The 70,933-nt window shown below is 33.2% G+C and overlaps 7 protein-coding genes and 2 long non-coding RNA genes across 15 annotated transcripts; 5 read left to right on the forward strand and 4 right to left on the reverse strand.

Annotated features, from left to right (window-relative positions):
- The first annotated feature begins 10,514 nt into the window (after positions 1-10,514).
- On the forward strand, positions 10,515-17,666 carry SDE5 (silencing defective 5). 5 transcript variants are annotated; one of them, XM_085742189.1, is made up of 12 exons: positions 10,515-10,647; positions 13,231-13,808; positions 14,244-14,269; positions 14,639-14,716; positions 15,305-15,378; positions 15,534-15,757; positions 16,179-16,261; positions 16,397-16,453; positions 16,687-16,754; positions 16,872-16,975; positions 17,121-17,191; positions 17,325-17,666. In XM_085742189.1, exons 2-12 carry the CDS (start codon positions 13,250-13,252, stop codon positions 17,439-17,441), a joined length of 1,461 nt encoding a protein of 486 aa, XP_085598315.1. In that variant the 5' UTR covers positions 10,515-10,647; positions 13,231-13,249; the 3' UTR covers positions 17,442-17,666. The 5 variants fall into 5 exon arrangements, with proteins under 5 accessions (XP_085598315.1, XP_085598317.1, XP_085598314.1 ...); XM_085742191.1 differs by lacking the exon at positions 10,515-10,647 and adding an exon at positions 12,206-12,605 and having other exon boundaries at positions 16,872-16,985; XM_085742188.1 differs by lacking the exon at positions 10,515-10,647 and adding an exon at positions 12,206-12,605.
- A 2,618-nt stretch (positions 17,667-20,284) lies between these two features.
- Positions 20,285-23,709, reverse strand: LOC146943890 (uncharacterized). The gene is made up of 2 exons (XR_015025760.1): positions 22,151-23,709; positions 20,285-20,682 (listed from the first exon to the last, which is right to left on the reverse strand). It is a non-coding gene; the product is annotated as an uncharacterized LOC146943890 (long non-coding RNA).
- A 2,261-nt stretch (positions 23,710-25,970) lies between these two features.
- Positions 25,971-32,098, reverse strand: LOC146943891 (uncharacterized). Of its 3 annotated transcripts, XR_015025762.1 has the most exons (5): positions 29,742-32,098; positions 27,954-28,020; positions 27,337-27,573; positions 27,054-27,290; positions 25,971-26,662 (listed from the first exon to the last, which is right to left on the reverse strand). It is a non-coding gene; the product is annotated as an uncharacterized LOC146943891 (long non-coding RNA). The 3 variants fall into 3 exon arrangements; XR_015025763.1 differs by having other exon boundaries at positions 27,054-27,573; positions 31,736-32,098; XR_015025761.1 differs by having other exon boundaries at positions 27,054-27,573.
- An 813-nt stretch (positions 32,099-32,911) lies between these two features.
- Positions 32,912-34,005, forward strand: LOC146943892 (Rubber elongation factor protein (REF)). Its single transcript, XM_085742194.1, has 2 exons — positions 32,912-32,995; positions 33,131-34,005. Exons 1-2 carry the CDS (start codon positions 32,966-32,968, stop codon positions 33,737-33,739), a joined length of 639 nt encoding a protein of 212 aa, XP_085598320.1. The 5' UTR covers positions 32,912-32,965; the 3' UTR covers positions 33,740-34,005.
- Positions 34,006-35,554: 1,549 nt separating this feature from the next.
- On the reverse strand, positions 35,555-38,012 carry LOC146943893 (Tetratricopeptide repeat (TPR)-like superfamily protein). Its single transcript, XM_085742193.1, has 2 exons — positions 37,623-38,012; positions 35,555-37,398 (listed from the first exon to the last, which is right to left on the reverse strand). Exons 1-2 carry the CDS (start codon positions 37,866-37,868, stop codon positions 36,154-36,156), a joined length of 1,491 nt encoding a protein of 496 aa, XP_085598319.1. The 5' UTR covers positions 37,869-38,012; the 3' UTR covers positions 35,555-36,153.
- A 2,786-nt stretch (positions 38,013-40,798) lies between these two features.
- On the forward strand, positions 40,799-41,892 carry LOC146943894 (enoyl-CoA delta isomerase 2, peroxisomal-like). The gene has a single exon (XM_085742195.1). The coding sequence runs from the start codon at positions 40,833-40,835 to the stop codon at positions 41,550-41,552; it is 720 nt and encodes a 239-aa protein (XP_085598321.1). The 5' UTR covers positions 40,799-40,832; the 3' UTR covers positions 41,553-41,892.
- Positions 41,893-46,606: 4,714 nt separating this feature from the next.
- LOC146943895 (S-adenosyl-L-methionine-dependent methyltransferases superfamily protein) lies at positions 46,607-52,254 on the reverse strand. The gene is made up of 12 exons (XM_085742197.1): positions 52,099-52,254; positions 51,926-51,974; positions 51,744-51,837; positions 51,488-51,537; positions 50,521-50,570; positions 49,972-50,080; positions 49,220-49,280; positions 48,937-48,989; positions 48,501-48,593; positions 47,806-47,869; positions 47,339-47,446; positions 46,607-47,070 (listed from the first exon to the last, which is right to left on the reverse strand). Exons 2-12 carry the CDS (start codon positions 51,950-51,952, stop codon positions 46,829-46,831), a joined length of 951 nt encoding a protein of 316 aa, XP_085598323.1. The 5' UTR covers positions 51,953-51,974; positions 52,099-52,254; the 3' UTR covers positions 46,607-46,828.
- Positions 52,239-54,368, forward strand: LOC146943896 (pentatricopeptide repeat-containing protein At2g29760, chloroplastic-like). The gene has a single exon (XM_085742196.1). It carries the CDS (start codon positions 52,547-52,549, stop codon positions 54,074-54,076), a length of 1,530 nt encoding a protein of 509 aa, XP_085598322.1. The 5' UTR covers positions 52,239-52,546; the 3' UTR covers positions 54,077-54,368.
- Positions 54,369-62,285: 7,917 nt separating this feature from the next.
- On the forward strand, positions 62,286-68,839 carry LOC146943897 (TCP-1/cpn60 chaperonin family protein). Its single transcript, XM_085742198.1, has 14 exons — positions 62,286-62,413; positions 62,581-62,690; positions 63,737-63,798; positions 63,903-63,975; positions 64,500-64,567; positions 64,748-64,817; positions 65,106-65,174; positions 65,257-65,328; positions 65,610-65,683; positions 66,939-67,601; positions 67,681-67,806; positions 67,927-68,031; positions 68,116-68,190; positions 68,446-68,839. Exons 2-14 carry the CDS (start codon positions 62,666-62,668, stop codon positions 68,629-68,631), a joined length of 1,668 nt encoding a protein of 555 aa, XP_085598324.1. The 5' UTR covers positions 62,286-62,413; positions 62,581-62,665; the 3' UTR covers positions 68,632-68,839.
- The last annotated feature ends 2,094 nt before the right edge of the window (positions 68,840-70,933 follow it).

Here is a 70,933-nt window from a genome sequence, read left to right on the forward strand (position 1 = left end):
TAGGAAAGGGACGAGAACAAAAATTAATTAACTAATTTTTCGTGCTAGCAGAACTAATAAGTGACTTGTTCTTACACATATGAACCTTATTCATGGGATCTCTAATCACAAAGGTTGGGTTCCCATCACTTATTAATTTCAAATGGCTTTAGTCCCAATCCCCTCAATGTACACAATTTATTTCATCCCAAGGGGTTTTGTTTAGTAGCTACATTATACACAAATGATGAAGACAATTTTCTTTCATCATATAAGATTGACTAAGACGTCTCTAAGTCAATCAACCTCATATATTTATCAAAGTCTATAACAATAAACTTGATCTCTATAATTATTTTTATACATGTCTGCTTACATTATTAGTAAGCGACATCACTATCAATGTGGATAAATATAAATCCATTCGTAGATTTATTATACAGGTCTGCTTAGGTCTGCTTGACTGACTACAAGCAACAACATCGGCACAATAAGTAAAATAATTGTACATTTTGATTATTCTAATTAGATTTCAATATCAATTAACATCATTGCATTATTTTGATGCAATGGTTCATCAACTCTAAACAATATTTCATATATTGTCAAACTTACTTCCTTGATATAAATCACCAGGTCTACTTAGATAAAGTCTAAGCGACAAACCCCCACATTGAGGTCTAATCGACAAACCCCCACATTGAGAAAATATAACTTTATGTATAGATTTATTTTACAGGTCTACTTGAATAATTTTCAAGCGACGACAATTCCACAATGAAAAATAATCTCATAAATATATATTTTCTCATAAACAAATTTCATTAAACATCATTGTATTAATATTTTAATACAATGGATAATCTATAATATACCATATAATATTTTACGGTATCTCTCAGATATTTCATGATTCTACCATAAATATTTTTCACAAATTTATCAATAAAATATTTCTGAATCAAACAAAATTTCTCAAATCAGTGTTCTCATTATATACACAAATCAACTTAGTTCACAAAATACATATACATATTCAAATTATTGCAATGATATCGATAGATAGCACAGTGAAATCAAAAGCAAAAATATAAGACACTATAGATTATAGTGGACATCTCAAATCACATTGATATGTCACATGCAAAACCAAAATTTAAATTAAAGAGATGAAGAATTTTTCAAGTTTATGAACCACACATCAAATAGACTTAAATCAGCCATATACATATACAGAATATACTACATAGCTGGTAATAACATGCATGGCCATAAGTGAATTTCTCCACAAGAATATACTTCAACAAAATTTCATCATATATGCACGTGAACATGAATTGGAATTCGAGAACATATCAACCCGAAATAAAATAAAATTCCCTCAACCAAAGAAATAAAAAAAAATCTAAAGCAATGATAAAAATAAGTTCTGCAATAATAACATTAAGACAAGAGGAGTGCCTTGTATGCATACTAGATAGCTGAAAAGACATACAAATGAATCATGCACTGTTGACCACAAAGATAGGTATGATGTGCAACAAACTACTACAACTTTATTCAATTTTTAACAATGATAAATCAATGTCTAGATTATCGGTTAGAACAAAGAGTAATACAATAAATAATATATAAACCTTTTAGAAAGCAAGTTCAGAGTTACGGGTGATCACTTTCAAACAAGCAAGTGTTTAAAAATTTGCAACAGATTTTGAAATGCCTCTTTTATCAAAATATTTCAAATCATGCAAACTCAAAAAATTAAGCAGAAACATGCACCCAAACACATGTTTGTAATCAACACAATTAATTTTAATTTAACGACAAATAAAAATGGAGTAGATAGAACCTGTGTGACATATCCATAATATAATTTTCAACAACTTATTTGACATTCCATTCCCCGTAAATCATAAGTTCACCACCTCCGAAAATTTATAGATTCAATAAGTAGCTTTCAATTCTGGCTTCTTCACCACATAAACATGGTTGTCCCCCACGTTTAGTATCCGTGAAAACACAGATAGCGAAACCAATTAACATCAAAGAAGTTTACTCATTCCCAACGCTTGTAGTCATGTCCTCCATAACTTCAATTAAAACCATTCACCGAGGCTGATCCTAAAATCAGGGCACAGACAGATTTCATTAGAAAGAAAATCCTTAAGATTGTTGTAAAATTAGGCATAATATTATATCTATAAATAATAAACAATATATAAATATAATAATCAATTTATATTGATGAGAATAAACAAAAGAGAAAGATCAATTAAACTTATCTGTCTTGATATTGTTGTAGAATTGACCATCTACATAATTCATCAGCATCTTTAAACATCAATTTGATAAGAGGACTGCAAAATGAACAAATAGTAAAAGTAGTCTGAGACGTGCTGATCGCACTGTCCTTAAGGATTTTCTGCGTAATTATACGCTAATCCCCCAGGATTTAACAGACCCTTCTTGATAGTAATCAAGGATACAGAAACTAGCAAGAATATAATTTAATCAGGAAGATGAAACCCAAAGTAATATATAGCTTGATAAATATTGATTTTTTGTAGGTTTTTATTTTGCTAAAAAATGAACGTGGGGAACCTTTTTTATATATAAAAGAAACGTTAAAGAATTGTATATGTTTTTCATTCTAATCAAAGTAGAATAATGTTTCTCTATAAATGCCAATCAATCTGTTGCATATTAAAACAATCAGTTACACGTTAAAGTCAATTTACAAGATTGAAGGAAAGGCACGTTATAGAGAGCATTTGACCAAGTAAACCATAATTGAAATGTATTTACACCAGCATGAAATAAAATATGATAATTATAACTTTTGAAAAATAATAAATAGTATAAAAATACAACAGAAGATAGATTCCGACATTGGGAATGGTCTGCCCTTTAACATTAATTTTTAATCACATTTGTTACTAATATTTTTTTAGAGGATTTAAAGTCCAATCTTTAACATAATATTTTGCTCACGTTTGTTACTAATATTTTTTTAGAGTGTTTAAAGTTCAATCTTTAACATTATTTTTTTCTCACGTTTTTTACTAATCGTTTTTTAGAGGATTTAAAGTCCAATCTTTAACATTATTTTTTGCTCACGTTTGTTACTAATCTTTTTTTTAGAGAATTTATAGTCCAATCTTCAACAATATTTTTTGCTCACGTCTATTACTAATCTTTTTTTAGAGGATTTAAAGTCTAATCTTTAACAATATTTTTTGCTCACGTTTGTTACTAATTTTTTTTAGAGGATTTAAATTCCAATATTTAACATTATTTTTTGCTCACGTTTGTTACTAATTTTTTTTTAGAGGATTTAAAGTCCAATCTTTTCCATTATTTTTTACTCACATTTGTTACAATTGATCAAAGACTAAGGATGAGTAATTTATATCAATAAAATAATATGGAATACTGTTTTTTGTGGAAGGGATATGAAAATACTTGACAATCTTTGTCGGTTGTATTGAGGGGAACAACACAGATGTACAACATAAAAATGGCTGATAAAAAAGTAACATGAGTTGTTGTTTTGTGCTAGTTTTTTTGTGAGTTTGATATTTGGTTAACAATGGTAAACGATGGTTAACGGTGATGATTAGTGCATTGGATTACTAATTCACGTATTATTTTATAATTGGCTATTTGTATTTAAAATTAAGGATATTTTTGGAAAGAAAAGTCCAACCCAAAGGTGTGCTTATAGATAAAAAAAAAACACACTATCATAGTTTGCATAAGCAATTATAAACCAGCAAAGTCAAATAATTCTTAAAATTAATCGTAAATAATTTGAATCATAATCACTTATAAACCAGCAAAGTCAAATAATCCATAAAATTAATCAACTTTGATTAGTAGTAACATGAAATAAAAAAAAAAACTTACAGGTTAATTCTGAATTCTGATGCAGAGGGCGGAGAGAGGTTGAGAAAAACTAAACAATGCGGGAACGAACTATGAGCTGTGAGAACCCTACTTATTAATATTTTTAATTAGTGCTAACAAATCTTTTTCTAAAAGATTTTGAATCATAATATTTTTCTCACGTTTATTACTAATATTTTTATCAGAGGATTTAAAGTCCAATTTTTAACATTATTTTTTCTCATGTTTGTTACTAATCTTTTTTTTTGTCACGTTTGTTACTAATCTTTTATTAGAGGATTTAAAGTCTAATATTTAACATTATTTTTTGCTCATGTTTGTTACTAATATTTTTTTAGAGGATTTAAAGTCCAATATTTAACAATATTTTTTGCTCACGTTTGTTACTAATATTTTTATCAGAGGATTTAAAGTCCAATTTTTAACATTATTTTTTGCTTAGTTTGTTACTAATCTTTTTTTTTTTGCTCACGTTTGTTACTAATCTTTTATTAGAGGATTTAAAGTCTAATCCTTAACATTATTTTTTGCTTATATTTGTTACTAATCTTTTTTTTTAGAGGATTTAAAGTCCAATCTTTAACAATATTTTTTACTCACGTTTGTTACTAATTTTTTTTTAGAGGATTTATAGTCCAATCCTCATCGGCTATTATTTTTGTTTAAAAAAAATTAAAAAAACTCATAGACTCGTGAGAAATAAAGCAGGAAAAAGCATAAACTTTGGATTATTTTTTTCCATAAGAGATTATTGTTCAACTTTGATTTTCTCAAATTCTGATTCATTCATTCTTCTAACAAAAAAAAAGTAAAAACAAAGCTTGAATTGTAATGTTGGCGGAAAGTAAATTGCTCGAAGGATAAAAGAGAAAGATATTTAATTCATGAAGTTGACCTTAAAGATATTCCATTCAATGGTGCTTCAGAAGTAGTAATCAAGTTCGTGAGCCTTGGAACTTTCTAATTTTTTTAGAAGTGATGAGATGTGATCAGAGGGTACTACGATGAATTCTGGATCGATTTGAATTCATGAGAAGAGACATAAAGAATGCAAATATAATTTTTAAACTTTTTGTGAGTTTGATCTGTTGTTAACGGTGGTAAAAGAAAGTTAACGGTGACGATTAGTGACATTGATTATTAATCTACGTGTTATTTTATAATTGACTATTTGTATTTAAAATTAAGGGTATTTTTGGAAAGAAAATTCCAACCCAAAAGTGTGTTGAAAGGGGTAGTTTTCTTTATATATAGTATAGATAGGTTGATATTTTAATCGTCTTTGAATATCTGCGGATAAAATTTGCCACAAGTACAAGACAGATACCTCACTAGATATCCATGGATAAAATAAATGAATATTTTAACTATCTGTTATTTAATACATATACGAATTGAATGGAATCCGCATCCGCGGATATCTATACCCGCTATTGAAATAATTTAAATACATAAAAAACCTTACTACCATTTCAATTTAAATCCAAAAAAACCCTAATACTATACAATATTATTACATAACGCTCAGTTCTTCTCTAAAATAAGGAACTTTAATTATGTTTTTGTTCAATCAAATAACTTTGTTTTTGTTAAATGTGATTAACTTTATTTATGTTTTTCTCAAACAACTTTGTTTTTGTTAAATGTGATTAAGTTTTATTTTTTGGGTTATGAATGAAATGTATGTATATTATTATATTTTGGTAAAAAAAAGAAAAAGAATGTGTTGAACTTTTGTTGTTAAATTTTAGGTAATTATATCTTCTTAAAAAAAGTAATTATAAAAAAAAAAGGCTAAACTACAATTTTGGCCCCCTAAGATTTAGCCCTTTTGCAATAATGACCTTTTGGTCAATTTTGACCAGGTCAACGCTTAGTTGTCACGCCACCTGTGTATTTTGCCATTTTTTAATACAAAATGTCGCCCGTGTAATTACTTGAATAAAAAAAAAGTTAAAAATTCCAATTCTTTTTCCCCTCTTCTACTCTTCCAGGGCCTCTTCTTCTCTCCTCAATCATCATCTTCATCAACAACAAACAACATCACAACAATCCACTACACAACACATCACACCAACAACATCATCTTCTCTCTTTTTCCTTTTCTTCTTCCTTCTTTTCAAGTCAAACCTTAATCCCCAAATCCGAATCTGATTCAAACCCAGAAACCAAAAAATAGAATTCAAACAAACCCCAAATCGTGTACTGTTCATACAAACCCAAAATATTGTTCCTTTCATACAAACCCAGAATTCGAATTTCGTGTACCTAGAATTCGTGTACTGTTCAATATGATAAAAAAAATGCTTGAAGCGCGTTTGAGGCTTTGCTGCGGTCACAGAGGTTGTGTCTGTGATGCTATATTAGTTTCAACAGGATGGGAGTTTTGCTGCCAATTCTGGCTGTGTTGTATACAGGGATTTTATTAGTGTTGTATACAGGATGGGATTGTTTTTTTAACTTGGCTGCTAGTTTATGTTGTAAGCACTGATTTCAAAAAAAAAATGGAAAAAAAAATGAAACTTCTAGATCGACTGTGTTGTTGCTGTTGTGTTTTTATTTTCTTTATCAACTTTGTTCCTTTCTCTTTCAAGCTTGCTATCACCTTTATGCTATTGAGATTTCAGTTTTTGTAATGAAAGTTTGGGGGAATAAAGTTTGATTGTTGATTTCTGGAATTTTGTGAAGATGAACATAAAGATGAAATTTCAATTTTTGGAAGATGAAATTTGTGATTCACGTGCCAAGCCTTTAACTCTTTTCTTATTTCTTTTTTTTATTCAAGTAATTACTCATGTGGCATTTTGTATTAAAAAAAATGGAAAAATACACAGGTGGTGTGGCAACTAAGCGTTGGCCCGGTTAAAATTGACCAAAAGGTCACTATTGCAAAGGAGCTAAATCTTAAGGGGCAAAAATTTCATTTTTTTATTAGGGGGCCAAAATCGCAAGATTGGCAAACATAGGGGGCCAAAACTGTAGTTTAGCCTAAAAAAAATTACAAAAATCATTTTTTTTAAAAGTGGTATCCATGAATATTAGTATATACTCGTGGATACCTCAAAATTCATGGATTATCCATTTAACTGATATTTGCATGAGATGGGGAGGACACAATTTATCATATTTATCTAACGGAGCGGACACAAATATCATATTATCCACGTTCACGAATATCCATTTTCATCCCTAGTTTATCTTCACCAACAACTTCCCTCAAACTACATTTCCTTTTCTTGCGTAGTGAATGTTGAGGATTTTCTAATGCGAGGTGGCTCCTCTTCAACCACAGAAAACAAGGTCCAACCACCACGAACCATTGCAAACCGTTATGAATGGCCCCATGAATGCCCTCAATGATAGCCATTATGACTCGCATGTCATTATGTGTCTTCATTAAGGTGGAGAGGATCTTATGTTTGATGGTAGGCTTTTGCTTGTTGGGCCTATGAGTAATTGGACCTAATTTGTGGTGGCCTAGACTTTTGGCTGGTCCAGAACAGTTATAAAATTTTGTATATTAAATAAATAATCCAATCTTAATATATAATACTAAGATTCACAATGCATGCCTAATATCTTAGCCCTAAACCTAATTTAGGTCTCACAATTACCTTTGTGTCCTCCTGCATTTTTTGAGGGTTTTGAAAAATATTTATAAAAAAAATTCTCTCCAAGATTTGAACCCATGACATTCGATTTAAGGGTTTTGAAAAATATTTATGAAAAAAATTCTCTCCAAGATTCAAACCCATGACATTTGAACCCATGACGAAAAAAATTCTCTCCAAGATTCAAACCCATGACATTTGAACCCATGACATACTGGTTACTTCAAATCATTTTAACCACCAAGCCACTTACTGTTTTTGTGATATCATTTGGCTTCACTACATGATATCCAACATTAAACTCCCTTTTCTAAAAACCAATTAATTCTTTTTCCTTTCTTTAAAAACGGTTTTGAACCTTTTTTTCTCCTTCGCAATCTAAACCCAAAAATTTGTTCATTGTTTAAACATGTCGACAACTAATGATATAGTCAATCTGATGCTTATATATGAAAATCAAAATAAACCATCTCTTTTACTTTATTTGTGTCTTCTCTTTTTTTTTTCAACTTCAATACACCATTTTTTTTCATTGTTCCATCTCCCTCTCTCTCACTTCTCAGTTCACTATCACCATTCATTATCCACACCATCGGTGCAGTAACCAAACAATCATCACTAACCAACCGTCACCGTCGTCATCGTTAACAAACCATCGTCGCGGTCAACTTTCATCACGTCATTACCATCACCGCCACCATGACAATGACTCCGTCGCCGACAGTCCCCTCGATCCTCTCTAGCGATCTCATCCTTGATGTACTTTCGTTTCTTCCTATAAGATCTTTTCTTCGATTCAGGTATGTAAGTAAGTGTTGGAAAACCCTAATTTTCGACCCCACCTTTGTGAAATTGCATCACCAGAAATCACAATCACAAACACGAAATTCACCCGTCCCACTGCAGGTTGAAGAATTCAGGTGGTGGTTGCGGTTATGAAAACATACCAATGCCTCTTCTGCTGCTATCATCTATATTTAAGTTTTTTTTTTAGCTTTTATTTGTTACAACTATTGTTTTGTCTGTGATTCTTTATCTTTTATGGTATTAGATGATTTGCTGTGAAATTGAGAGTAACTGAATCATTGAGGAATTAAATAACTTCGAATTATGTTGTCCGTAGGAAAGAAACTAATAGAAGGTATGTATGTTCTCTCTAATCTGTTTCTCTAATCATGGTTGTGTGATATCCGGTGTTCATTCTTTTGCAAATAAATTTCCTGTAGCATATGATTCAGTTAACTATCTATTTTGATTGTGTCTTCTTTGGTTTTTTCAATTTTCAAACTTCCTTGAGATGGACTAGATCCGTTGAATTCAGAATATGGTAAAGTAGCTCCGGGATGGGGAACTACCCCTTTGATGGGTATTGCAATGGCTCTATTTGCGGTATTTCTCTCTATTATTTTAGAGATTTATAATTCGTCCATTTTGCTGGACCAATTTTGTGATTATTAATCTTTTATTGTTTATTTGATAAAATTTTGTCTACACATTTTGCAGATGGGGAACAATTGTTTCATTGTGCTTATAAAAAAGTTGTTTCATTGTGATTATAGTAGAACGTGCTAAAACTACTATTACTTAATTCATATATTCCATTTACTCATGTATGTTGGCATGTCCAGTAGAAAGAATGGAGTTTATCCTGTTAGGTTAGTTTGTTTATTTTTTCATTACTTCTAACACTACTGAATTGAACATTTATAATTTTGTTATCTAATGACATAAACCTTTTGATTGTTCTGAACTTTTTTTTTTTTTTTTAATTCTTACCTTTTGATGGTCTAATTTTTTTTTTTTTTTTAATTTGTAGGTTCTAATGAAGGTGCACACAGTTATAGTTACTTGAATCTGAAGAGAAAAAGAGCACGGGTATTAAAAGGTCCACATTTAGTTACACTGGTATCACCACTTCGTATCCGTTAAGTATAACTAATTTCCTAAATCTCTGTGAAGCGATAACTGACAATATATTTTCTCTGCAACATACTCTATTATACGATTAGAAAAAAGCATCAGATTAAAACCTTACACTGCAACTAATTGTATTTACAAAATGCATGCGATCAGTTCAGCTTATGTTTTAAAGTTTGGTGACTGTTAAACCATAGTAGTTACAGTACACATAATATTTTCTGCTAAACTTTGTCACTTAATGCTGAACAGGAAGCTATTTGACATCTTAGTATAGTAAATTGCTGACTGATCTCTATTATGTTATCATTCCGAGCAACCTTCGATGAACAACGTACCTTATTATAATCTCATTGCTTATGACATTATTACCATCAATCATAACTTCATATCTGTTACGTATAGCAAATATTCTAATTTTTCAAGAAGCAAGAACCGATGCAATTATTCACTGCAAGATAATCTAAGAAACCATGTTATCTTATCCATCAGTGCATCTAATATCTTAAACTGCGGTGACTGTTAAACAAAGATTGCAGTTACAAGGCACAAAATGCATTCAAATAAACTTTGCCTTTTTTCTCCTGGAAATGAAATTTTTCGACATCTACCCATAGTCAATTCATAACTGATCTCAAGTTAGTTATTATTCAAATCATAATTCTATGTTTCCCTATGTAGCGGCGAGTATCCAAAATGATTAAGATATTCGTTTCGAACAACTATCCGAAAACTAATCTTTGTGGACAAACTACCATATATTTAATGTCAGTTTCAACAAATGAAACACCTGTATTTGTTAGTATATGGTGGAGATGGTTCTCATATTTTAGATTGCGGCGAATTTTTGAATCATTCAAATCATCCTAAATACAATGTTGTTTACAAGAAAATTTTTCGTAATGTACCAGCATGATTTGTTCCCTTTTTTAAGTTGTATTATTATTTTTAACATTGTATTTGCACAAATAGATTATAAATTAACAGTATAATTGAATATTTTGTTTGCCATCAATATGACCCGTGCGGCAGCACGGGTGCAAGGTCTAGTAATATAAATACCACATATCAGAACCCTAAAATCAAAATCTCCCAAAAGGTACATTGTAACCCTAAAACTCATTCGAAGGGTGGACGACGCAAAAGGAGGGAGAACGTAGCTGGAACTGTGTGTGTGGCAAAAATTCACGTGCTTTGGAGGCATCCTGCACAACCATTTTATACAGGAGTAAAGGTAACAATACTTTCCGCCATCAACGATTATCGCATCTGTAGTTTGTTAAATAAATCTTCAAATTCCATGAAAAAAGATTGGTTTTAATTACTTGATCTGATATGCATTAATAATATTCAATTCAATATTGATCTACAAAATAAAATTTATAGCTTTTGAACCTAGACTTGGCAACATAACCCGCATCCGCCCAAACTCTGTCGCCCCCGCACCCGAATTTAACGGTAAAAGGTTGATTTAACTGGGTGTGGGTGCAGAGAAAACCCAATTTTTTAATACGGGGGTGGGGGGATGCTTCTACCTACCCCGCACCCCCCCTATTGAAATTTACCTTATTATATTTAATAATTTTATATCCATTAACTTACAAATACGTATCAAACTAGAAACATGTTATTAGAGTTATCTTGCTCTTTTGAAAGAGATTTATTAGATATTTTATTATTTATTTATTTATTGTTTTTTGTTGATATGAAAAATGAAAAAAAAACATGTAACTTTTTAATATTTAAAAGAAATGTAATTTCCGCGGGTGGGGGCGAGGCAAGGAAACCTATCTCCATTGGGTTCAATTGTTACCCCTGAAAGGGTTTGGGACAAGGGTAGGGGTCAGAGCCGTGTGGGTATATGGAACCAGAAGCAGGGCCGATATGCTTACACTCTTCCACCGTCCTGCTCCGTTGTCATGCCTATTTGTGATCAGAGAGAGTATCTATGAAATATAAAGAATTAAAATACCAAGTTAGAGTACACTTTCTTCCATATGATGTTCTAAAATAAATAGAAAGCATGTTCTCGGAAAAAGTAATTTTGTGTGAATGATGTGTAAATTTCGCTATGTTCAATGTAATAGATAGAGTTACAAATTTTGCACACGAAAAATGTTTTGGTTCATCCAATATCACCTAGACTAGTCCTCACAATTTTGATTTTCATTATAGTGCTTAAAGGGTGTGCAAGATTGTTTGGGATATATACACACACAACTCAAACTTATGAACTTATTAAAGATTTAAACTTTTTTACACAGTTAAAGAATGTCTTTCGGATTTAGACCTCATTAAAAATGCCTTTGAGAATATACTTATTTTTTTACGAGAACATAACGATTAGATTAACTTAATATGTAGTCATTTTCGTTCTTAGTTGTTTAATAAGTGGACACAATTTTTCTTTAATATATCAAACTTTTAAAATAGTTCTTGATTATGGAATGCGTCAGTCAAAATAATTATTCACGGTAGGATGTTTTGTTAGTATTGTTATATTAGTTTCCATAAATATTTGTGTAGTCCTTCAAAAAAAAAAATTTGTGTAGTGTATTTTTTTCATTGGTCTTTATAATCATTTAAAGACAAAAATTATTATTTATCTATTAACTTAAAAAAAATAGATTAATTGTATTTTTCATATCAATTTTTAATAATAATTCCCAAGAAGTTGACAAAAAATAATGAGAACCTTCCTTGAGAAGCTCCTTGTTTAGTAAGCTTCAAAAGTGATTTGTGCATTTTGAATTATTATTTATTTATATAGAAAAATTGATCATTCAATTTTTACATTCAGTTGGCTATATATATATCATTCAAAACGAAAGTGAGAGCAATTGTTGATAAACTTTCTACTATATCACACACAACACTACCCAATTCAGGTAATTAATAATCACTTAATTAATTAATCGATTAATGCAACTTCTTCTTCTTCTTCTTGCTTTTCTCCTTCATTGTGTAGTGTGAGTGATTGGGTTTGTGAATTTTTCAAACTTCTTTTCTTCGTTCTTCAATCAATTTACGAATCGTTCATCGTTTCTTGTTTGTACTGTTAAGTTTTTTGATTCCGAATTGTGGTGATTCAGATACCCATTTTCTTTGATGGTTTTCTTTATATAGAAGAAATGTCACTAAGGGTTTAAGACTTAGACCTTGTTTGGATAAACAACTTGGTTGTGCTTACAAGTAAGCTATTCTTATAACAAAACTGTTTTCATTTAAGCTATACAAGTTGTTTTCATAAGGTATTATGACCCTTTTTGGATCAACAACTCATCTGCAGCTTATAGCACTAAGTGTTTGTCATGATAAGTGCTTATGTATTAGTTATTTCTATAGCAAAAGATAAAATAAAGTTAAATTGTTTTTGTATAATTTATTGACTGTTTTCACAAGCTATCTTGAAGAACTTGTGAAAATAAGCTAAAAACAGCTTATGAATAATGTCATAAGTTGTTTTCGTAAATCTCCCAAATAGTCTTACGAAAGTAGTTAAACTCAAATGCAGAGTTTGTGGAAAGAAGTTGAAAACAACTTATGGAAATAAGCCAATACAGATAGACCCTTAAGAATCTCATTCATTTATCTAGCTTGGATCTTCAGTTAGTCTTTAGCCCTACTTTGTTTTTATGACTGAAAAGTATAAGCATGTGGTATAAGCAATTGTACACAGGCACATTCTATAGCTCAGATCCTTTGGATTTCTTGACAGAAATTGACCTTATTCATTCATAATCCAAGGACAACTCATTGAGTTGTTGCATATAATTTTGAAACATTGGTTGATTCTTTCTATCAATTTATTTGACAGTGGTTCGAGCATAATTAGGATGGAAGTCGCTGGCCAGAAAGTGGTTGCATATGATGAAGATCAGGCGTTAAAGTGCTTGTATGATGTCTTTGGAAGTTCGTGTTCACTTGAGGATATAGCTCATGCCTATTGCAAGGCAAACCGGAATGTAAACTTGGCTGGGGAAATTTTGTATGATATGAAGGGGAGCTCCTCAACCTCTGGAAACCATTCATCTAACTCAGATGCCTTTGAAAAGTCTTCAGAATCATCTGATGGACAGTCCTCTGAAAGTTCCCTCCATGGAAGTAAAAACTCAAGGCCCAAAGTTCGCCCAGTTTCAGCTGGTACTGTTTCAAGCGCTATTGGTAAAAGTTATGTTAGATCCGCGCCATCTACAAGTGGGCCTAAAGTGATGACTAAACCGCCTAAGTTGGACGCAAAGGACCTGCCTATGACTGGAATCTACCGTGAAACGGTCGTGTCAAAGCCAAATTCTTCAAAGCGTGATCAGCTTCAAGAGGACATGGAGGAGTTCTTGTTTAAAATGCTTGGAGTTGGTTTTAAGCTTGAAAGGAAAATGATACGCGAAGTTCTTGGTACAGAACACTCTAACTTTATGTTGTTGCTCTTAATATCTTAACATTGTACATTGTTAATTAATTAATTAATTAATTATGATATATCTTGAAAGTAAAATGGTTTGTGTGTGTGTGTGTGTTTGTGTGTGTGAGCGCCTGTGTGTTGGTCTGATGCAAGTCTTGAATGCTCTCTGCCTGCACTTAACTGAACCAATTTAACACTCAATTTTTTATCGAGTGTCATTACTTCATTGTGTGATGAATCTGGTTTTACTTTGCATTAATCAACTCTTACTAGTTATCAAATATACAATTCAATCTAATGTATTAGTATTTATTAATTATATAGATTTCATGACTGAGTTGGAGATAAGGAACTCATTTGCTGAACTATTGTGACAATATATCTTTAGTTTGTATTAACAGTTGCCTTATTATACTGTAAACTTGCAGATATGTGCGGGTATGACTTGCAAAAGGTACACAAAAAATGTTACGCTTCCACTGATGATGTTTCTTACTTTTTTTCCCCCTATTCTGGTATTCATATCACAATATACAAGTTTTCTTATTTTCATATATAAAATTTCATATAGGGTTGAAACAATGAAAATTTTACGAGGATATCATCTTTCACTCATTTGTTTTTTCTGCTCGGTCCACAATATACCTCATCTTTTCTACTTATCTTGGTAGATTGACAATTGACATCTACATTATTTATTTGCATGACATCCCAATGTCCAAATTCTAATGTTATTCTAACCTGCATGAATCATTGTGGTGGTGCTTTGAATAATAGCATTTGTTATCTTTACCTAATTAAGATATATATTGAAATCATTCAGAGCTTGGATACACTACTAGAGCAATCAGTAATGGATTTGGACAAAAGGCCAGCTGCTGTTTGTGATTCATCTGTTAAGGTGAGTATGTGAAGGCCAAGATTATTTGTAATTGAAGTTGCACTTAAGATTATTTATAATTGAAGCTGCACTTGGATTACTTATTCTTTTTCCATTTTTAGACATATATATCATTATTTGTGAATTTTAAATGCGTGAATAAATCCCACCTCCACCAAGGAATATGTTTTAGGAAAGGGTCGAGTACCTTCTGTTGGAAAAGTTCTTTGTTCGTTCCGGTGTTTCTATTGACATTTGTCTAGTGATATACATCAGTCTTTATGTAACTAATTGTTTACTTGGAGTGTGTAATGTGTTGTGAAATGTATATGTATATTTATGCGCTACCTTTTCCACTCAAATTTTATTTTATATGGCTGTCTATTGTAGGTTGTTTTATTCTTGCGCTTGAGTTTTATCCAACAACAGAAGTAGCTTGTGGCTTCCTGTTCTTTTGTGTTCTCTGTCTTTGTTTTTGTATTCTCTTCATTGCCATGGTTTTTGTGCAGAAATTATATCTTTCTCTGATAGTCATGTGTCCATTGCGCTAAATGTATTTTAGTAGCCCTCCTTTCATATAATTTGGATACTATCTATGTACTTTTACAGTTTGCAGATGTGAAAACAAAATCTGAAGCACCGGTATCTGAAAAAAAGTCTCAGGATTTAAATTGTATCAGAGGGTAGATTTTCTCTCTTTTTCCTCCTTTGGTTTTTTGTTTATGTCAATATCCACTGCTTCTTGTTTATCTTTTGTTTTAATCTGTATTATGTTCTTGAACGGTCAACTAATTTCATGGCATACTTTGCGTAACGTGTTTTCTTTTTTCCATAACAGTGATGGAAACATAGTTTCTGTTAAAGAGACACATGACATTCAAAAAGAAGTCTTGTCTAATTTGTTCAGTTATCGTGAATATGTTGAAAAACCACGTAAAAGAATTGTGAGGGATGTGAATAAGAAATCACCATATGGAGTTGGACATGTGGTATTTGAACCTCCCAAGGATACGGAAGAACACAAGATTGACATGGACTTCAGGCGACGAGAAAATGAAGATGGTACGCCCTTCTTACTTTCCTGTCAATCCTAATTCTCAATCTTGGTTTATTATTTCTAAAATTCGTTTTATTGCGCTGCATACCTTTTGTAGAATAATATGTGTCTGAATTAGGTTACTATGATGGAAATATTGATATTGATTGCTAGTTTATCTCTCGTGAGAGTGTGGATTTCTTCAATTTTATTAAGTATCTCATGATGCTTAAACTTGCTTACCCTTCATAAGGGTTGCTTACCCTTCATAAGGGTGGGGATTGAGGCCTTGCAATTATTTTATTTTTATGCTGCATTCACTGGCGGTATCAGAGTTTTTGGTGTTTTAATTAGAAGAATTGCTTGATAGAAGCAAAATCCATTTACCGTTCATTTTTTTTTCTTGTAATTCTTGGCACATAATATAGGGATATTTCTGTGTGGCAGATGCAGAGGATGAAGCAGACTACCAAAGTGCAAGGAAAGCTGTGAAGGAATATCGGGTGACAATGAAGAAATATTATAAAGCAGTATGTTGCATTACTTTTTCCAGCTTATGGGGATTGTACTTTTGTCCCACATTTAATTGTTAAATAAAGTTAACTTGGTCGGGATCTTTGGTTTGGACATTGTTAAGTACACTCATGATTCTCTTGTCACTTTAGGCTGTTGATGCATTCGCAAACGGAGATCAGGCCAAGGCTGAAAAATTGCTAGACCAGGTAAGGTTTTAATAGAATTGTGTCCGACCATAAGTTGCTTGACGATATAATAAACATTGAATTTGTTCATGACATCTGAAATTCCGGTTCATTGATATGTTTGTTCTTGTGTTCTGTTCTTCTGTTAGTGGTACTTTCTTTTGCCTTCTAATGGACGTGCCCATTTTGAACTTAGTTCTTTCATACGAATACTATCTTTTGCCTTCTAATGGCGTATGCTGTGTTGTTCCCAGAGGCAATTTTACCTGAACAAGGCACGTGAAGCTGATGACGAATGTAGTAAAATGATTCTTGAAACCAAGTAATCTAATTGTGCTCAAAATTTTTATTTCTTCATATTTTTCTTATTCTTTTCAAGAGGGATAGCATGGAAATTTCGTGTGATAGTGACTATTCCTTTTATTGTATTTGTTGGCAGAGCGGAAGAAACACAAGAAATGGTCCTTGACTTGCGTGATCATGAACCAAAGGTTGCTATTAGACTGCTGAAGACCCATCTTTCTACCCTTTCTGGTATTTCATGTAAGTTATGGTATTGATCTACTAATCAGTTTATAAATTATTGAATATTTTTTTTTGAAAAGAAAATTATTGAATATTGATCCCTTTTCGAATTTCCTCCTGTTAATTTTACATGGTAATTTTAACAATCCCCTATCTCTAGCAGCATTCGAGTACCTCAAGGTTATCTTTGATGCAAATGATCAAGCTAACAAGAAAAGGTCTACCAGAGGAATGGTGAGATTGAGTGGTTTTTTAAGTTTAACTTTATGGTTTTATGTTTACTTTGAATGTACCAATGATTTTTTTTTTTACAAAAAAAACATAACCATGAGTAAATTACTGATTAATGGTCTTTGATTTTGGACAGGTATTAAAACTATTAGAGCAGGAGTCTATAAAGTGGGTTGAAGGAGAAACGGCTGGGACAATATTGATCCGCTTAGATAACATTGTTCGTAATCGGTTGAGTTTTTACAAACCATAGCATCTTCGCTGTGAATCAAGGATGGTGGTTTATTATGCCATTGTCTTATTATTGATTTACTTAACAAATGAATGGTTATCCAACCTCCATGATGTGCAAGTAGTTTACTATTGGTCAATTTTGGAACTGAGATTGGTGAAGTGAGGTTGGTTGTTTGGTCCCAAATATAGTTGACATGATTTTTTTGCAAATATTAATTGAAATATGAGGATGCAAATTGAAAAATACTATAGTTTTGTCTCTTGCCTCTTGCTTGGCACATGTGACTCTGTAAAACATCAAATGTCCGTGTTAGTGAAATGTAAATGTTGTTTCACTTGAATGTACGGAATACATGAAGCTTTGACTCATCAAGATGATTATATTTACATGTCTAAAAAAAAGGGGAAATTACACAAACCTCCCCTGAGGTTTATGTAAATATATCCAACCTCCCCTCTGTTTTCTCAAATAGCAACAACACCCCCTACTGTTAGTCTCCATCCACCTTCCGTTAAAAAAATGCAAATGTATCATTTTCAATTAAAAAATTGCTTTTCATCCATTTCCACAATAAATCAATCTATTGTACACCCACGGCCTCAAATGCAATTAAATGATTGCCCAGAAAACAAAACTCACGTAGACATAGAAGCCACAACAACAACCAGGCCCCTAATTAAAACATACGAAAAGGGAAAATATATAAGAAGACCCATCTTCAAAGTTCAAACTAGCTCTACCTATTCTTCCAGAAAAAGAGACATACATAATCGACATAACAAGATAAAACAAACATGACAAAAAATTAAAATGAAATACAAATGGAAGTAACAGTAGATTGAAAAGAAATCAAATTAAGATAAACCACACTCTCTTGCTCACGATAGGTGGAGAGGGAGGGAACAAGATGTAAAATGATTGAGATACTTTGTTGATTTTGAAGCCACCAAATTTGATGCGGCAAACACAGTAATGAAATATCATTGCGTAATCGACGGTCGTACTAGTGAAAGAAGAGACGGGAAATAACAGTCTTGATTTCTTCAAAAAAAAAAAAAACAGTCTTGATGAGTTACTTGTAGCGAGTGTTATTTTGATGCCGATAACAGTACCAGAGGCAAAGAAATTGAAAGACCTTCACATGAAGGTGGAGGGACGTGGCCAGACAATCCAAATGTTAGTGTTAACCTAAAAACAAACGGTGTTAAGTTTCTAAGGGATGTACACATATATTTTAAAAGACTTTAAGGGAGGTTAATGCCTATTATAAAACTAGAGGGGGTGTTTGTGTTGTTTGAACAAACCTCAGGGGAGGTTAGTGTAATTTCCCCTAAAAAAAATGATACTTTAGTTTAGTTTTAGTCAGTTATGATAATTTGAATGGTAGTCAAATATTGTTATTGGTGAAGCCAATGGTCTAAGAAGGGCATGACTATGAATATGTTCTAGATGGATGGCTTATGCTCATACACCTGGTTGTATTCTGGTATTGTTTTGTGTGCGTGGAGTTTTTTTTTTTCTAGAATTTTTATTTGAAGTTTTAATTTTTAACATGACACGAATGCTTTTGTGGTCCAAAAGGTTCCTCGTAAAATAGACTTTATTTATATTATTGTTTTGGAATCATGGACTTTATTTTCTACCAATGAAAATATTAAATTGGGTCAGACATAGATTGAAATCATTTGTTTTGTGCATATTGAAAAGAAAAAGAAAAGTAAGTAAATAAATTTGTTTCCCACTAAAATTACAAAGGTTCGACATAATAGAAGTATATGTTAGTATCTCCATGACTAAAGTCTAAATAGTGGTCTACTTTGAACATGTCACGCAAATTAGACAATACAATACAATGTGTACAAATTGATTTTTTTAGAAAAATAAAGCTTGTATTTAAACGTATAAGTAGTAGTATCATACTCTCTAAAAAATTAGAAAATGATAAATTTATCCACGTCCACATAGAAGTTTAATATAATACATTTCTTTTTACGGAAGGGTTTTGTTTTTGTCAAGTAGTCTAGTAGTTAAGAATTCATTTTTTAAAGATAAATAAGTAAGGTGTCTGATTATGTAATATCTCCATCAATTAAGCAAAACTCACGGACACGACAGTAGATTTTAATAATACATAAACATTATAAGTTTAATTGATAACATCGATATTCATTTTCTCTCAAAAAAAAACATTGATATTCATTTTTTTTAGAAACATTGATATTCATGGTTAGTGTGAGTATCCAATATAAACACATTGGATTACCATTTAGGCTTAACTTTTCGGAAAAACTACCGATTGCTAAATTTTTATCCGATGTTTCATACAAGAAATATATACCTCATGAAAAAAAAAATGTATACCGTGTTCGTACCGTGTAAGCTAATCGCATTCGTACTTTTTTTTTTATAAGAATCGCATTCGTTACTTATTAATATAAATTGAAAAGATTTATAAAAAGATTTTGAAAAGATTTTTTGACAAGGCGCATTCGTACTGTGAATATTGAAAAGATTAACATTTCATCTAATGAAGGTTTACTCAGTTAACAATGAGTTGATTCATCTGTAAAGTCGTAAGTTTAACTATCGTTGTAAGCACAACGACCTCTTTGATTCATGGAGTCTTGAATCTACATTGATCTTAGTGTGTCATCGAATCACAACTCACCTAAAAAAACATTTAGAATAAAATTATTGTAAAATAAAATAAAAACAAAATATGGAAGATACTGGAAGGTTGTCTAAATGAATGAGAACAAAAATCTATTATCCCTCTTAATATAAGAAAGGAATATGTTGTGGAAAACTTATTATTACCCTAACCTCATTGGCTGCCACATCCCACAATTAGGGGTAAAACATGTCTAAAAATTACTTTATGTAACTAAATGACCTCACTTAACTAATGTGATGTCATGTAACCGAAAACAACTAATAGTCTAGCTTATTTGCTCATGAGACTAATGTTTCCATTACATGCCAACTAAACAAAATGAAAAAAAAAATTCTTTTGTAACAAAGGACTAAAAGTCAGATCTACATCAATCAAATACCTTACTCTTATTACATTTCCCAATGTCACTTCAAATTCAAATTTTTGTTTCCCTCCCTTCACTTATTTCAAATTTTCTATTCCTATAAGATACTCTCTTCTCACATAAAATATGTGGGAAGCTATCTTCTCTCCCACTTTTCATTATTTAACTTTTGTCTCTTTTCAACTTCTTGTCTTCAATATCTTTTCTTGTCTTCAATACCTCTACAAAAAGTAAAACAGGGTAAGTAAATGATGAAAAACGAGTAAGTAATTGATGAAAAAAACACGGGTAAGTGAATGATCCTTTTATTTTATTTGTTTTCATTTCTATTGGATTTAAGCAATGTTGTTTTCAAAAATCTATGTAACAAGTAATTTGTCAAAAAAAAATTGAAAGAAAATCTACACAAAATACATGTTTTGACATATTTCTACTTTCTTTCATATACATACTTTCTTGTGTTAAAAAACCAAATCAATAGTACACAAACACACAAATTCCTTACTGCACTTTTTCTTTTTTGTTAATCTCATTATTTGTCATTTTCATCTTCAACTTCATTTTTGTGATCATGGAAATGTTGTTTTTTCCAGGAAAGTTGAACGATGTTTTTATCTCACCAACAAACATCAAAGAAATATATGGATAAATAAATGATGAAAAAATAACTAGAAGAGTTTGATTATGAAGTTTTCTATGTAGTTATATATGTGTTTTTAACTTCTATCAGTTTGTAACAACGGTTGTTAATAAGAAAATAAATATATATGCAAAAGGAAGAAAATAGTTCAGTTATAGTTGTGCCACTTCCAAAGGTAATCCACAATGGATGGAAAACTAATTTTTAAAAATGATAAATTTTAAAGGTAACTCCTTTTGAAAATTTGATTTGAAATACAAATAGAGGAGAATGAGATGATGAGTAATGTGCAATTTTTTTTTTTAAGTCACATGAAGGAGACTGGTTGTGGGTGAAAGGTGGTCGGTGTTGGTAGTACATGGTGGAGATGAAGAAGAAAAAGAAAACTAGAGAGGTTAAGTTGTTTTGGGTTCAGAGAGATTGAAAATGATAATGACTTTGTTTGGTTAAAAAAATTACTATTAATTATTATTAAATAATAACATTAGATAAAAAGTTTGTGTATTTTTTAAGAAAAAGTTGATGTTTGGTAAAGAATATCAGTATATCACGTGTGAACAGTTGATAAATGTGATGATAAAAAAAAATTAAATTAAGCAATAGAATGTAATTTTTTTGTGTATAAGGAGTGGTCGAAAAAATTGTTGCAATGAAAGATGAAGTGGGAGATAAATCAATGCCACTACTGCCTTGTGATGTCTAACAGAGGGAGAATAAAAAATTTAAAAGTTTCAGATTTAAATTTAAATTTATGCCATAATTATAATAGCTGCAATGCCTCTAAAAATATAATAACTGCAATGAAGGGTAATAAATCAACAATAGATACAATGCCTTTAAAAAATTGTGCACACCCAGAAGAAGAAAATAGAAAACATGCATGTTCCAAACAAAATAAACAAAAAGAAGGAATATAAGATTTGTCTGTTTCAGACAAAGTTAATAGTTTAACCAAATAAATGAAGGATCTAAAAAAATGCATATTTACCAAAAAAAAAATGCATATTTTAAAAATAGAGAAGGAAAAAAAAACAGTACCAAATTCTGACCTAGATTTGGACCAAAACATACAAGATGGGAGAAAAGCTCTTTTCCGGCATGGTGGTTGCAAGCTCCGGCGCGGTGGTCAACGACGAAGGTAGTCCGATCTTGATTTTTCTTAATGGGTTTTGTAGAGGAGATGGAGGGGACTCTTTTTATGATGATGATTTTTCAAAATCTTGTATGTGGTTGTCGAGATCTAGCCAAAAAGATGGTTGTAGGGATATTTAAAAACATCTTTGACCTGAAAATAAATTTGATAGAATAAAACTATAGATGAAAAGGAGAGGATGAAGATGGTAGAACAACAAAACGAGGCCGGAAAACACATTGAGGGAGGCCGTAAAATTTGTTGCAGCGGCTAGGGTTTGATAGAGGGTTGGGAGAGTTTTCCAGAACTTCTTTGATGAAGAGAGAGAAAAATAACATTGAAATGAATATTGTGTGTGTTGGATAAAGTTAAATGAAAAATAATAATAATAATAAAAAGAAAATTATAAAAAAAAGACTCTTTGAACCGAGATAGAGAGGAGTATATGCTTTTTTGTTTGAAAATTTGAGAAATTAGTGTAACATAATAATAATAATAATAATAATAATAATAATAATAATAATAATAATAATAATAATAATTCAATTTACCTAAAAAAATAGTTTAATTAATGATATTTTACACATATGTCTAACTTTTTTTTTAAGGAACACATATATGGAGTGATTAAGGTTAATTGCGACTCCAATCTTCAGATCAAAGGCTGGTGGGGTTTAGGGGCGATTTGCCGTAATGAGGAAGGGCTGGTGATGGTTGCATTGCAGCAGCTTGGAAACGACAAGGAAATGATGAAGTCATCGTCGCTGAAGCTTTTGCTATGTTGGCTTCGCTAACGTTAGCTTTAGACTGTGGATTCAGGAAAGTCATCTGCGAGGGAGACAACGAAAGAGTTACTCTGATGATCTAAAATGAGAAAAAGGAGATTAGATCTTATCTTGGTGAGATTATAAAGGAATTCCGTCAAAGGAACTTCCCTAAAATGCTTAAAAAATGTCACAGGGACTAAAAAGTGTGATTTTATTTTATAGGGACTAAAAACAAAATTGTGAATATTTATAGGGACTAAAAACTTAATTAACCCTTTAAAATATCAGCTCACTTCAATTTTGTAAAGATATTGAATCTTCGACAACTAAAATGTACGGGATACATGGGGTTTGTCTGAAGTTTTCTAAATAACTTAAATGCATGTCAGAATTGTGCATTGACAAAATTTTCAAACGTAACTCAAATACACGGGATACGTTGTCACTGACTAAACTAACTTTGTAACACAGGACAAGTTGATATTTACGAAAAAATTGTTCTTGCAAAAACGTTTATATTATTTAGAATATCACTGGCTTTAATTTTACAATTATATCGAACCTTCATCAACTAAAATGTGCGGGATAAGTTTTCATTGACTAAACTAACCTTGATTTACATGACAAGTTGTCATTTATAAACTATTGTTATTGCTAACACATTTAAACCATTTAGAATATCATCGCCTCACTTTAATTCTATAATGATATACAACACTTATCAACTAAAATGCACGGGATCGATGGACATTGACTAAAATTTCGTAGATAACCGAAATGCATGAAAGAAGTGGGCATTGACTGACATTTTTAAAGGAACGTAAATGTATGGGATAAGTTGTCACTGACTAAACTAACTTTGATACACGGAATAAATTGTTATTTATAAAACTTTGTTCATGTGAAAACATTCCGGCTATTTTTAATATCACCCCACTTCAATTCTATAATGATAATGAACCCTCATAAACTAAAATGAACGGGATAAATGGGCATTGACTAAAATTTCAAAAATAAATCAAATTCACGGGATAAGTTTTTCATGCTAAATCGTTTAAATTATTTAGAATATCATCACTTCAATTCAATTCTACAATGATATTACACACTTATAAACAAAAATGCATGAGACTTGTCGACATTGATTAAAAATGCATGTTAATGTCAAGTCAAACTAATTTTGATACACGAGACAAGTTGATATTTACGAAAAAAATTGTTCTTGCTAAAACGTTTATACTATTTAGAATATCACGTGGCTTTAATTCTACAATTATATCGAACCTTCATAGACTAAAATGCACGGGGATAAATTTTCATTGACTAAACTAACCTTGATTTACAGGACAAGTTGTCATTTCTAAAAAATTGTTCTAGCTAAAACGTTTAAACTATTTACAATAGCATCGCCTCACTTTAATTCTAGAATGATATTGAACACTTATCAACTAATGATATTGAACTCTCATAAACTAAAATGCACGTGATAAACGAGCATTGATTAACATTTCAAAAATAAATCAAATTCACGGGGTAAGTTTTTCTTGCTAAAATGTTTAAACTATTTAGAATATCATCACTTCAAATCAATTCTACAATGATACTACACACTTATCAATTAAAGTACACAAGATAAGTCGACATTGATTAAAAATGTGTGGGAGAAGTGAGCATCGACAAAAATTTCAGAAGTAACATAAATACACGGGAGAAGTTGTCATTGACTAAACAAACTTCGATACACATAACAAATTGTTATTTATAAAAAAATTGTTCCTTTTAAACCGTCATGCTATTTATAATATCACCTCTTTAAATAATTATTATGCACATGACAAGTAGTCACTGCTAAAAAGTTAAAAGTAATTGCTATACACAGGACATGTTTTTTGAAGGAAAAAACTAAAAAAAACAAAAATACACGGGTCATGTTACTAATATAAATTTTAAAATAATTATGATTCACGGGATAATTCATCGCTGATACATATTATAAAATTATTGTTATATACAGTTAAAACTCTATAAATTAATAATGTGAGGACCGGAGAAATTTATTAATTTAGAGAGTTATTAATTTATCGATAAATTAATAATTATTAATTTAAAGAGTTTTTAAGTAATTATATTGTACATACCAAACAAAAGGGCAAATTAGTCTATGCCTCTTAGAATTACGTTGCAGCGAACCTTGGGACTCAACGTAAATTAGTAACTACTGTGTTCATATGCATTAGAAATCAATAATGACTTTTGAAGTACAGTAAATGTAAACAAGAGGAACAAATGTGTTCAATGTATTCTTGATATATTTTTTTTTTCAGTTTCTTTGAATTATTAATTTATGATTTTCTTGAGACCGAAAATTATAAAGGGATCTCCCGAAATATTAGTATCTTATTATTTTATCAAGTTTTTCAATTTTTTACACTGGCCCAAGTCGGGACCGGACAAATTTATTATTTTAGAGAGTTTATTAATTTACCGAGTATTAATTTAAAGAGTTTCTACTGTATATAATTATTATACAACATGTGACAAGTCATCGCTAATACATATGATAAAATTTATTATACACGGGACAAATTATCACTTCTTGAAAGTTAAAAATAATAATTATAACCGGAAAATGTTGTCATTGATAAACTTTTAAAATGATTATTGTACACATCCTTGAAAAAAATGATTATTGTACACATGACAAGTTGACAAACATATTTTAAATTTTTATAAGTCGATGTATTTTTCAGAAGGAAAATTAGATAAATTGATATTATTATTGTTTAAACCTGCAAATAATTTTTTTTTTGAAATTATATAAATCGTTCGCACCGTGAATAATACCGACAAGTTAAGAAATAAATAATAAACGGTAAAAATTAATAATAATAATAATAATATCGACATTTAAATGGTATAAATATATATATATATATATTATAAAATTAGTAATAATTAACTTTTAAATGGTATAAATTTAAACTATTTACAAATATTTAATGACGAGTTCAAACTATTAAAAATCATCCCCGATCAACCGGTACCCGTGCGGATGCACGGGTATTTTACTAGTATATATTAGAAAACAAATGCCTACCAAAATTATATAACTGTCCCTGCCTGTACATTTTTCACTTCACTACAATTTCAGTTTATGAAAGGGCAACATTGTAAAAACTTTTGAAATGGGAGATTTCTGGATTTTTTACCAATTTCGGACTTCTATGCCCTTCTCTTAAACTCAAATTTAACTATAACCCAGAGGGTAAACATGATATTTTGTTCCAGGAAGCCATTTTTTATTATTACTACCATACATGGGTCTGCCACAATGCAAAGCATTTATAGTTCTTTTTATTATTTCAAATTTTCAAATTTCAAATTTCAAAATTCTATCATTCACTTTATATTCCCTCTCTTACCTTCTTTCTAACATAACAAACTTCATTTCTCTCCTCTCTCCTTCTCATTTTCTCTGTCTCTTTCTCAATGTTATATCTATATCTTCTTCTTCTTCTTCTTCTTCTTCTTCTTCACAATTTATTGTACCCATACCATTTGATTATTGAATTTCCTTTTTCTCTTCTCTCTTTGACTGATTCTTTTAACTCCATTTAATGCAGGAAAGAAAGAGTGCAAATTATCAGTACATGGCAGCTGATCTACAAAAGCAAAACAAGAAAAACAAGTAAGAATCAACTTCATAAGAAAATAAAACAAATGCCTACCAAAATTATATAACTGTCCCTGCCTGTACATTTTTCACTTCACTACAATTTCAGTTTATGAAAGGGCAACATTGTAAAAACTTTTGAAATGGGAGATTTCTGGATTTTTTACCAATTTCGGACTTCTATGCCCTTCTCTTAAACTCAAATTTAACTATAACCCAGAGGGTAAACATGATATTTTGTTCCAGGAAGCCATTTTTTATTATTACTACCATACATGGGTCTGCCACAATGCAAAGCATTTATAGTTCTTTTTATTATTTCAAATTTTCAAATTTCAAATTTCAAAATTCTATCATTCACTTTATATTCCCTCTCTTACCTTCTTTCTAACATAACAAACTTCATTTCTCTCCTCTCTCCTTCTCATTTTCTCCGTCTCTTTCTCAATGTTATATCTATATCTTCTTCTTCTTCTTCTTCTTCTTCTTCACAATTTATTGTACCCATACCATTTGATTATTGAATTTCCTTTTTCTCTTCTCTCTTTGACTGATTCTTTTAACTCCATTTAATGCAGGAAAGAAAGAGTGCAAATTATCAGTACATGGCAGCTGATCTACAAAAGCAAAACTCTATCATTCACTTTATATTCCCTCTCTTACCTTCTTTCTAACATAACAAACTTCATTTCTCTCCTCTCTCCTTCTCATTTTCTCTGTCTCTTTCTCAATGTTATATCTATATCTTCTTCTTCTTCTTCTTCTTCTTCTTCACAATTTATTGTACCCATACCATTTGATTATTGAATTTCCTTTTTCTCTTCTCTCTTTGACTGATTCTTTTAACTCCATTTAATGCAGGAAAGAAAGAGTGCAAATTATCAGTACATGGCAGCTGATCTACAAAAGCAAAACAAGAAAAACAAGTAAGAATCAACTTCATAAGAAAATATTTCATTTATAAATTCTTCATTGTCAAACTTTTCCTTGATGTACTGTTTTTCCTTTCAATATCAGATAAGTGGAAAGAGGAAGTCTGGGCTAATTTTAAAATGTTTGTAGTGGTGTTATAAAACTGAAATTTAAAATGTATGTTTTTAGTTTTTTTTTAAAGAAAATGTATGTTTTTAAAAGAAGTGAATCAATTGGAATATATACAAAAATTTGACTTATGTTAAAAGAAAGAATTCAAAAATCTGAAAAAAGAAAGAAGTCAATCGTTTAGCCAACATTAACAAACTTCATGTATAAATACTTGACGGGGAAGAGAGTTGCCATACCTTTAAATGAAGTTCTTGCTCTTCCAATTTTTGCAGGAAACAGAGATGATGTTGTCCCTCCAAGAAACTACAAAGAAATACATGTCTAACTAAATGATGAGGAATATGAACAAAATTCGAATGATGTTTTCCCTATTTCTATTAACCATACTTTTTCCATGTTTCTTGATTTTATTTATTTTAAGTTCTTTGTGAAACACCTTTGGTGAAAGGGTTTCTGTCTTTGATTCTTGAAAAAAACCATTTTCGTGTAATTTTTTTGCAGAAAATGTTGTCTCTTATATAGAATCTATGTTTTTAGTCCTTACCTCAATCAAGAATCTATGTTTTTAGTTGACCTAAATATTATTATTATTTCTTTATTAAATGAATATAATTGAGGTTTATTGAAGAAAAAAATTTATTCAACAAATCTGTTATGTATTAAAAATCCGGTGTCTCTGTTTTATTATTTATAGAGAAAAATATACATTTTTATATTTGTAAAAAAAATTGAATTCATCATTAAACAAACCAAGTTAGTTCTTAGAAAAAGATCAAAACTGTAGTTACCTGCAAATATATTTGAGGATTTTGTTCAAATCAAACAAATTATAAAATAATACTATTAAATAAGTGGCCTTACTTTAGGTACTTTTAGGAATCATTCTTCGATGCATAAATATTAAATAAGTGGGTAATATACTTTATGAGTGAGTAATAATACACCCTCCGGTCACTATTATAAGCAAAAAACAATATTGTAGGTTCATTCATTTAATGATGTATGTGATCTTTATTATAGACCACATACATCATTAAATGAATGAATCCAAAATATTGATTTTTGCTTATAATAGTGACCGGAGGGTGTATACTTTTAGTCCTTTCAAAAATAATAATATACTTTGACTGAAGTGGCTTTACTTTGTTCTTACAAAAATATTAAATGAAGTGGCCTTACTTTATGATAAAAAAATAAACCTATAATATTGAATGATTAATATACTTTGTCGGACATTACTCTATCGGACAACTTAAACAAGTTTCAACCACACACTTACCTACATGACATTAGGCATGCCAATTAAGATAAAGTTGTTAACCCAAGGCAAAAGCATGCCATTTGATTAATAGTATCATTAATTTTAAATTTATACATGGGTTAATTAAATTTATGTTTATGTTAACTTTATCACTAAGAGGTACATTTTTTTCAGTAAATTAAACGTAACTATATGACGTCCTGTATACGGAAAATAAAGATATGTGAACTAATTTTCAAATTATTTAAAAAAAAAATTTATACAGTTAAAACTTGAATATATTCAAATTGTATACAAGTGGAAAGAGGAAGTGTGGCCATTGAAGGTTCTGTTCCAAATCAATCATAAAAAGAGAGAGGGATGACCTCTTGGTGTTCTTACTTACTAGAGTATTAACAACAAATGTATTATCAGTGGTGTTTAATATATTTTACATTTTTTTTTTATGGAGAAAGAATTTAAAATATAAATTCTGCGTTTTTTTTACTACAAATATAAAATCTGACTTGAAATTGGTCAAATAGAATGTTAATTAAGATTACAATTTAAGATGTACAATTTAAGAATGTTATTTCAAATAGAATGTTCTTCAAGTATAAATGTACAATTTAATATTACAATAACCTTCTTGCATGCAGAAAGATCCAATAGAATGTTATTTGTATCATATCTGAACAGAACAGACTCCATTTTAACTAAAATAAAATAAAATTTGAGTAAAAATGGAGAACTGGTCAAAATAAGATTACAATAACCTTCTTACATGATGAAGGTTCCAGATCCGCTACTAAACTCCATAGATGACAATCAAAAATGGTCAAAACGGTACTTTTGGCAGCTGCATGATTTCGAACAGTAAAACGAGGAAGAAGGAGGAGGGGCTGCTATGGTTTGTTTGAGGGAAGGGAGAACTCTCTCATAAGTGACGAGGAATAGAGAGACAAGAAAAACTCAAATGAAATGTTTGTGTGTGGTGTGAGTTGAATTTAATGCCCGACAATAACACTCAATTGTCATTTTCATTTTATTTATTTACAGTTTAATTTTCGTTTTTTTCAAGACTTTTTATTTATTTTCTTATTATTATTATTATTATTATTATTATTATTATTAGCTTTATTTTGGCCCATACTCTTTTGTCCTTCCAAGAGGCATCTCACGCCTAACTTTGCCCATACCTTCAACACACATGTCTCCCACGCCCATTCCTTTGCACATACTATTTTAAATATTTTTCGGTTCACTTTATTATTATTATTATTATTATTATTATTATTATTATTATTATTATTATTATTTAAACTTTAAATATTTATTTGGTTCACTTTATTTAATATATCTAACCACCCATTTGACTTTATTTTTGTCCTTAAATCTAAACCACTTTTCAAATTCCTAGATGCATTTATTAATTTTTTCCTAAACATACCCCTAATTAATACTACTAACTTATCTTGAAATTTAAAAAGTCAAATTTAATACATATACTCCCTCCGGTTACATTTATAACCAACTTTTGCTTTTTCAGATTCATTAAATAAGTGACGTATCTAGACTATATTATGTTTTAGATACATCACTTATTTAATAAATTTGAAATTGCAAAAGTTGCTTATAATGTCACCGGAGGGAGTACAAACTAAGGACAAAATGGAAATATTATCACACAAAACCGATATAATAATTACACTGACAACTTTTATTAAGAAATGTGAGAAAAACAAAAGAGAGGTTGGCATAACATGATATTTAATATGATAGTGTTGAATGGTTTTTTTTTTTTTTTGGTTACAATAGTGTTGAATGGTATGGTATGGGTCTTTCCATAAATAAAATTGTTAAATGTATGAAACGAAACAAGTTTGAAAATTGGTATGGGTATAATAATATAAAATGGTGTGGGTCTTTCCATGTTGGCATAACAAGCATAGTTTAATAACAGTTCAATTTGTGATTTAATAACATTTTTTGTTGCAATATCAATAGTCCTACCTATTCTAACCACAACATCTCACTTTCCCTCAAAAAAAAAAAAAAAAAAAAACCACAACATCTCACTATATTGCTTTTGTAATTATAACCCAGATTTTTATCCGATATACTCCTACATCTTCTATGTTTACTAATTATAAAAATACAAGAATTCCTTTAACAATATCTAGGTCATAATTACATCTAACTAGATAGTAAATCATGTCAACTTTACAATATCTAGATAGTAATTACAGTACATCTTCTATGTTTACTATAAACATATTCTTTAAATTTTAAATCTCCACATAATAATCTTTTGATTTGCTAAAAAAAATAATTATTCAACTATGAAAAAAAACTACTTAAATTATTCAACTATGAGGATTAGCAGTTTCGTCCATATTAAGCTCCATTAATTAGGAGGGCCACTAAGCAACTATCATTTTCTAAACCAATTAATCAACTTCCAAGAGGGCAGCCACATGCTATAACTTTAAGCTGTAGAGTAAGACTTCAAGCATGGTTAAAGAATCTCAACAAACGGGAAATTTGTATTTTCTATACCATTTCAATTCAGAAACTACAGTTTACAAATAGATTTACAAGTGAATTAACCAATTTATCACAATTTCACAACAACAACAACAACAACAACAGTGATTCAATGATTTCACATCAACAAATACTGTTATTAATAGTCTCAACAGCATATTCAATCACAATTGCAGTTATGAAAAAATCCCAAATCAACAACCCTAAATAATGAGATTTTTAGATCGGTACCTTCATAGTTGTTTAATTGCTGTTGGAAGAAAAATCAGTTGATTCTTTATTGTCTCTTACTCCTCCATGCTCGGCAGCGGCTGGGGTTCGAGATGGAGGGAAAACGAAGTCAAAATGAGGTAGCTGCCGCCAGGCTTCCTCTTGCTGGTGATTTGTTTTTTTTTTTTTTAAGATGGTGATTTGTTTTCAATTGTGGTTGTTGGGAGAAATTGAGTTAGAGAGAAGTGTAGAGAGAGAGGTTGAAACATAAAAATCATTGAGTTGAAAGTGCAAAAGAGTTCAGCACCGCCATAGTGCAAAAAAATATATTTTGATCCAAATATTTGTTAGGCTTTACATATTCTAATTTATTCGTTCTCCACATAAATTTTAAATTGGGTTGTTGCATATTTTCAACTGAATTTATAAGTGACCTTATTTGTACATGAGCGAATTTGAACACATCAGCAAATTTGAGCACTAATCTAATGTATACATAAGAAACTTAGACCGTCAAAGTTATTGTGTTGTCCTAACCTAATACTTTAGTTTGCTTTAATAACTTAATTTTTAGGATTAATTATGATACTTTTCAATAAGATGAACTAATAGTTTAAAAAAAATCTATATAAAAATTACTCCATATAAAATTTCCACTACCAAAATCAACCAAAGAGTGTATACTTGATACACGGGAGCGAATTTTAACATTAATCTAATGTATACATGATTATTTTTAATATCGGGATGCTTATTAATATTTTTCACACTAAAACATATTACTAAATAAAAACTATGATTATTTTTATTTATTAGGTTTTTAATATCGTCAATACTAAAATTTAATCATTTTATATTTTTTTATTACTAACGATCAATATATACATTATTAATTAACATAATTTACATATTTTCACTATGGAAAAAAACACTATACAAAGCACAGCCGATACATGACACGCGGCGGAGCCGCGGCCATACAGTGCGGCGGAGCCGCGCTACCCGTGCTTAGCACGGGTATATCGACTAGTAATAACTTAACGCAGAAGAAAAACCGCTATAGTATTGAAAAACTGAGACGCGTGTTGGTATTTCGCTTTCTTAGCACCACCCTTCGTTTTTCTCTCTAACCCTAAATTCCCTCACCACCTCCTTTCCTCTTCCATATATAACCCAACTCATCTTCACATTTTTCCCATTCCCAATTTTCCCTTTTCAAACCCTAACCCTAATATCAATTCACCGATCACCATGGCCGCCGAACCACAACAACAACAATTGGTACTGTATCTCTCTCTCTCTCACTCTCTCACTCTCTTTTCTCTTCAATTCAATCATAATTTTATATGTTGAATGTTTAATTGGATTTAGTTTTCGAACTTTTTTTTAATTGAATTTAATTTGATTTGATTGAAGGTTGATGAGAACAATCGCGATCACACTGAAGAAGAGCAAGAATTGAAGTACCTTGAATTCGTGCAATTCGCAACGATCCAAGCCGTTATGCGATGCGCGATTCTCTATTCCTACGCTAAGGAACGTTCCGGTCCATTGAAACCCGGCGTTGACACCGTCGAAGAAGCCGTTAAAACTGTCGTTGGACCAGTCTACGACAAATTCCACCAAGTCCCCGTCGAGCTTCTCAAATACGTCGATCGCAAAGTCGACGAATCCGTTTCTGAGATCGATCGTCATGTTCCTACTAACGTCAAGAAGGTTTCAAATCAAGCTGCCTCTGTCGTCAGCGAAGTCCGTCGCACCGGTGTTGTTGAATCTGCTTCTGGACTTGCGAAAACTGTTTACTCGAAATATGAACCAAAAGCTGAGCAGTGTGCTGTTTCGGCTTGGAAAAAGTTGAATCAGCTTCCTTTGTTTCCTACTGTTGCAAACGTGGTTTTGCCAAAAGCTGCTTATTGTAGTGAGAAGTATAATGAAGCTGTTGTTTCGAGTGCGGAGAAAGGTTATAGAGTTTCTTATCTTCCATTGGTTCCTACTGAGAAGATTGCTAAGGTGTTTGCTGCTTAGTTGATATGATTTCGGTTGTGTCGAATTGTTCTTTCGTTCTCTTCTATTTTGTTTGTTTGTTTAGTTTTATTTTAAAACTGTTTCTGGTGTGGATAGTGTGACTTTGAATGGGAATCAAATTCTATGACAATATAATTTGATCTTATTCTATCATGTGCCTGTTTCTACTGTTTTTTAATCGTTATAGTCTATGGTAGTATGATACTGGAATGTCGTTTTGATTTTGAATGTTTGATATCATGTGAATAAATGGATTATTGGTGACTTGTGATTCTGACAAACCTAATGCAATACCAATCTTGCGCTCAATGTGAGGAAAATTGAAGGTTTCTTGCATATTGATTACGAACCCAGAGCTTAGAAGATACGAGTTAAATACAATGTTTTAAAAGTTGTACTGGAGGATCTAGTTTGTTGATTGAAACTGTTTAAAATTTGATTACATGTGCAGTTTGATTGTAGAAAACCATGGTTGATATTTCAGATATCTTGCTGGTTTGATATTGGTTCATTTCTTCAAACATTGGTTGAAGGCAATTTGATATGGTAGACCAGTTCAATCCATAATTTTCATAACTACTTTACACTTTTTCAAACATTGGTTGAAGGCAATTACGCTGAACAATATACTATTCATACAGTGTAGTTTTATTATATTGGTATCATTTTGAATTTGTTTGAATTATGGTGAGCTACCCAGATTTTGCATAAGCTACAAAGTGTATTTTTACAAAATTGGGCGACTCATTGTGATTTTGGCAAACCTACTGCAATGATATTTGAATCTAGGCACGACAAAACTGAGAGGTGAGGGGTGAGGTTTTATATTTGATTGATAATTATAAAAACTTAATTCAATGTAATTCCAACATTTTCATGTTAGCGGAGAATTCCAATTGGTGGGACCAATGTTTTAAAATTGAACTTCAGGGTTAAATACCTTGTTCGTTGAAACTGTTCATAATTTGATTATTTGAACAGTTCTACGTAAGCCATAGAGGATGATTGTCCATTGAAACTGTTTACAATTTGACTATTTTAACAGTTCGATTGTAGTAGACCATGATTCAGAAATCTTGGTTTGTTTTTGAAAACATCGGTTGAAGGTAACGTCACATGGTAAACTAGTTCAATCCATAATTAAGAATCATGTGCACAAGCTATCAGTTTCATGGAAACGTACAAAAATAAACTTGTTGCCAAAAGAACGATTTTCAGCTTCTTTATTAACAATCGGATGTGGTTAGCCATATACTCACGGCATACATGCTTGGATGAACGGTGGTGAGCAACTGTGATTTTGTAAAGCTACAAAGTGTAGCTTATGTCAAAATTATAAAAGTGCACCGTTATTTTGCCAATTTTACCGCTCATTTAAACATACACTACACACTGGAGTACAAATCATACCTACAAGTGATGATCCAGCCACACAAGAATATGCAAGGCTTCCACAACCGGTGCTTACAGTTGGATTACAACTTCCCATGATGCTTATCATGCATTATCAATATCTGATTCATTTCTTTTACTCCAGATATTTCTCTCCTCTCACACTCAATCCTTCCCCCATCTGCATGCCCAATCCAAACTGGGAAAAATCTGGGTGTGGTGCTTGCATTTTATGAGAAATTAAATCAAAGATGGAAATACGAAGTGAAATTGAAAGAGGTGTTATCCACCATCGATTCCAGGTTTGAGTATGAGACATGGTTATATAATTTCAGGATTACATGAACTATTATTGGATACTTTTACTGAATGTTTGGAAAATTAGTGAACGAGACTTTTAAGATTTGGTGCAAAATCACAACATCAAGAGAACAAGAGTTTTTATTGTGAGGCAAACATTTGCTACCAATGGTCCAGCAATTAAATTTAGGGAAACAACCATAACTTATTCAAATCTAAACAGTGCTTGACATTAATCGGTGCTTTTCCAATGTCTAATTCTTCTCTGCACAAATCATCACTATTATTGGGAGCTGGTAGAGCCGTACAGGTGCTATAGCCTTGAGAGTTGAGACCGTGATGCCAATTGCCGACGAATCAGCAGCTGCACATTGCTACTGTGGCAGCAACAAGTCTTTGACCCCTCTCTCTACCCCTCTCCTTGTTTCATGTTTGATACTAAACTCCTCTGCCTTTTTGTCGCTTTAATTTTCCAGGTTTGTAGGGCTTGCTGCAAATTGTTGCGACATTAATAAATGTATTTTCACAGTGAGGAGACGGAAGGATGGTTGCACTATAGAACTTGGGTTTGGTTGATAAAAGAGTTCTTAGGTGAGTAAGGTGCACTGTAATACCATGAAAAAGTCATTAATTTGAGGACTAAAATTAGTCATGAACCGAGACATGAACGAGTCTTGCACACCAGAAGCCACCCAAGAATATAATGTGAAACAGAAGTTTGTTTACAAATTTCCTTCCTTCTTCATGTTGACAATTTCTGCAGTTTTTCCAGTTTCGTCAATGTTATCTTCTTTCATGCGGTCCAAGACCCCATCCACTTCTTTATCAGCCCGTACATAAGCCTTGAGCAGGGAATGATACATGTGTCTATTCTTTTGGAATTTTTTCAATAACCTCACCAAAGCTTCTGCATCTTCAACAGAAGCATTATCACCAATCCAACTATATATACTAGAAATCACCCTGTGGTTTGGCTTCCGTTTTTTATTTTCCGGATACAAACAGACGGCAGTTTTCAAGCACCCCAATGCTTTCTCCATCTCACCTTTAAGCAAGTATCGATCTGCGACTAGAATCCAAGAGTTTGTATCCGTGTACTTTCCCTTCTTCCATATATCTTGAAGCATGGCTTCTGCTTTCTCGGGAAAATCTTTTTCAGAGTACCCAACGACTACCACATTTGGAACTCCAAAATCATAACAGTTACCAGAGAATTCCCATTCCTTGAGTATTTTGTCAGCTTCATCAAACTCCTCAAGCTTTACCAGAGATTCTAACACGGTTATAAAATCCCTGTTTATGCACCTCTTGCAAGCACTTTTTTCCATATCCCATAGTCTTAGGACCTCATTCTTTTTTCCAAGACGGGCGTAAAGAGAGATAAGATGGTTGTAACCCTCTCCATCTCTGTCATCCAGCCTCTTCTCACATTTCCTCAGAGCATCAATTGCCTCACTTGAAAGTCCTGCTTTTATATAGAAATTGGCCACGACAGAATATGTGTTCCAGTCCATCACAATGTGTGGTTGACTCTCCATCGCTTTCAATATTGTGTTCATTCCATCAATGTCTGACCTCACACCATAAGAACCTATACAGATTCTGTAGCTAAAGTTGTCCGGCAAAACATGGTTTTCCTTCATCTCATTAAACACACCAGGAACTTTCTCATGCTGTCCTATATTCGTGTACAGACACATAATGTTGTTATAAGTTAGAGACGACAAAGCAAACCCCAACTCCTCCATTTTCTTCAAATGGGATAGAGACTTATCGACTTGACGCTGACGTACATAGCAATTCAAAAGAGCACCGTGTGTCTTCTCATTTCTTTCTATATCCTTCAAGCTATTAAAATAGGTTTCTGCAGCATGAAAACCATGAACCCTTCCAACAAGATCCAAATGCACCGCGTGTTCAACTGGAGAAAATATGCACACACCATTCTTATTCATCCACTCAGATACCTGCACCCATTATTAAGCAATAAAGTTAAGACTAAAAAACCAAATCAGATTAAAATAAGTGTCATTGTAACAACTAACAAGTATTTGTGCAAATCTTCCCAACTTATAACATCAGCGCTTTTCAATTATCATATATATAAGTGCTTATTAAAAGATTACGCAAATTTATTGAACGCAAACGTAGATTACACAAGTCAAAAGCTACAATAAGAGAAATTGAAAACCTGGAGAGCTTGTGTGAATCTACTACGCTTGCGAAGATCACGAACAATGCGCTGAAGCTCACCAACACTGACCTTGTTGCCCTTATAGACCCAATCATCGAGCTGAGGAGCAACGCTAGTGGTTTGATTTCCGAGTGGACTGATTACGGAGTAGAGACTCGGTTTCTTGGTCTTGCTGGTGTAGTATGATCTGTTGTTTCTGCTTCCAATGTTGGTTGCAATGCTTCGAAGAAGCTTCCAATTCATGGTTATGGCTACTGTAGCTAGCTAGGGTTTATCTTTCTACTCTGTTTCGGTAGTAACGATTCTCAGAAAGAAATGGTGAAAAACAACACGTAGTGGATTGACAAATTATTTCTGAAATAGACATGTTTTTAATTTGGGTTAAATATGTTTTTTTTTTCTCACTATAAACATTAAATTTTCTTTTTTGTCTGAACTTAGTTCAATTGATAAGGACAATGCATAATATATGCAAAGGTTAGAGCGTAAACATCGGTCACCACAACAACAAAAACCTTTATTTTTTTTTTACTTTTAGTCCTTATAAATTTTTTAATCACTATTTTTTGTTCTTATTTTTAAATCAACTCATGTATTTATTAATGAAATTATGAAGAAACGTGTAGAATATTGTAAAAATCTCTCCTAAAAAAATAGAATTTTTAAACAAAACATGAATTAAATATAAATTTTTAACCACAAAACAAATAAAAATACATATTTAATTCATGTTTTGTTAAAAAAAATTGAGAGATTCTTATAATATTATAAATTTTTCTGCAAAATATTATTTAAAAATATGAATTTTACATACGAGTTTACTTAAAAGTCGAAGAAATTTTTTATTGGACTAAAATAAAAAAGTTGGTATTTTTTAGGGACTAAAAATATATTTAACCCTTTTAATTTTAAGGATTATTAGTCTGTTTTGTATATTTGAAGGATTAAATTGTACTATAACCCTATAATTTTAATGACCAAAATAATTATTTATTTATTTCAAAAATTGAGTACTACGAGGTTTACCGTAAGTGGTTACTGTGTAAGGTATGTAAATATAATAAAATTTTAATTTATATTTTTTTTGAAGACATAAGTTTAATTTATATTAAGTCTGAGTATATGTTTAGTATTATGATAAAGGTGTTATTTTTTATTGAAAATTATAATGGAGTGTGTGCAAGAGTGGTTGTCACCTAAGAGTGTTTATGTATCATCACTTTTTGATTAAGCACATGTTTGATATCATAGTGGTTATGTTTGAATTAGGGGTATTCAAAACCGAACCAATTCAATAGAAAAATCGCAAACCGAACCGATCCAAACCAAAATTCCAAAAAACCCGCATTTTGTTTGGATGTATTTGGATCATTTTTTTACTCAACCGCATGGTTTGGTTCGGTTTGTAGTTTTGATCTACCAATTGAATCAATCCAAACCAAACCCCAATATAAGAAAAACATTAATTAAATATTATCACTTAGACCAATACTCATAGAAACTCAATGAAAACTTTAATAAAATCACATATTTTTTCTCTAGTTAAGTTTCTTCTTTGTTTTTTCTTTCAAAAATGTATTTATGTGCTATTTGAACTCTTAGAGAATGATACAAGTCTTTTGTATTTCTTACAAAGTTGGATTAATTTTTGTCCACATTTTAATTTGGTTTGCGTAGTTGAGAACATTGTCGGATGAAAATAAAATTGTAATGTTGGATGAAAATTAAAAATATGTTGTGTTTTAGTTTTTAATTTCATTTTAATATTGGAAAAAAAATTATTGTCTAAAAAAATCCGTAGCAACCGATCCAATCCAAACCACATTGGATTAGTTTGATTTGATTCAGATTTTATTTTAAAAGTCAACCGAACCAAATCAAACTACATATTTTTTTTTTATCTTGTGTTTCTGACGACTTTTTAACACTAAAATCGAACCAAACACAAATCTGGGAAAAACTAAATATGTCATAATTAAGATGGATCACTTTAATTCAATTCAGTTGCTTTGCTGGAAAACAGGTGAGAGAAAATAAAGATGAGAAAGAGCAAAATAAGAGAATATGTTTTGGTGAGACGTAGTACTGTACATCATAAAATTCATTAAGTCTACTTATCTAATGGTTCTCACCATTTGTCCAAAATGGACCAGCCTAAACAGCACCTATCATTATATGCTAAGTCTGACCAAATAAAAAACAAGGTCAATGGTAAGACCATTTACAATGGTCATCAACATTAAACACCCTTCAACACCCACTTTTTCAATTCCCAACACTCCACATCATCTTCTCTATCTTAATTCAACACTCATTCAACTTTAACCTCTCCAATGGTTTTTTTTCATTCAACACTCTACCCCACCACCTTTTATTTCTTATTCTTATTTAATTTTATATTTTTGTTTTTATAATTACATAAAATTACAATTATCGATTATAATTAAATTAAAATAAAGAAACACTTAAAAAAATTTTTTGTAAAAACAAAATTTATTTAAATAATTTATTTTTATTTTCTTAACTTAAAATGCAATACAACAAACTAAGCACGCAACACACAAATAACTTAAAATGCAAGAAAAAAAAAAGCACACAACACACAAGCAATTTATTTAGTACGATACAAATCATCTTCAATCACGAAACATTCCAAACTTTGTCCATATGTGCTTCACTAGATCTGCTTGCAATTCGTGATGAACATTTGGATCACGCAACTCGGATCTAGCACGCACATGATTTGCAAAAGTGGGTAACACATACTATTTGGTTTTTTTTTTTAGATTTTTTTTTTGCATGCCATGTGAAATGGCGAGCACTATTTGGTTTTTTTTTAAATTTTTTTTTGCATGCCATGTGAAATGGCGAGCACTATTTGGTTTTTTTTTAATTTTTTTTTTGCATGCCATGTGAAATGGCGAGCATTCTGTGGCAATCCTGTGCGGTCCAATTGCACGCCGCCACGTGGCATTCTGTGGCAGATTAATTGGTGTTGAATCCGTTAATCCTCTCTCTCATCCAGCAGTTCATTCAACAGAGGTTCAACATGCCATTGCACTGGTTTTCCTTGTTGACTGTCAGGTTAAACACTCCCATTGCACATAGTCTAATAATTGAAGATACTCCTCTACGAGGTTAGAATAAGTTCATCGCAGTGATTCAAAAGAAGCATGGTGGATAGATAATAAGAAAACAAAAGCAAAAATGTGCAGTCTAGAGAAGCGTGGCAACCTATGGATCCTAACAATCACCGGCGACGACCAAAACCGCCTCAATCCAAACCTAATCTCATCTCTCCTCGACACTCTCACATCTCTCTCTTCTCAATCCACTCCCGGCTCCGTTCTTATCACCACCGCCACCGGCACCCGTTTCTTCTCCAACGGCTTCGACTTACTCTGGGCCCGATCCGCCACCTCTCCATCCGCCGCAACAGAACGTCTTCATTCCATGGTCCAATCCCTCAAACCTGTCGCCGCAGCTCTTATGTCTCTCCCCATGCCGACAATCGCCGCTATCAACGGCCACGCCTCCGCCGCCGGATTTTTGCTCGCGATTTGTCATGATTATGTTTTGATGAGGAGTGATCAAGGTGTGTTGTATATGCCGGAGGTGAACCTTGGATTGCCGTTGCCGGATTATTTTGCGGCGGTGTTTGGAGAGAAGATTAAGTCGCCGGTGGTGTTAAGGGATGTGTTGTTGGGTGGGGTGAAGATTAAGGGGAAAGAAGCTGTGAAATTGGGAATTGTTGATTCTGCGCATGATAGCGTGGAGAGTACTGTTGAGGCTGCTTTGCGCTTGGGGGAGGAGTTTGCTAAGAGGAAGTGGGCTGGTGAAGTTTATGCTGAGATAAGGAAGAGTTTGTATCCTCAAGCTTGTTTGGTTTTGGGATTAACTCCGAAATCACTTGTATCGAAGATCTGAGTTTAATTGAACTAAATTGAATTTCAGATTATGACTTTTCCATTGAGTTAAGGAATTTCATTGTTTTGATGCATGTGAGTTTGCATATTGTGTGTGTTAGTGCATCTTTGGATTGACAATAAGTTTGATGAACTAGTGTGATTTTGTCGAACCTTTAAAGTGTAGCCTCTCTGTCAAAATGACAGTGATACATCGTGATTCTATCAAACTTACTGGCAATGCAAAGATGTACTTAGTAGATAGTTGAAAGAAACTATTGAATAATTATTTATGCAAATTATACCATGTGCAAAGAGTCACATAAATAAATATATATCAAAGTTTCTTAGTATTGTTCTCATGATTCTTGCTCAAACTCTATATTGTTTATAAAGCATCAACTCTGTCTACTAATGAAATTGTGAATTGAAATAAAGATAGTATACAATATACACTTTTATCTTTTAATATACACATCTCTTGCAAGTAGAAAACTTGAGAAACTTTTTCAACAATTTTTTAGAGACTCACTAAACTAGGTGCCTCTCTAGAGGAAGAAGAATGCAAGAACTCGATGCAATCTTCTACAGCTTTAGCACGGTGTGAATCGGTGAGGTGATCTGATAATGAATGAGACCTTACCGAAGTGGATGAAGAAACCTTCCTAGAGGATCTTCTTCTCAAAGAAACAGCTCTTATAGAACTTGCTACCTTTGCTCCAAGCCTTATTAAGAATCTAACAGGTGACATAATAGGGTCTCTATGTAATCTGAAACTCCATGTTCCAATTAGCCTCTTCCTGTTTGGTAATACTTTGATGCAGCCATGCTTTAGAAAAATGGCTGGTTTCTCGTCAACATCATCAGGACTAAAACACACCCTTTTGCTTTTTCTCAACATTTGAATAACAAAATGAAACTTCCCAATTACACAAAAAGCCAATTGTTTCAGTTTTCCTATATAGTGTGAGAGAGAGAGAGATAGCAGTCAGATGGGACTTTTGGGCAGGTTGGAAAATGAGTATATATAGTGAATATAGAATATAGATGTATCAAGTTTAAGGAAAAATGCTAGCTAGGTAGTGAAATGGAATGATGGTATAGTAGGATCAAAGGTAAATCATCAAGAGAGTGATGTTTCAAGAACATTTAAGGACTTAGGTGTATGAGAAGTACAAAAGGAAGCAACTTGATCAGAGAACAAGCAAGTTTATGTGCGTGAGACATGCACACATGGGTTTGTTGTGGAATCAGGTTTTACCATTAATGAGGGAGAGCCCTACCATGATCAAACAGATTTAGAAGCAAGGTATGAAGTAAATGTAGAGCAGAAAATGTTAAGGGATCAAAAAGAGAGAAAAGGGGTTTTGGTTTGGTCAAAAGGCTAAGGGGTGGAGCCCTGATGACCAAAGAAGGAGACAAGAATGAAAATGAAAATTTTAAGGTTAATAAAAAGATGAAGTAACAGATAGACTGATAGAGAGATACTCTTCTAATCAGCTTTTCTTTTGAGCTGGAATTGGAGGGCCTACACTTGCTTTTTGGTGCCTCTTTGTCTATGGTTCTGTTTCTGAAACCTGAAATTTAGATATCTCTGTGCCCTCTATGTATGCTTTGCATTGTTTAGAGAAAGAAAAAGGGGGCGGAGGGAATAAGTTTGAATATTTTCAATGGGGTTGGCGTGAAAAGTAGGGAATCGATTAATCATATTTTTGTTGGTCCTTTTTCTACTGTTGGAGAGAAAAATGTGTCTCCATTATGGCTCCTCTGCAAATTTATTGCTTTTTGACCTGTGTTGGATTGGATGCACTTATTTTCTTTCTTAGTACTATGTTTATTTGGTTTTGTCCTTACAAACATGTCAAATTAATGAAATAAAGTGAATGGTGGGAAATTTTATAAAATTATATGATTACCATATTGTAATGTTGAGGATCAGAATGTTTTAACTTTTATATAATGGTTAGTTGGCCATTCTCAATTTGATCTCCTGCCTCCACGATCAGTATTGAAAGCAATAAATTTATTTTGGTCTCAAACAACTAAGAGCTGCGTTTGCATTCTTGAATAGGTTAGGTGTTTAGAAGTAATTTAATGTTTGTATTTTGTTTATGCCTGTTGATAAACCTTTAGAATTGATTTGAACTAGTGTGTTTGGTGGTTTGCATTTAAATGTAACCACATACTATCTCTACCATTTTTATAACTCTCTTATGCAATTTTCACATATATTAATAACAAGTTTGGTGAACCAGGGTTCAAATTCCACTTGAGAAAGATAGATGCTTAGATAAAATATCTGACATACCTTGAAATCACTACTTTCAATGGAGTGTTCAAATTCAAATAGGTCTAAATAAAATAGAACTTTAATTTATTTATTTTAAGAGGATTTCATTAACGAACTAGCCAAAAAATGGAATAATCCCTACAATCCAACAAAAGCAAAGCATGTAAAATGTACAAACAATATGAAAACTTGAGAAAAAGGAGCTTCATGTCATTTTTTTTTTCTATCACGTCAGCACATAAGTTTGCTTCTCTGAAATACTGTTGGATTGAAGCACTCCAATCAGGTTGATTCAAAAGATTGAGGACCTCATCCAAGAGAGGCTTTAAGCGGGTAATAGATGTATTTCTTTGAAGTACAACTATGACAATTTAGAAGAATCAGTCTCAAAGATATCATGATTAAGTTGTATATTTTGAACAATTCTCATAGCGTGTACTAGAGGTCACATACAAGCAGTTAATGAATTGTTGGGACCAATATTTTAGTAAAGTCCTTGGATGAAAGCTCCACCAGAGTCTCTTAGTAATCCTCCACGACCTTTGCTTTATTGTGAGATCCATCAACTAGGGGTGGACAGCGGACGGGTTCGGCCGGTTTCCGGGCCCAAAACCCAATTCCGCCGTGAACCGCGGGTGCTATAACCACCCCCAAACTCGTCCGTTTTTCCGATCGGTTTTGATGGTTTGCGGTTTTTCGGTTTGTTCGGATAAACGGTTCGGTTTACACGGTTTGTAGATATGAAAGAAAAAAAAGTTGACGCTGAAAACAAATGAAGAAGAACCGGCGTTTAAGATTAAAGGGAAAAACATCTAATAAAATCAGATTCAAGAAGGGAAGAAATCAGATTCAACACTCAGAGTTCATGACGCTTCTTGTAGTTTTGCTTATGCAGATCGGAATTCGCGATGCTTCTTTTAGTTCCAACACTTCTTAGTTCTTCCAAAAGAGATCTGATTTAATGATGTGCATGAATAGATGGATGAGAAGATCCTCTCACGAAATGGTGAGTTTCTGTTTCGTTGGAACTGTGAAGAATTGGAACTGTGAAGAAAAAAGAGAAAGGGTAGGTCTCATACTCTTGAGAGAGAAAAAGATGCCAGTACCATTTTGTTTTTTTGAAAGATAAGATGCAAGGACCATGGCACTTGTTGTTTGTGTGAGAAAGAAAACATAAAATAAAAATAAATAGCTTTGTGATAGTAAAATAGACAACACACGTGATGACATATGATAAAGGGAGAAATAAAGTTGTTATCTGACATATGCACGTGGGTCTCAAGGAAAAAGCAAATAGATGTAAGTATTTGTAGCTTCGGTCGGTATACGGGTTCCGACGGGTCATTTCTTTGCATCCGTTTTCGTCCACTACTAACCAACCATAACCGAACCAGTAACCCGCCTGAACCCGCCAAACCGGTTTGCCCCGCCCGTTGCCCATTTTTGTTTGCGGGCCGGCCGGTTTTGGACGGGTCGGCCCAATCTGTCCAGCCCTACCATCAACATTACATTTATAAATTATTGGTTGTTTCTAAATGAAATAACTATTGAAATGGTTGCATATTTGCATTACTATATGCAATTAATTACGTCACTAGCAATTTAAATGCGTAGTGGACCTATTTATCCATAAAGAAAAGTGTAGTGTGCCACTCAAGACACCTAGAGAAAAGTGACAATTCTTGTCTACCCCCATAATAGAAGTGAAAGGGACCTTTTCTCTTTTCTACTAGTAGGGGCTCTCCTGCCCTCTCACAGAGAAAACTACTACTCCCTCCGTCCCGGAATAACTGATCCATTTTCTAAAAAAAAGTGTCCCAAAATAACTGACTCATTTCAATTTTCAATACAACTTTCATCATTTCCAATACAATATAACACTAAATAATACTACTTTTATCATTCCCAATACAATATATTCCACTTTCCCCTTTATTTATACACTTTTCTTAATCTGTGTGAAAAACCAAAGTATGTCAATTATACCGGGACGGAGGTAGTATCAGGCTATCAGCCATATGCTGACAAGCAGTGAGTCAATATCCCGATTGTCGATTGAAAAATGATATTTGTATAACCATTTTGTAACAACTTCTAAATAATTTTTTTCTCGCATACTCACATTATATCTTACCATCTCTCTTCCTCTGTCAATTTATCCACTCTCAACAAAGTGCTCTTAATATTCATCCCAATGTGATATATTATCACTACTATTCATTCCAATTGAATGATCCAATGAAAGATTACAAGTAGTGGCAGCATGCTAAATAGTATATCAACCATTTCATAAATCTAAAATGTATAAGTCTAACAGGAGCATACAAAAATTGTTATGGTTTAGTTTGTTCAATCGGTTGAACCACAAATTAACTTTACAACAACAACACCAACAACAATAACAACAATCAAATTGTATCCCACTAAGTAAGAGCGAAATCATAAAGATTCGACAAACTTTTACTTGATTGTCGAGGTATAACACAACCCTCTTTTTTCCTCATTGCAAAAAACATATTTAAAAGTAAAAAATGAAAATATGTTGAACTATGGTTCAAATTTGACTCGATCCAATTCAACCAAAATGCAATATATCCAGAACCAAACCAATCAACAAACTGACCAATTTTTGTTCAATCGATCAATTTAACAAATTGTTACTGAAATCATACACAAATTGCTATTAGCCTGTATGGAAAAGAGCAAAATACATTTTGTACAATTGTTTTCCTCACAATTTTACTCATATTATATTTCTCTTGTTTTTGTCGAAGAAATTAAAGCAATAGTTTAAACATTATCAACATTATCCATCGGAAAAGTTTATAAGTTTGGGTTATGATTATCTAAGGAATAATTTGTATTCATTTGGGACAACAAAAGACTCGGAAGAAAGGAAAGGCATCGATGATAAAAGCTAGCGTTAAAGTTCGTTTATCCATAAATATTATCACTGCAAGAGAGTAATAAAGTTCCAAATAACACTACGAATCAGTGGATATGCAAGATCAGGAATCCAGGGAGAGATTTTCAAGTTCTCGGAATCCTTGAGTTGATGCTTTTTTTAACTCTAGAGCTCTCTTGTAAGGGGGGGCAATAGGAGGTTGTACTGGATCCAAGCTCTGATATGTTCCCCCAGCAACTTTAGGCAGTGGATATGACCTATCAGAATCATATCCAGTAAGGTCCCCGCAAGCTAGAAATGGGATATACACCTTATTAGGGCCTTCCAACCACCCACTAACACAATCTGCAAACTCAAATGCATTAATTACTCCACATCAAGGCCATGAAAATTAAGTATACATGATTCAATTAAATTCAAAAAACAAATAATTAGTATATCTCAAGTTATGATGATTAACGAGTCAAAAAAAAAAATATGATGATTAACAATCTACATGTAGGGATACAATTTTGAAGCTGAATTCATTTCCATTCAGGGATGCAACTTTGAAGCTGAATTCATTTTTATTCTGCGATTGCTCTTAAGAATTTCTATAAGGACCGACATATACCTGTATCATCTACCCCTGATGGACTTCCAACCTTCTCAAGAAGCCGATGAAGATCTTTTGGATTGAATCCTTCTGGAGGGGAGTAATTTTCACAAACTGCAAATGCCTCTGCAAGGGTGAACAACTAAGAATTAGCACAAATAGTATACACCCGCCTTCCTACCATTTTAAACCACCTCGTCAAAAGATTCATAACTAGTAATTGCCGTTAAAGATTCAAATCTAATAATTGCAAGTGTTTGGAGGCACAAGGGAAACAGCTAAATTCAACTAGTGGTATATTCAAAGTTCATATACATTGTCAGATAATAGATAAGCTTCTGTTACATATAATGAGTAGCATAACTACCAATTACTAAGCTATGGAAAATGTTTCCATAACAATTCATAAAGAAACTATAAAGAGCTGAAAAAGTATGCTTTGAAAAAAAAAAAATAGTAACAAACAAGGAAACTAAAGTTCTTACCTATGCTGGAATTACGACTACTTTTTGGCTTTGCAAAAGTCACCACAGGGAAAAACAATTTTAGCTGCAAACAAAAAGCAACTTAGTATATGGAATTATGATTTTTGGATTCAAAGACTATGATACACCTTTACCATTTTCCCCTTTATTATGAGTTATTTAGCAGAAAGTACAACAACAAAACAATTTCACAAGTACAACGAAAAATTTAGATATGATCATGAGTAGGTTCTAAGTTCCAACCAAACAAAAGCATGCTACAAGTGAAATAATCAGTTCAGAAAAGTTATATTTTAACTCCTACAGGTGCACTTGTTGGTGCACTTGTTGTATTTATCAAGAGAGTAGGCTTTCATTTACCTTTAAAGTCAATTATTTTGTCAACCAATTGGCTCATTGTTTCTGTTCCGAATTTTGGTAAAACTCTGGATCTTTTAGATGATTTAACTTTCAAAGTTAGAAGTCGTAGTGGTATTTGTATTACTTCCATTGTTTTCAAAGGTTTGGAACTTTCATTCTCTGTTTAACCATAATTTATTTCCAGAAATGAGTGTCACTTTATTACAGAAGTTATAAAAGCTAACTAAAAGGTGGACAACTGCAACAGATAAAAGCAAAATATACTTATGCTATTTCAAACAATGTGTAGGTATCCAATTCCTGAAATCTTAATGGCGAGGGGAAACTTCAAATACCTGACAGTATAGAAGGCTTGTGTCCTTTCCTCTAAATATCTTCGCAATGAACTTCCCTCCTTCCTTCAGTACATGAGTAACAATTGTTAACCCCTGCAAGAAGTAAGTAATTAGCATCAATCTGCGACAAAAATCTAACAAGATAGACAAATAAAATCATGAAACTCTACGCAAATCAAGGAATAGTCCGTTTAAATTAAACTATACACCACGCACTGGTGTGTGCGCATTTATTAGATTAGATAAGGTAGTAGACTGACTGGAAATAACAAGCATATGTCTATTAAAGGTGAGGTCACTGATTTCTAGCCTTCAATATTTTTTGCGATCGCCAAAAGGTAACCATAATGAAATATCAACTATCAAGCATCAAGATAGCAAACCTAAAAGAGATAAATAGTTACAATAATAATAATGACAGTTATTAAGTGCTTACTGCAAGTATGAGTTGGGATTGAACAAATTCATCCATGTCATGAAGTCCGGTAACTGCAAAAAATGAAGCCAAATTTTTAAACTACAACCAAAATGAGAAAAAGCCTACATATCAGAGTTAATGTATTAGAATTGACATGGAGCAACAAAAAAGGGATAAATTTATTCTCGTTGGTCCGATGAAAGAGGTTGAGGGTAAAACAAACAGTATCAAATCATTTGTAGCTGTTTGGTAAATATTATGTATCGAGAAGTTACGAATTTAAATTATGCATTTTCTTTACCATCAGGAGCACCATCGCACACAACAAGGTCGGCCTTGCAACCATCAAAATGTCTAATGACCTGAACAGAACAAGAGAAAACAATGTTGTATCAAAGAGAGTTAAACTGATGAGATAAAGCAGCCTCAAAAAAGCAAGACCTATATGATCCTTCCAAGTTCCAACAAACCAAAACGACATCACCAAAGGATCAATTTGGAGCAACAGGAAACATACTTATATATGTCAAACTATACACATGAATTGGCTAGACTTTATAATGCAGGAATTTAACTTTTCATATGACCACACCATGTCTTTTCATTATTTCACTCATTCATTCATTCTCACACAAACATGAACTGAACAAAAGCAATTGGAAAAAAGAAAAAGAAATTAAGGTATAGCAAAAGAAAGCAGAAATATGTGGTTGAAATTCGACAGAGGAGAAATAATAACAAAAACCTTTTTCCACTAGGTCGGGGTGGATACATAAATCAAATGATGTCATTAAGTTCTACCATAAATTTTAGAGCAGAAACAATTATATCAAATAAAGCTAGTAATGCGTACTCATGTTCTAATAAATCTAAATTGCTAATGAACTTGATCTCATGATGAATGAACTTGAGGAATAGAGTTTAGATAAACAAAAGAATTGATATCATTTTCTAATTCTAATGACAAGAGTGGCATACTCAAATCGTGTTTCGAAATGGGGGAAAAAACATGACATCTGTCAACAGAATTGAAGGTAACACTTCTGTACATACCACTTCAGCAGTCCGAGCATTAGTTATATCACCCTGCACCTGGATAACACCTTCAATCGGAGCCATTGGCTGCAAATCAATAGCTACAATAAGAGGAAGCTTTTCATCCCTGCATATCATGATGCAGCAAGGAATTAACGATATTGATAGAGACAGAGATAATATGTGATAATTAACAGAGTGTTTGGAATGTGAAGGATACTCCTTAACATAAGATAATACAGCATAAACAAAAAAGAAGAAATCAATAAAAAGAAGAAATCAATAAATTCAAAAGAAAACAGGAAGAAAACAATGTTTAAAAGGATGAGGAACTAATTCAGAGATTGCACCTCACATAACACATATCAGGGAAAGCTTAATGAAATACTTCTTTTGTAAGAACAATAATAAAAAGTTATGAATTGAACATAATTACGACCAACATAAAAGGATACTATAGTTTTAAGGAGCGTAATTTCAATCCTATGTCAATGAATGCATTTACAGGATGTGAGATCTCAATGTCATGGATCTAAACAAAGCATATAATCTCCATGGAAAACTTACTTTGCATCAGGTGCAAGCTTGGCTGGAAGGTACAGTTTACGACTCAAAACCTGCATATAAATTTTTAAAGTATTATCCGGATATCAAGATAGCTGCAACATGAGATTTATGAATGCTTTATCTTGTTTTTCCCCCCTATTGTTTATACATGGCAATAACTTTAAACTTGTGTCGTATTCTGTCGTAGATAATTCATACCTAAGTCTGATTTGGTTTTCATCCGTAATGGTGTTATCTTTTTTAGCAAAACAGCAAATGATTTTTGATGGGTCGTATACTATGACCAGGTCTGTTAATAGTTAGACTATTTCTAAGAAACAAGTGGTTTCTAGTACAACTGGATTTTCAGGTGCATTCTGCCTCCTTCATTTGCATTAGTGAGGCAAACAATATGTTACTGTATTTTATATAAATGAAAACTTTGGGGGCTGGGGGTAGGGGAACTAACATTCTGTACTGGTCAAATGTGTTGTTGACATTTGCAACAGCACGAGAAATCATTGAGTTATGTCTTCAAACAATGATAATGACCTCTAGGTTTAAATTCAAATCCTTCCTTAAAGTGAATTATATTTTAGGACGATTATGAAATAATGAAGCAGAAGAGAAAAGACAAAATCATTAACTGATATCACAACACAAAGGAGTACTATACAGGTCTATTCTTAAGATAAGTTTAAGAGGAAGGGGGGTTAGTCGATTATGAATATAGAGCATAGACATGTCTCACAGTGAAAGCTCATAGACAACCTATCAATGAAGGATAACCAGAAGAAATCTAAACCAAGATATTCATGTCAATTACATTTAAATGATACTAGGTGAGCCAATCCCCTCATTGACATTACGGTTTCTTATTAATGCTTTTCAGCACAAAGCGCCATAGTTTGTGTTTGGTAATTGAAGCTACTTTTGATTTCTGAGAAGAAGTACAAGAGAATGGTAATGATAATTTTATCACCAGTACCTGACTCCAGCTGCCTGGAGCAGCACATAAATCTACAACACGTTTCACCCCTGCAAAAAAGAACGAAATTGAAACTATAAGTAATACAGTGGAACAAAATGCTAGCAAGAACCTTTCACTATTTCTGAGACATTAACTACTATCTCTAATTATATATTCAGGAAAGAGAGCATTACTATCTCTGCTAAAAATGGCAAAAATAAATGCAACAAACTCGTAATAATTAAAATCAGCTTTCAAGGTTGAGAATGTGCACCTTCAAAAATGTTAAATTCTTCATCTATCTGAAGAAGTTTAAAAGCACTTCGAGCACGCCAACCTTCTTCTTTCGCTTTTCGGTAATATATATCCTGCAAACCAATTTAGCTAACATCAAATCAACCCCAAAAAACCAACAAAAAAAAAAAAAGAACAGTGCGAGAGTTAAATCAACCATACCCTCTTATCCCTTGAAGCTTTGCCCATGGTTTATTCCTCACTTACTTGCCTAAGAAACAAAAACATACAACAAAATGAGAAGAAGTTCGTAAACAAAAAAAAAAAGTTTCTCTGTTTCAGACATTTACTCAAACACCTGGAGTGCATATCAACATAGGCATAAAACTACACACCTTTTCTCCTGAATCAAACTATCCAACAAATTTCACAGAATCACACGCTACTAGAACACAAAAACGAATACAGGAGTTCAAATGAGCAAAATCGAACTGTACGAAGAATCTCGTACAGTGTACGAGGTAATTGAAGAAGCCATGAACTTAGGAGGCAAAAGTGCTTTTGTAACGAAACTGGGTAATTTAATTTGCATCATAAACCGGGCCGACCCGCTTAAACACACACGACCCGGTCGATTTTTTTAACCCAAATACATTCCGGGTTGGAGGGAAGAATGCAATTTCCCCCGACTTCTAGTTCTAACTCAAGCATGACTGTTGATGTTATTACTTAGTCAGTAAAAAGTTGACTCATTTCGAAATCAACGCTGATTCAGATGAGCTCGAGACCCAACTTGTCTAAACTAAGAATACTAAATGGAGCTTCATATTAACAAGAATACAAATGAAGCCTCAAAATCTGAAGCTAATAGGGAAGCTTGCTCAATTTCAAACCATAAACCCTAATCCCCAATTGTTAAATCAAAATCTTAAACTTCTTTCAAAATCACACGATAATGGCGAAGCTTTCTTCAACCTCTGCAACCAAATGCTCTCTTGTTCTTCCTCACACAATCACTACACCTTCACCCACGCGCTCAAAGCATGTTGTTCATATCACGCGCTCTCCAAAGGTCTCGAAATCCACGCGCGTCTCATCACATCCGGTCACATCTCCGATGGCTTCATCGGAAACACGTTACTCTATTTTTACCTCTCGTCAAACGACGTCGTTTCAGCAACGCGCGTTTTCGAATCAATTCCTTCACCCAACGTCGTTTCATGGACTTCACTAATCTCAGGTCTCTCAAAATGCGGTTTTGAAACTAAAGCTATTGAAGCTTTCTCTTCAATGAATGTGAAGCCTAATGCATTAACTCTCGTAAGTGCGATTTCAGCTTGTTCGAGTATTGGAGCGATTAAATTTGGTAAAGCGATTCATGCTTACGGGTTGAAATCGTTGATGATTGATGGGAATATTGTTTTTTATAATGCTGCATTGGATTTGTATGCAAAATGTGGGTTTTTGAGTAATGCACGTAACGTGTTTGTAAAAATGTATAAAAGGGATGTTATTTCTTGGACTACTTTGTTAATGGCTTATGCACGTGGAGGTCAATGTGATGAGGCTGTTGAGGTTTTTAAACAAATGGTTGTAAGTGGAGAAGCTGAGCCGAATGAGGCGACTGTTGTTACTGTGTTATCGGCTTGTGCTTCTATTGGTTCTTTGAGTTTGGGGTGTTGGGTGCATGATTATATTGAGAAAAGGATTGATCTTGATGTTGATGGTAATATTGGAAATGCATTGGTTAATATGTATGTTAAGTGTGGTGATATGAATATGGGGTTGAAGGTTTTTAACATGGTTGTTCATAAGGATGTTATTTCTTGGGGTACTGTTATTTGTGGATTGGCTATGAATGGTTATGGTAAACAAGTTGTGCAGATGTTTTCACGTATGCTGGTTCATGGGGTTTTACCTGATGATGTAACGTTTATCGGTTTGTTGTCTGCATGTAGCCATGTTGGTTTGATTAGTGAGGGAATGATGTTCTTTAAAGCAATGAGGGATAGTTATGGCATTGTGCCGCAAATGAGTCATTATGGTTGCATGGTTGATATGTATGGACGTGCTGGTTTGTTTGAGGAAGCTGTGGCTTTCCTTAAAGGTATGCCTGCTGAAGCTGAGGGACCTATTTGGAGTGCTCTTCTTCAGGCTTGTAAAATTCATGGTAATGAAGAGATGTCGGAATGGATTAGGGGACAAATTCATGATAAAAATGTTGGCGTTGGTACTCTTGCTTTGTTATCCAATATTTATGCAAGTTCTGAAAGGTGGGACGATGCTAATAACGTTCGGAAAACAATGAGAGGCACTGGGTTGAAGAAGGTGGCTGGATTGAGCTGGGTTGAGCCTGAGGTTAGATTGGATTAAAGTTTATGTGCGGCTTAGTGGAGATTGATGAAGTTGTGTTACTCTACAGTGGTACCAATCAATGATGGAACTCTGAAGGTTGAAAGTTACATGTATCAATATTTTTTTCTGTAGTCAGTTTATGGTAGACTTAAAATGTAAATTACTTCATTCTTGTACAAACCAATAAAGTGCTTCAATTGGCAGCAAGCAGTGCAATTCGATGACAGAAGCATAATGTATAATTGTATATTCAACGTATAGAACTAGACTCGATGGCAATGATATTCAAGAAATTATCTTTTTTTTGTTCTGGATTTATTGTTAAATCATGACAGAATGTCACAAATTGATCATTCTATTGCTATAAATAATGGTTGTTTCATGGGCAAATCATATTATGTGCTGGTGAAAAACCAGCAGCTGAAAATTTGAGGTTTTGTTGATGTCTTGTGTTTTACTAGGTTAGTGTATCATTCTGGTAGTAGGATCCTACTGCTGCTGTGTTTGTGGATTGTGTTGGTTTTGATGGTTCTCTCCCCAAAATAGCAGTGAAATCGTTGTTTAAGCCATTGGAAAGAATCCAAGATTACTTGAAGAAATGTATGAAATTGGAAAGATTGTTCTTGTGGCAAACAAAGTTGATCTACTTACATCCCAGGTTTCACCCGCAAGGTTAGATAGAGGGGTTCCACAAGATGCAAGTGCTGGATGAACGCCCGAGTTAAGTGCAATTTTTTTATTCTTTGTTTTGCACCTAGAAGGCTACAATTATTGTTTTACACCTTTGTTTTTTACACGGTTCAACTAAAGGTCCATCTTTGGATGCTGCTTCTACTCTTTTTTTTTTGTTGGTTTCTGAATGTTAATAAGTATTTACCTCAGTTTAACAGTAATTAATCTTTGTACATGTTGACTACACGAGTTAGGTTCTCTCTTTCTAATCAATGATAGAGGGTGATAGTTTATGGACTAACTTAGTGGATTGTGAATAGGTTAGCTACCAGTTATTACATTTTTATAGCTCTGAATCAAATAAAAGATATAGTGGTGGTACTTTAGAAACCAAATTGAATATTTACTCATTTATATCTCTTAACCCACCATTTTATTTTACCATTTAACCAGACACTTTTCATTTTATATCACTATTAGTAAGTAGTTTGATTGTTCTTAAGAGACTCTGTTCCTTCCTTGTCAATTAACATGAATGATCTAAAACATGGAACTAATATTGGAAGTATAATATACTTATTAGAATTTAGAATACAAGTAAAATATTCACTATAAAATCTTGTTCTTATATTTATATAATTTTAGGTATGCATGATCGTGAGAAAGAAAAAAAAGAGTTTTGCGTGTTAGCTAAGTGGTTGTAACGTCAAAAGTTTAATGATTCATTGGTGTTGCAGCACGAATTTTTAAGAAGATACTTTGGTTCTGAATTTTTAAGAAGATAATTTTGGACAATTTTTTCAAACTGACTTATAATTTGGGTTAGATAGAGTAGTCGTTTTAAGAAGCTAAAAGAAATACATTTTGAACGATGATAACCATTCAAGCACAAAGTATGCCTCGAATGGACTCAATAGATTCAGAGTGCAAAATAATACAAGCCAGCAAAACGATTAAAGATATTCAGTAATCCATACAAGTCGTCGGATTAGACCACCAATAATTTAAATCCAAAATATAATAAGTTGGTGTTTGGGCCTTCAACCTCTACCAAGAATGAAACTTTATCATATCAAGTTAATGATCGAGACAATTTTTTCTTGGAAAAAATACAAGTTTCGCTCCTTCCTAAGGACCGAGATACAAGACAATCAAATCACTCAGAGAAATGATGAATATCCCTCCTGAACAAATGAACTCCACCAAATTAAATGGCATCCGTGCACATTCAATCGAAGGAACATAATAAATCACCGGCCGGTGTATAACACGTGTCCAAACGCTTAGAAAAAAATCGCAATCCAATACCATATGATTAATATATTCATCTTTCCCACAGCCACCGAGCACATCAAAGAACTCGGATGAACAACCCCACGACGAGGCGAATTGTCTTTTGTTGTAATACATTCATGCAATAGTCACTGCTTTGTTTCAAATTAGCTCAGTATATGGCACGGTTATGTTGCTCATTTTGACTTAAAATATTCTAAACTCTTTTAACCGAATAGCTTTCACGTGGATCATGTTTTCAGATCCATTTATACGTTATATTATCCTACAACAAAAAATTATAAAGCACAAAACAACACTCCACAACCTGGTTCTCCTCCAAAGCAAAGAGTTTCATCATCCATCTCCATATGTGACCCTTAACCCCCTTGCCAAAACTCCACATGTCTGACATTGAAATATTGTTATCAACATACATATCAAAAAGACGATCGAATCTATGACACAAATGATCTCTTTCTAGCCAAGGATCGTTCTAAAAGGAGGTACTTTTCCCATTACCAACTCTACGCGCCAACCCTTCTTCAAACTACCTCCCCTCCCTCACACCTACTCCCTCTGAACCCCATAAATCATTGCGCCAACTTGACACCTTATTGGCTCCACTCCTAATTTAGCCCCCCTTAAAACCATACTTAGTTGTCAACATCTTAAACCACAACAATCATTGATCGACAAGTAACCTCCAACACAACTTACACAACAACGTCATACCATATTTCCTTCATCGATCATTTTAAAATATTTAAGGTGTACAATTCAACAAAAATTGTTTTATATTTTATATTTTAACCGATTAAACACATTGTAAAGTGTTCAACAACTAAGAGCATCCACAATGGTAGTTCCCTAACAAGGACTCCTTAAATAGACCCCACGTGACACATCACTTATTTATAATTTTTTAATAAAAGTACCTATTAAGGACTCCATGACTCCAATGGCAATACACTAATAAGGACTCCAATGAAAAGTATTTAAATATGTCCCACTATCTTTACATATTAAACAAAAATAATTTATCTATTACTCATTTTTACAAGTGGGACCAAGTAGTACACATTTTATTACTTCTTTATGCAAGTGGGACCAAGTAGTACACATTTTATTACTTCTTTATGCAAGTGGGACCAAGTAGTACACATTTTATTACTTTTTTAAACGTGGGACCCGTTAGTTACTCAGAAGAGAGAGGGTCCTTATATAGTTGCCTGTTCCTTAACGGGGACTCAATTTATCTTCCTCCAATGGAGGGTCCTTAACGGGGAGTGGTCCTTGTTAAGTAAGGACCCCCCCATTGGAGATGCTCTAAGTAAAATATAGATCTTGTAAAAAAAAAACAATATAGAAGATCTTGTGAAAAAAAATACAAACAAAGAAGGACTAAATTACCAGTTTAATATTAATACTCCTACATTGTAAGTGTAAAAAGGTTTTACACTTAAAAAAGTTTAATTCATGAAAGTATAAAATAAACTCTACTATTTACTGAAAATTTTTGTTCACACATTTGAGAAGGCTGGGACACACATGTAAAATACGCTTTTGCCCCCTCGGCAGTTAACTGCCGAAGAATTCAAAATCCGGCTGCAATTAACTGCCGAGGAATTCCTCGGTAGTTAACTGCCGAGAAAAACATTAATGCAGCCAACAGCTTCTGCATTAATGCTAAGCATTTCCAAGCCATTTTTGGGCCAGCTTTTACCTGTAATTTTACCAGAGCATTTCCAAAGGCAATTCAAATTATACAACAATGAAACTCGGTCATAAACAAGAAAAATACAATATCTTTTACATGTGTCCATAATTAAATCAAACCGACATTTGGTTCAAACCACACAAAAGTTTGAAATTCATCAAAACGGAACATAGTGTCCATAATCAAACAACACATTACAACTCATTACACATCATTAGATTAAATCCCTACTTACATTCATCACAATTGCATATGGAACGAACATATATATATATATATATATATATATATATATATATATATATATATAATACATTATTTTCCACCATATTCCTAAACATAAATCCGACGTCACTATCGTCTTTAATAAGCCAAGGCATATAGCTTGTCGTTTTCCATGCGAATTCATCTCTATCTTCTCCTAGGTCTATGCATGGCATTATAGCAGCCAAGTGACGTGTATATTGATTTTCACCAAGATGCTCAAAATAAGTGTTAAGTTGTGTCTTCAAATCATCAAGAGAGTCCGTCGGTGTTATCATAACCTTAACCGTCTTCTTAAACGCGCAGTACCTAACACGCCCTTCAATTCTTGCAACCTCAGACATGTTTCACTTGACAAAAGCTTTAACAAAATAATCATAGATTAGAACAAAATTAAATGGAATGTAATAACGAATAAATCAAATGCGTAAACATTAATAAGCTATAAATAAGTATTGCACTAGTTTCAAGTCAATAAAAGTCATGTTATCATATATATCAATATAAATTACATAATGTTACTTATATATTGGCCACAAAAAATTGGCATTACAATTTTGACCCCAAAATATACGTCGGTGTAATTTCTACCAAAAAAAAGGACTAACACCAACAAAAAAATCACTCGTTAATGGCCAAGTGATTGGAGAAGATCAAGTGACATAAAATCTTCCTCATCTTCCGCAATAACTTCAAATTGTTGCTTTGCTTTTTCGGGAGTGTCCAACAAAATAGGCGCCGCTTTGTTTGATTCCTTTTGTGGTTTCGTCGGTTTGTTTCCACTTTCAATAGCCATGAGCTTTCGGAACAACTCATGTTGATCCAAATACTCATCTTCCCAAGTCACCGCATCTTGTTTCTTGTGATTGTGCCACTCCGTAGATGATGGAGGTAGTGGACAACCATTCTTCAAGTAAATAAGCACAAAGTGATTCGGAATTACCCCAAGGCACATGATGGGAGTTTTTTGTTTACCCGGCGGTGGTGGCCCTCTTAGTGGGAAAAAAGATTTCGAGTTACCAACTTCAAGATTTGTCAACACGACCACACACCTTTTGTAATAATTAGCAACAATGTGCCCCATGTCCGGAAAAGTCAACCCCTTATCAACATGATGTGCACAACTTTTTGTATTTGCGGGAGGATGTAAGTCATTTAAAATGTAGTTATAACGATCCTCACCCGCAAATACTTCAACATAATCATCTCTATGATCTTTCAATTCTTGAATAAGATGTGTACGAATCATAAGATGATTTTGTTCGGTTAAGCCCATGAACTCGGCTATAGCCCGGAATCCACAATGTCCATCGCCAATAACATCCACCACTTTTTCAATAAATGGAAGCATGAAGCGTGACATATAATCAATAGGCCTCATAACCGGGATAGCCTTAGGCTTTGGATACCGAGAAGGTGGTGGAAGTGGGGAAATTGGTGTTTTACCAAGACGAGCACCTTTTCGGGAAATTGGTGCTTTACCAAGACGAGCACCGAGAAGGTGGTGGAAGTGGGGAAATTGGTGATGGTGACGGTTGACTTTCAGGATGTTGGGAATCAACAACCTCCCAAGAAGAAGGGATCCGACTAGTAAATGTAATTCTTCCTTTAGACCTCGCAATGTCCACTTTTTTCTTGGCTCCCTTGGTTGTTGCTTTTTGTGGTGGTGGAGACATCATGGTGGTTTCAGGAAATGCCAATTGCCGCAAAGCCTCTTTGACTTCAAGCTTCATTTGGAAAGGGAGTTTCTTGAGACGTTCTACAATACCCTTCAACTCATCATCGACAGAAAAACCAAGTTCATTACTTTCTTCGCCCATGCGTAACCTTCGTCAATGGTGGTGTATCTCATCCAATAAAATTGGCTTTTCTTCAAGGAGTTTAGTTGCAATTTCGCATGCACATGGTAGGCCGTAAGATGTCCTTTGAACACAACCACAAATTTCCTTGTCCATGCACAACGTTTCCCTACAACGTGACTCTTCCATAGCAATGTTGTCCAAAGCATATCTAGACACATGACCACCTAAACCGGAGTACAAAGTGACATCTTTGAATCTATGTTCCAACACGGTAACGCTCTGACCAAAGGTTGTTTGTATCGCAGTGTGTTGAAGCAACAACATGTCATGTATTTTCTCCCAACAAGTACCCAAATCACCCACACTATTGTCCAAATATTTCTTCACCAAAGCATGAGCCGATTCTACCCTATTGGTGGATCTACAACCAAGATGCAACACACGGTTTGTCCATGCCCTCACTATTTTCTCCTTCACTTCATTCAAGGTGGTCATGGCATAGGCTAGGAAAGGTGGGAAATCACTACAAGCATCTTGGAACTCCACTAATGCATTTGCATATAACTCTTGAGTGGGCGATTCAACCATAGCTTTCCATGCCCTCATGATCTTCTTGACAACATCGCGATTATTCACCTCTTTCCCATCCTTTTTTCCCAAAGGATATTTACAATCTAAGACGCACCTTTGTTTAACATTTGCTCGCACATGAAAGTAACAATTCATAGCATAACTTTCTGGGAAAACAATTTCAACCGTTTTCATCAAAGACCCATCCCTGTCGGTAACAATCACCTTAGGCATATTCATCTTTGAAGTAAGAAGTTTACGCAGCATTTTTAAAACCCAAACAAAGTTTTCCTCTTTCTCATCAATCAAGAATCCAAACCCAACTGAATATGTCAAATCGGTCGAAGTTACTCCAACTACCTCAAACATTGGCATCTTATACATGTTGGTTTTGTAGGTGGAGGCCATAACCAAAACCGTTGGAAAATTGTTAAACAACTTAACGGATGTTGGATGAGCCCAAAAGATATCTTCGATTGTAGTACTTTCACTTTGTGTTCTTGAGTAATAAGTATAGTTGTGCTCCTCCAACTTCGAGATTAGATATTGCAACGGCTTCTTGTCACCTCTATTTGCCTTCCATATTTTTTGACGTTCATTGTACACTTGATTCACATTTGTCATGCAATGTGGTCTTTTGTTCTTCAAGTGTATCAAAATATTTCTTGGAAGCATCTTGCTCTTGGTCAAGTCACGTACAATCTTCTTGTCGTCCTCCTTTAATCTACTGGCAAGAATGTGTCCTTCTAAAGCCGGCTCCATCGCATGGTTGTGAACTCCATTAAGAATGTTCAATCCCCATTCCTTTGTTTGCGTACTTTGATATCCACTAATCATGAACAAGCACCCGCATTTTCTTGAGCCCGTTGTCGCATGCTTCGGTTTTTTTTAGGCACTTTGTGAGCTCCACTCCTTTCACACACTAGGCGCAAAATTGGATGGATCAAGCTTGATCTTTGTGTAACAATTGTAAATCTCGCCTTATTTGCTTGACAACGTACCCACCCAAGCAATTCTTCTCTATCTTGAAACACAACGTCGTCAGAAAAAACCTAGCTGTGTCAACTTCGTGGGCTTGAAGTGGGACAACACCGGGGCTAACATATTTAGAAGCTTCAACATGGACGGAAGCTCAATCAATGTTTGGTTTGACTTCAACCTTAGGCGGTTTGACATCTCCGGAAATTTGGACAAAATTACGTTTTGTCTCTCCCGAAACATCTTCTGCGTTCTCGGTCATTAATATAATTAAACAACACAAAAATATAAATTAACAACTAACTAATGCATAAACATCAATGCCATAATGAACTAAAACAAAAAAAAACAAAGAAAAAAAATTCGAAAAAATGGCAGTAGCTGCCATTTTCGGCTGTGAAAATTTTTTCACAAGTTTTCCTCGGTAGTTAAGTACCGAGGTTTTCCTCGGCAGTAAGGTACCGAGGTTTTCCTCGGCAGTATACTACCGAGATTCCCCATGACAGTGTTCTACGTAACTGACGTAGAAAACCATGACATAACCAAAAAATAAACCGAATAAAATGCACAATACCTGTTTTTTTACGTCAAAAGTGTGTTGATACATCCTATGCTTGATGCTTGAATCATTTTGGAGCAAGATTTGATGAAAAAAAATTTAGGATTTGGGGATTGGATTGGAGTTGTATGGAAGTTGATGAGAAAATAGTGTGTAGGGGGAGAAGGTGACTGTTTCATCTGATGAAACAGTTTTTCTCGACAGTTAACTACCGAGGAATTCCTCGGCAGTTAATTGCAGCCGGATTTTGAATTCCTCGGCAGTTAACTGCCGAGGGGGCAAAAACGTATTTTACATGTGTGTCCCAGCCTTCTCAAATGTGTGAACAACAATTTTCCTATTTAGTTACTCTCAAACTTAAATAAAAGTAAGTGTGACAGTGTTCCATTCATTTCCAGGGTTTTCTAGTTCATTTTGGCGGAAAAGAGTGTAGCCTTTCTCTCTGTTACTCACTCGCGACGCTCTCTGCCCTAACGCCGCCTCCTCCTCCTCCTCCTCTAACCACCTCCCAACTTCAGGTAACTTCTACGCTTCTCTCCGATCTGAAAGTGTTTTCATTTTCCGATTCGCCACCTTCGTTTCAGATTTAGGGTTTTACTTCCAGTATTTCTTCGTTTTGCCCTTCTTTTACGCTTTCGATTTTGAGATTCAATGTGATTTTGATTATGTTTTAAAAAATGTGCAGTGAAGCTTTAAGAAGAAGATACTTTGGTTCTGGATTTGGTTTTTGTTTTGCAAAATTTGAAGCAAGTTTTTAAACCCTAGAAATCATGCAGTCCTCAGTTGTAGTTCTCAGTAAGTTCTCTCTCCCTTTACGCGTTAGCTTTTTTTGTTCTAAATGACTCATGGAAGTGATTTAATATTTCGTATGAGTTCATGTTTGTCTGCGGGACAAAAATTGATTCCGAGTGAACTGGTTTTATGTATGTTTGGTTTTGATTTGAGAAAAAAATGATTTCGAATGTATTGATTATGGTTAAAATTCAGTTGAATGTGAAGTGATTTATGTTTGTATTCATCAATGAAAAAGTGAGTTGAACAGTAAGTTTGAGTGTAAAAATCAGTTCTTGAATTAGAAGATACAATTTCTTGTTTCAAGTAGAATCAAATCTGGAGGAAAATCAATTCTACACTGCTAGAATCAATTATGCCTCCTCCAAAAGTGGAACCTAACACACTTTGTGAAATTGATTTTAGTTAAAAGTGACTTGAATGTGCAATGGTTTATGTTTTGGATAGAGTCACGTAAAAGTGATTGTGTAGTGGTTTATGTTTTGGATAGCATTACATAGAAGTGAGATGAACAATAAGTTTGAGTGTAAGAATCATGTTTGGAGTCAAAAGCTACAAATCCTAGCTTCAAGTTAGAATCAAGCATGAAGACAAGATTAATCCTATTCGAGAACAGACAAACATGAAAAAAAAATCAATTCTACACCTCCCAATCAATTTTCTCTCCAGAATCATTTGGTAATAAAATAATTTGCCATATTTTGTTTTCACATTAGAGAATGCATTATGGAAGTTTTTGAAAATGATTTTAAACATAGGTTGGATATTGAAAAGCCTAAAAAAAAATTTAACGTTGTTTTCAGTGTTTCTTTCTCTCTAGTTAGGTTCCATTTTATATCTGTCCACATTTTAAAAGAATAATCTATAACCATATATCATTTCAGCCACCCATGTACAAAGTTAAAATTGAGAATGTTGTTAGAAAATAAGCGGGCTCTTAACCTTTGGTTTTAATTCTGATGTGTTTTAATATTTGATTTCTGTTATACATTTAAGCATAGCTTTTTAAATATGGAGTGGTTCATTAAATCCACGCTTTAAATGTGCAGAGGACTCTTTGAAACGTGAGTCTGGAGCAAAGGTGCATCATGCTAATATCCAGGCGTCAAAGGTGATCCTCTTACTGATTACCGACCAAAACTAAGTAGTGCTTGCTAATGTTTCTAAATATTCATTTGTTGTTTCTAATTTAATGTGGTTGTTGTTGACTGGAAGGCTGTTGCTGATATAATTCGTACAACATTGGGACCCAGGTCCATGCTAAAGATGCTTCTTGATGCTTCTGGAGGTTAGTGTTTTCATTACTTAATCAACTTATTGCCTATAAAGCACTGGCACTGATACGTCTACACCTGTAGTAATTTAAGAAAACAACATAATTGAATGTAATCCCATGTGTTGGTGTCATATCAGACACCGGACACACCTTCAATCATAAGTGTTGGTGCTACGGAGCTTATAGCTTATTAAGGACTATTGTGAATCACACTGTTTGCAATTGTCATTCACTGAGGTTCTAGCTTATTAAGGACTATTGTGAATCATACCGTTTGCAATTGTCATTCACCGAGGCTAAATATTTTCTTATTTGCATCGTTAGTGTCTGAGATGTACATAGTTTCTTGGTGATTGCAAGATGTGGTAATTTTTATAAGAGTTTGGAATTATTTGTGCTGTTTAACATCATATGTAAGTTGTAGGTTCTGGGTATGAAATTGTTAATGTAACAGTGTTTATCTTAAATGTATAGTTTTATGTCTTGTTTTTCCGAGTACTTAGACACCTATTCTTTTTTCCTGTAAACTACAACAGGAATTGTGGTAACAAACGATGGAAATGCTATCTTACGTGAATTAGATATTGCTCATCCAGCTGCCAAGGTACTTGTCTCTCATTCTTCATTTTATTGATATTGCTTCGTGGTACATATATTGCCATATAGTACGTTCTTGCTCACGTCCTTTGAAGGCACAACTTTCTGGTTTGCATTGAATTTTCCACGTTTACTTTCTCTTTGTTTCATACTTTCTGAAATTGCTGGCTTATTGGAATGGCTACAGTCTATGATTGAATTAAGTCGCACCCAAGACGAAGAAGTCGGAGATGGAACCACATCTGTCATCATTCTTGGTATGCTATCTGTGCCTATATATATTGATGTTAAACATACATACCCACACAAATAACATCAGTAATTTTTGCCTAAAATTCCCTGATACCCGTAGTAATTTAAATTCTCCTCTCTGGTGTTAAGTTGCTTTGAACTGAGATTCTTTCACATGGTAACTTCGCTATTTTAGTACATGATTTAATATCAAATTCCAGAATGTGTTGTCATATACTAAATGGAAGATTACTTTTTCCCTGATTTATCAGGTTGCTTTTTCATATTTTCAATATCTCATCATTTTTGTGCAGCTGGTGAGATGCTCCATGTTGCCGAAGCTTTCATTGACAAGAACTATCATCCTACAGTTATTTGCCGAGGTAATGTATCGTATTAATCAGCGGTTCTTTCCTTACAGTATAAAATTGTGTACAATGACAGCTACAATTATGTAATTTGCAGCATATAACAAAGCTTTGGAGGATGCTATTGCTGCCATTGACAAAATTGCGATGCCTATTGATGCTCAAGACCGTAAGTTTTTTTTTCCTATCAAGATTGGTACATTTTTTTGTCACAAACCCTCCAAGTGGATTTGCAAAAGTTCAGTGAGCTAAACTGTCTATATTCCGATTATTTATGGAGGTGGCACCTAGATAGATTGCACAAATAGTTTGTGGGCTGGGTAGTAATTCATAGTACAGGGCCATATTGCAATTCTGTTTGCTTCAAATTCTCCTAGCAGTATACATCACTCATCCTTTGAATTTCTTCTTGACATATAATCCCAATTCTATTGATGAACGAAAATGCAGGAGGACAAATGTTGGGGCTTGTAAAAAGCTGCATAGGCACCAAATTCACAAGTCAATTTGGGGATTTAATTGCTGTGAGTATATTTCTCTTGGCTATTATTTCCAAATATGATATTCTTTGCTCATTAATATTTTCAAACATTTTAGGTTGATGTTTAACTTGGTAATGTTAATTCTTAAACCAGATAACTGTAATTTTCTACCAAAGCACGGATTGATGTAATTTTTGTTAATCAATGCAATTGGTTATTATTCATGTGATGGTTATTGGCATCTAGACAACTGTGTTGATGTTAGGGAGGCACCACATCTTCATTACACTGTACTCCGTCCCAAGTTATAAGCAAAAAAAAAAAAAAAAAAACCAAGATCAGACTTGCTAAGAAAATCATTTAATATTCTAAAATTTACCAAACAAAATAGTTTTATTTCCTAAATTACCCTTCATAGTATTTTACACGCCACATTGAAAATCAAAACAACTAAATGACTATAATTCTTTCTCCTTAGAACCTCCTAAATTCTTTCTTGTTCACTGTTTGCAGTTGTACAATATTAAAAATACGAGCCGTCTAATGAAAACATCAGCCTCCTAATCCTTGGAACTAGTATTTCACGGTAATTGAGTAGATGTTTTGGAAAACATAACTCTAAATATCAAGGGTACTTTTGGAACAACAAATTTAAATTGGTCAAAATTAAAGTTTTTTGCTTATAATTTGGGTGAAAAAGGTGATTTTTTTGCTTATAATTTGAGACGGAGGGAGTAGTCATTTATTTGTTTTGATTTTCAATGTGGCGTGTAAAATACTATGAAGGGTAATTTAGGAAATAAAACTATTTTAGGAGTATTATTTTCCTTTTTCAATTCAACTGCTTTACATGCAGACCTAGCTAATAGTGTATAAATAATATCATTATTTGTGCTCTTGTTCTTTGGTTGTATTTGTTTCTGTTCGAGTGAACAGGACTAAAATTTAATGGGAAATGCTAACTTGTGCCCTTGGGGCACAAGTTAGCATGACCCAAATTTAATGCTACTATAAGTACAGATAATTATTGCAGCCCTTTATAACTATAGCTGTGCACAACTGCATTCACTATTGTTAAATGATGGCTGTGGCGCTGCCGTGGCGGAATGGCATGGCAGATTTTTAGATAACCGTCTTAGACGATCCGTGAAGGGATGCCCACCATTGTGACGTTATAGGCCGCAATGGCGTGTTTATAGGGCTGATTTTCAGCTTTCCTCCATTAACAGCATTGATTGCATGACCTTTCTAGATCTATTGAATTATATTTAAAGTGTTGTCCTTGATTATACTCCAGGATTTAGCTATTGATGCTACTACAACAGTGGGTGTTGATATTGGCCATGGTTTAAGAGATGTAGATATTAAAAATTATATCAAGGTTGAGAAGGTCCCTGGTGCGCAGCTTGAGGATTCGAGAGTTCTCAAGGGAGTAATGTTTAACAAAGATGTGGTTGCCCCTGGCAAGATGAGGAGAAAGATTGTTAACCCACGTATCATTCTTCTTGATTGCCCTCTTGAGTATAAAAAGGGTGAAAACCAAACAAATGCTGAACTTCTTAAAGAAGAAGACTGGAGTCTCTTGTTGAAGTTGGAGGAAGAATACATTGAGGAGCTCTGCATGCAGATATTGAAGTTTAAACCAGACTTGGTTGTTACAGAGAAGGGTCTTAGTGATTTGGCATGCCATTATCTGAGCAAGCATGGAGTTAGTGCAATCAGAAGACTGAGGAAAACTGATAATAACCGAATTGCCAAGGCATGCGGTGCTGTTATTGTGAACAGACCAGATGAGTTGCAGGAGTCTGATGTCGGTACTGGTGCTGGGTTATTTGAAGTTAAGAAAATTGGAGACGAGTACTTTGCTTTTATTGTTGATTGCAAAGAACCCAAAGCTTGTACTGTATTATTAAGGGGTGCTAGTAAGGATCTCTTGAATGAGGTTGAAAGAAACCTACAGGTTAGTTATTGATATTTTTATTTACTATTATCCAAACCTATTTGATCATGCTGCTTTCTGAAACTCTTTTGCATGCCAGGATGCCATGTCTGTTGCTAGGAACATAATAAAAAATCCAAAACTTGTTCCTGGAGGTGGTGCTACAGAGATGACTGTGTCAGCTGCTTTGAAACAGAAGAGTTCTTCTATCGAAGGCATTGAGAAGGTGAGTGTATTTCACTGTTGTTTCGTTGAACCAGTGGATGCTTCATCCATGTTCGATGGGTTTGAATTCCTAACTTTTAATTCATTCTGGTTCTAACTTTTAATTCTTGTTGATTATCAGTGGCCATATGAAGCTGCTGCCATTGCTTTTGAATCTATTCCACGTACTTTGGCACAAAATTGTGGAGTAAACGTCATCCGGACAATGACCGCACTACAAGGAAAAGTAAGAATAGTTTGCTACATATATTCTTTATGCTCTTTTCTCTGAAGCCTGGTCTTCTTTAACTTCTATTTTTGAAAATTATAGCATGCAAATGGAGAAAATGCATGGATTGGCATTGATGGAAATACTGGTGTCATTGCTGACATGAAAGAGCGCAAGGTACTTTATTTATTTTATTCTTGAAGTTTGCATATTGTAATTGAAACCGAAAACTATCCATCATTATTTTGCCAAAGTCACATTAGAGTTAGGACCTTCGTTATCCATTTATTTTTAAACGAGGCAACACAATGTAGAAATCCATGTTTATTTCAGTACAACGGATCATTGCGATTTACTGAGCACATGCTTAGTTGTCTTGTAAGTGTATATGTCAGCAACTGAACTCTGATAATGTTTTGTATTATGGGCTAGATCTGGGATGCCTATAATGTGAAGGCACAAACTTTTAAGACTGCCATTGAAGCTGCATGCATGCTTCTAAGGATTGATGATATAGTGAGTGGAATCAAGAAGAAGCAGGCCCCTGGAGCAGGCCCTTCAAAGCCTAAGATTGAGACCGAGGGAGATGCCGACGGCGAGCAAATCCTTCCAGACTGAAAACACACTTCCCTTGACGTTGTTTTTTTTGACTTGTAGAGTTAAAAAATCTGCTAGGTTTATGTTCCTCTTTAATTATTCTTAAGAAATTTTGGGTCCTTGATTGTGCTGATGTTTTATACCTGGTACTGTTTGTTTAAGCAACTTGTGAACTTTAATGATGTTCAAGTGTCATGCTTTATGGAGTGTTTTCGATCTGTTGTTTTAAGATTGTGCCAGGCTGAAACTGTTTGTTTTCTCCATTGAGAGTTGCTTGTTTTCAACTAGATTGATTTCAGAACATACATCGTTCTGGGTAATGCGATTACGCAGGCCTTTTATGCCTTGTGTCGGTGAAATTTGATATGCGATTATATGGTCGTACTTGTGTACAAAAAGATGGATTGCAAATGTATTATAAAAAAAAAAAAAAAAAAAAAGAAGAAGAAGACGGATTGCAAATGAAATGATTAATATGAAGTTTGTTTAGCTTCATGTGCTGAATTAACCAATTAGGAATATATAGGTTGGCCTTACAAATACGCTTTAATAAATGAACGAACCACATTTGTTAGTCCTTGAAACGTGTCATCCAACTCAACTTTCGTGAAGGCTTTTTTCCAGCCAAATTTTTCAGGAGGGCCAAAAATAAATGTACAAAATATTTTTTAGGACAGTAAATCTTGCAAACAAGTAATAATTTTTTGCTTCCTCAATTCTACTAATATTTGACAATTGAATTTATTTGGAGCGGTTAATTATTACTAGGCTAGTTAAATATAAAATAGATTATTAAGATAGATTGGAAGTTTAGAAACCAAATTGGAGATTTACTCATTTATACTTACTTATATCTATTAATTCAACATCTTATTTTACCATTTATCCAAACACTTTTCATATTAAATCCCTCCTTGATCGTGATTCAATTAGTTTGATTGTTATCAAGAGAAAGACTCTGTTCCTTCCTTCCTTCCTTCCTTCTTTGTCAATTACTAGGGTGAATGGACCAAAACATGGAACTAATATTTGATATGGATCAATTTCAATGTTTTTCAAGAGTTTAATACAAAGTACCAACAATACTAAATCGTTCTATAAAATTATAGTACTATGTTGTAATATTATGTTATAAAATATTTGTATAACATAATATTTGTATAACATCTACATGATAAAATATAATTAAATTATGTTTTTTGATTATTATATGACTGATAAAATATAATATCTACATGAAGTCTATATATAATTATCTTCCACTTACGTTAGTAATTAAAATATATTTTTTGATTGGCTTCTTATATTTGATGGCAACTTCAAAAGAAAAAAGTTTAGAATTTTTATATTAGGTAAAAACTACGGTTAATTTAAGTGGAACTAAATTTAGATATGTGAAATTGGACTCAAGTATCTTACGCAAGGACTCAAAACCGAGTCTTATGAATGAAAAAACATAGATGGAGAAGAAGATCTCACTAGAAAGACTAACCGAATTCTCTAATGGAGATCATCATTGTCAAAGTTAATAAATAAAATAAAAGGGTACATGTTGTGGAACCCCTTGTCCAACATGTGCAAATGCAAATATGACTTTCTTCCTTTTCTTGTTCCTTGTTGATGATTTTCCATTTGCAAGTTCTTTTGACACATTATTGGAGTATTAAGATAAGATTGTAATGCAATGCAACTGTCAGCTTCTTTTGTTGGGATTCGTTTACAAGGATAAGGTTTGGAAAACTGCTACCTGTCAACATTTTTGTCTTCTAATAACAGCTAAAGGTATGCAATGATGAGGAGAGCGTGCAAGGGCAATGATGTAATCGTGTGTTGGTTAAAGAAAAAATGTTAACGAGTGATTTTAAAGCGCTTTATAAGAACTATAACTGTATTTATGAAAAATGTGTATATTAACGTTTGGAAAATCAAAATATTTAACTTTTTCAAAAGATATACTCCCTCCGTTTTAAAATGTGTCGTTTTAGGCTTTGACAAACAAATTAAGAAATTGAATGAAATAATTATTGGATATAACACTTTTACTAAACCGCCTTTACTTTATAAGAAAAAGACAAAATTAAAGTTGCATTGAAAATTGTGTGAGAGAAAAGTTTGAGTATTTATTAAGGGTAAAGTTGAAAGAAAAAAAATTAAAGTTGTATTGAAAATAAATGTAAAGTGACATTCATTTTGAAACAATTTTTTTGGCTAAAGTGACACTCATTTTGAAACGGAAGGAGTAGTTTATAATGTTTAAAAGGTACTTCGAAACACTCGGTAATAATACCAAAAAAAAAAGTTTAAATAATAATTATATGGTGAT

Source organism: Medicago sativa, chromosome 2 (genome assembly GCF_051527215.1).
Source record: "Medicago sativa cultivar Bolivia chromosome 2, Bolivia_mono, whole genome shotgun sequence".
NCBI lineage: Eukaryota > Viridiplantae > Streptophyta > Magnoliopsida > Fabales > Fabaceae > Medicago > Medicago sativa.

What these genes read in the sequence shown, in the direction of transcription:
- SDE5 (XM_085742189.1), top strand. Translation starts at nt 13,250, where the DNA reads ATGGAAGTCGCTGGCCAGAAAGTGGTTGCATATGATGAAGATCAGGCG. An exon ending in GCGACGAGAAAATGAAGATG is followed by an intron (nt 15,758 to 16,178) that starts GTACGCCCTTCT and finishes TCTGTGTGGCAG; the next exon opens with ATGCAGAGGATGAAGCAGAC. An exon ending in TGAAGAAATATTATAAAGCA is followed by an intron (nt 16,262 to 16,396) that starts GTATGTTGCATT and finishes TTGTCACTTTAG; the next exon opens with GCTGTTGATGCATTCGCAAA.
- LOC146943892 (XM_085742194.1), top strand. Translation starts at nt 32,966, where the DNA reads ATGGCCGCCGAACCACAACAACAACAATTG. An exon ending in AACCACAACAACAACAATTG is followed by an intron (nt 32,996 to 33,130) that starts GTACTGTATCTC and finishes ATTTGATTGAAG; the next exon opens with GTTGATGAGAACAATCGCGA.
- LOC146943893 (XM_085742193.1), bottom strand. Translation starts at nt 37,868, where the DNA reads ATGAATTGGAAGCTTCTTCGAAGCATTGCAACCAACATTGGAAGCAGA. An exon ending in GATTCACACAAGCTCTCCAG is followed by an intron (nt 37,399 to 37,622) that starts GTTTTCAATTTC and finishes TAATGGGTGCAG; the next exon opens with GTATCTGAGTGGATGAATAA.
- LOC146943894 (XM_085742195.1), top strand. Translation starts at nt 40,833, where the DNA reads ATGTGCAGTCTAGAGAAGCGTGGCAACCTATGGATCCTAACAATCACC.
- LOC146943895 (XM_085742197.1), bottom strand. Translation starts at nt 51,952, where the DNA reads ATGGGCAAAGCTTCAAGGGATAAGAGG. An exon ending in AGAATTTAACATTTTTGAAG is followed by an intron (nt 51,538 to 51,743) that starts GTGCACATTCTC and finishes TCTTTTTTGCAG; the next exon opens with GGGTGAAACGTGTTGTAGAT. An exon ending in AATCCCAACTCATACTTGCA is followed by an intron (nt 48,594 to 48,936) that starts GTAAGCACTTAA and finishes TACTTCTTGCAG; the next exon opens with GGGTTAACAATTGTTACTCA.
- LOC146943896 (XM_085742196.1), top strand. Translation starts at nt 52,547, where the DNA reads ATGAAGCCTCAAAATCTGAAGCTAATAGGGAAGCTTGCTCAATTTCAA.
- LOC146943897 (XM_085742198.1), top strand. Translation starts at nt 62,666, where the DNA reads ATGCAGTCCTCAGTTGTAGTTCTCA. An exon ending in CTAATATCCAGGCGTCAAAG is followed by an intron (nt 63,799 to 63,902) that starts GTGATCCTCTTA and finishes GTTGACTGGAAG; the next exon opens with GCTGTTGCTGATATAATTCG. An exon ending in TGACCGCACTACAAGGAAAA is followed by an intron (nt 68,032 to 68,115) that starts GTAAGAATAGTT and finishes TGAAAATTATAG; the next exon opens with CATGCAAATGGAGAAAATGC.